The sequence below is a fragment of the Gymnoscopelus braueri genome (assembly GCF_963280865.1).
Source record: "Gymnoscopelus braueri genome assembly, chromosome: 14".
Lineage (NCBI taxonomy): Eukaryota > Metazoa > Chordata > Actinopteri > Myctophiformes > Myctophidae > Gymnoscopelus > Gymnoscopelus braueri.
The window spans coordinates 39,500,646-39,572,734 of record NC_137619.1 but is presented as its reverse complement, the minus strand read 5'-3'; the positions used below and the strand labels follow the sequence as shown (position 1 = coordinate 39,572,734).

Sequence of the window (72,089 nt, the reverse complement as noted above, 5' to 3'; positions counted from 1 at the left end):
ACCAGCTAAATTCTGTCTTACCTTAGATATTTTTTGTTGTTTTGGGTATTTTTCTATAGGGTACATAACACTTAAACTGCATGGGGAGGCAGAAAACACAGCTTGTCCCCTCACGGTGCTGGGTGTGGTGTGATGGCATACTGTACCTCTGCAGGTATTGCAGAGGCGGCATAAACGACTCTGTAAGACGGCGTCTCTCATGACTGAAGGTGAAAGTCTAAATCCTTCTACAGCCTAAATCAGTGGTGGGTCAGTGTGGGTCTACAAATCTTATATAGGCCTACATGGGCAGTTTAAAAAAGAATTGCAGCTCTACTTCTCACAAGACCTGCTATTTTCTGCTATATGTATTTAGATCTGCTAATCTTAACCCTTGACCCTTTTAACAACACAAATCTTGTAATTTGGGGGTCCTCAAAATGCATGAAAAAGTTTGAAAACCAGTGGCCTACAATAAATGAGCCCATGGTGAGATCGTAGCAAATATGCTTCAGTCAGGCCCTCATCCCCCGAGCAGGCATTATTATTATTATCATTTATTATTATAGTATATTCCAGCCCAACAGTTAAGTCTTTACACAGTTAACACAGTTTGGTGGAGTATGTCACACCATCATTTCACACACACACACACACACACACACACACACACACACACACACACACACACACACACACACACACACACACACACACACACACACACACACACGCGCACCCACACACACGCACACATACACACACACACACACACACACACACACGCGCACCCACACACACGCACACATACACACATGCACACACACACACACACACACACACACACACACACACACACACACACACACACACACACACACACACACACACACACAGGCGCACACATACACACATGCACACACACACAAACACACAGGCACACGACAGTATGAGCGTGACAAGCACACGACAGTATGAACGTGACAAACACATCTCTTGAATGGCTTCATTACAGATATCAGATATTTTTTCAACTGTCTGCATTATTACTTTCTGTCCATCTCATTTCTGGTCCTTTATGCAGATGGAGGTGGTTTGCAGAGTGTATATTCTGGGCTAGTTTTCTCCACGGCCCGTTCCATCTCTAAACACCCTCCACCTCTTTGTGAAAGATGATTCCCATGGCCAGGAAAATCTCAGTGGACCGTTTCCCCTCGTGGGTTAAGCCACCTATACAGCCGACAGAGGCTCACGCCTAATTTATAATCCGTGGTACTTACGTGCCGCGCGCCCGAAAATAGCCGATCTGCAAGCTTGCAACGTGTCGCGGATGCGACACGTTGCGAGCTTGCAGATCTGCTATTTTTCGGGCGCGTGCCACCGTACGTACGGCAAAGTATAAATTGGGGTTTCTGCTATCTCTCTCCCTCTTTTCAGTGAGGTCTCTGGAATGGGCTCTTATCGCCCCGGCGCGAGGTCCCTTGGGAGTAATAGGATTGTGGCTCTCCCACTGAAAGTGCCCATGCTAACCTAACCGGGCAGGGGGGAGAAAGGATGAGGCAGGGAATGTGATGGCCAGCATCATGAAAGCCCAATGCGGCGCTAGGCTAGTGCAGTGAGATGCATTCTCCTCACTCCAACAAATAACCCTGCTAAATTGAAGGCTTTGGAGGAGGTCAGCAGGAGCGGTAGTTTGCCAGTGAATATCTGAAGGGGCTGGGGATGGATATAACCTGTAATCCCACACATACACACACCAGAAAAAGTGTGCAGCACAGCGTTTAGAGGCGAAATGCCTTTCCCTGCTTGAATGGGTAGTCGAAAGCGGTTATGAGTTTTTCGGGAAAGTGACGGAGAAGACACAGCGGGGTGTGGCAGTTGGGCTTGTTTGTGTGATTTTGCACTTTGTAGTCAGTTGTCTGCAGAGTGGTATGCGCTCCTTTTCCCTTTTCCTGGCAGGTTTCCCAGCAGTAGCACACAGCTCTCACTTTGTACTCCGAAAGCCGCAGATGAAAGCTGCCCAGGGTCAAATAGGGATGGTATATAAAGACGGAGGGTAACAGGATGGAGAGGGGGGACTTCACTATGACAGACAGACAGTGCTGCATTACTTTTGCTTTTTTTGGGGGGGGGAACCGGAGGAGCTCTGGCTTAAGCAAGCATTTAGGGATTCTATATTGATCTTAAAAGATGAAGCGCTGATTTTCTGACGATTTGAAATCAGAGCCTTCGGGAGCGCTATTACAACATAATGTCTTTTTCTTTCCCCATCCCTGAAATCTTTTCTCTGCTACAGGGAGAGGCTGTTCGACCTGAGAGTAGCTGACAGTGCCGGGTGCACATTTTAGTTACATCAGCGCCTTGGTGTACATGTCAAGGGCACTAAAGGACGGTGTGCTTCAGGTGGAGAAGGAAAGCAGAGATGCCAGTGTTTTTGATAGAAAATGAGACGCTGCCTGAGGCAAGTGAGCTGGTTAAGGAGGGCCAGAGTAAAGATCTACAGCAGACGTATTATTTATAGAGGCATCGGTACAGAGCTCCATGACATAAACAAGGGCTGATATCAGATTGGGCAGATAACAGCCTTATCCCTCCAGGACCCATCATTTTATATGGATGGAGAGCTGTGAACTAAATAGCAGGTCAAGTCTGCATAGATTATGGATTACGTGCACGGCACGCACGCACACACACACACAAATAGACAAAATCTAGTTTTTACTGCTGACTAACCGCTACATTTTTAACGAAAACAACATTTCAAGAGTTACTGGCCCTATTTTGGGGCAGGCGGAGCAGAGAATGGGTGAAAATCACAATTCCTGCAGAGGCAAAGTGCCGTGTTCTTCCCCACCTGCATACGTTTGTTATTTTGGGGACACTGCCTATCATAACGTATTATCCCCCAATGTAATTTCTTCAAGTAATCCTGGTCGTCCAGATTATGGCCAGGATGGATGGACGGACGTGATATCAACTTGTTTTGTACAGTATGTCCACATGATGTCGCCTGCTCTCTGGGGCCACTCCACTGCAGGTACTCCATGCTTCACCAGTCCGGAAAATACAAAGATATTTTTTGTCCGAGGGCTAGGGGAAAGGCATGGTGTCACCAAAATCTGTAGGATTCATCCTGTAATCTGCCTCTTAGATTATAAAACATCTTCTTGTGTGCAAAAGATTTTTGCCTGAGTGTGGCACTAGAGGAAAGGTCAAGGGGTCACTAAAATATTTAGGGTTTAACCTCTAGGAAGCATGAATGAACTTATCAAGGTTCATGGCAATCTGCCCAGTAGACTTGTTGGGGCCGAACGGTGGTGCTAAAGGAAAGGACATGGGGGGTCACCAAAATCAATATGATTCATCCTCGCTGAGGAATAAATATATACGTTTCATGACCTTCTGCCAGTTAGATTTTGAGATGTTTTCTTTGGCACCAAAGTGTCAGACACATAGACAGACAGACGGACTGACAATACCATCCTCAGATCCCTGCTGCTAACTACAAATGAATCATGAGGTGAAAGTAATTAAAGTACCTCTTAGGGATGTTTGGATTGATTCCGTATGCACTCCATGTTCATGTAGGCTTGTGTTTCATATATTTCTTATTAACTAATAAGAAACTGGATGGTACATAAAAATGTTTTGCTTATACTGTAATTAGAGAATTATCAATCATTTAAATAAGATACAGAAAACGAAGTCAAGCTCTAGGCCCAGCTACAACTGTGTGATTTTTCTTTAGGGAAAAAAAAAAATCATTATCATGCAAATAAAATCCTCGAGATACAGTATATATTTGCTGTGCAATCAGAACATCCCCTGCTCTGTAAATTGAGAGCTCAGCCACAATTAACGCTCTCTAACGCTATGTATATTGATATAATTTTATCCCCATTTCTCATTATTTAAATGCTAACTCATTGTTATGCACAAGTAATCAATCTCAAAATGGACATGCATGAAATTACACAGGCATTCATGCCAAAACCAGGTTGTCACCCCGCATTATGTGTGTCGCGAAGGACGCGCAACTTCTGTTTTTTCCCCCCTGTGTGCCTGCTGTATTCTAATTTATTTTCTTGACAGGCTTGATGAGATAAGGGGAGAGGTGGGGGAGAGCGTAGGGGGGTGACAGAGAGAGAGAGAGACAGCGTCTTTCTTCTAGCTGTCTAGCTGGTGGCTATCAGGGCTTCTTATCCGTCGATCTTGGAGCTGTGAGCATCGCTGCCACACTGGAGGCTTCATTGAGAAAGGTCAATGGCATTGACACCGCAACACGGCACATCTTTGTGGCGCTGATTGGCACTGACGTACCGTGTAACAATTGTTGCTGCTATAAGCCTAAATATGTCTCGATGGGAGAACAAAAAACAAAACATTTACAGCAATGCACTGTAAGCAATTGAATTAATGAGCTTGATACAGTAGAGAATGAATTATGCATGAGATGCAGTGTAAGCATTCCCCCTTCAAATCAGTCTTCCAAACGTATTGGACAAAGATATGGATAAGAACAATGGATTCGAATAAATGAAATGAAACAAAATGAATTATAAACACAAGCAACCATAACCATAAACAATTATGAGCATTTCAGCCGTAAAAAAAAAAAGAAACACGTCTGGGGAAATTTCATGTAAAATATGTCTTTTACATTTAGAATGAAGCCTTCGTCCTGTATAGGTATTACTTCTGCATGCTGTCAGGAACACTCACGTCAAAGTAGATTGAACCATTTATTGCAACAAACGGAATACAGTTAATCTTGGCGTTAAAGGCTCCGCTCTTGGAGATATTCCCTGAATTCTGTCCAAGCAGCATGCTAAGCTAAATCAGGGAATGTTTAGCAAAACCCCCCCATCCCATAGGGATACAATATCAAACAATAAGCAATATTGTTGCGTGAATTAGCAGATATAATATCACACGTATTTGAGCCTATGACAGACTCGGATCAAAAGGTGGAGGCTGGGGTGGAGGAGGCAGCTCAGCAGCAGTGAAGCAGGCAGCAAGACAAGCAGTGAATGCAAAGCCGTATTTAAAGGGACCTCCTTGTTAAGGCGTGAGCTGTGATTGGAGTATATGAATGTGTGACGTAATGACCAGGTTGCCAGATCGGCTTATTATAATTTCCCCGCAAGATTTTATTTGAAAATAGCCGATCTACAAGCTCACAACGCGTCGCATCGCGACGCGTTGTGAGCTTGTAGATCTGCTATTTTCAAATAGCTGATGTATATGTTAAAGTGCTCATGTGGCCCATAGTCGCTTCTTTTGGGCTGGTTTTCCTAGACCTGGTTGCTTGTTTCTCTCACATAATCTGGCAACACTGTGTAGGAGGCTATAGGCTGATGTTCACATAATTCCTTTCCTTTTAACAGGTCGTTCATGAAAGTCCTTGCGGTCTTGTTTCCAATGAGAACCTGTGAGCAATTAGGGGTTAAGAGTCTTGCTCAGGGACAAATTTCATTTCATCGACACATATGCTGGCCTGGCCTGGAATCGAACCTGGGGCAACCAGGGCCTCTGGCTCCCTAGGCGGGTTAACTAACCACTCAGCTATGGCCGCCCCCACATCAGCTGACTGACTGCCGATTACAGCTGAGGCATGCAAGACTTTCCGTGTCCTGCATGAACTAACGCTATGATTCATTTTAGCTTTTGAATGCTTCAATTTCAGTCCTCAGCGTTCATTTATCCATTTGCTACTCAGACGAGTGTAGACATGTAACCACAGGTTATTTTATCTAGGGTCCGTATGGTAACATACACACTCTCTGAGTTAAATGAACAACACACATGATGAATCTTATTGTACACCTACAGTACAGTGGTGGGGGTAGCTATACCCTCACCGTACATCAGGTTTTATGTGTATGGAGTGGTAGTTGACACTGCAGTGAGTGGTCCACACCAATAAATCCTCCCCGATCATCAAGCATGTGCTCTTCAATAGTGCCCTGTGATAAGGCAATATCTGCTCCCTGTCTCCTCTCCTCTGTCCGTGAAAAATTGTCAGTGTATACTGTTATCAGCTCTCTCTCTCTCTCTCTCTCTCTCTCTCTCTCTCTCTCTCTCTCTCTCTCTCTCTCTCTCTCTCTCTCTCTCTCTCTCTCTCTCTGGACCTTACGTTGGAAGGTATCTTCTTGCCATCAGAGGATTAAACGGCACTATTCCACAAAGTGATTCATTTCTCCTCTCTCTCTCTGTCAACATGTAAACAGTACGGGTTCATTTCCTGTCCCATCAAAACTGTTTTCTCTCTCTGTCTCCTCTCTCAGTGATCCATTGGTCTTGCTCTGTACGATCATGATTTTGATATTGTTTGACCATCCTCTTTTACCCCCCCCCCCCCCCCTGTCTATATGTCTAATCCTGTATGGTGGATTATATTCATTCACTTCTCTCTCCATCTGTTTTTCTCTCCCTGTCTGTCTGTCTCTCTCTCTCGTTGTTTTATGACCAGAACGTAGACATACTTTGTCACTGGGAGAGCTTCTGCTTCAAGAGACACAATCCTGTTAGGAATTGGCAGAGATGCTGCCCCTGGATGCCAGTAAAAAAGAAACACACACAACAACACCACCTCCACCACCACCAAGCAGTCTGTTTACAGACATAATAAGCACTGGGCTATAATGAGATATGTTCCTACGCTGACTGCAGTACAACATGATGTGTGGCAATCTCTCCAACACGGTTCCAAATGTATTTACAATAACGTGTCCCATGTATGTGTGTACAGTATACGTGTGCATGTGACGTGTGGAGACAGATTGAACATGTTATGTTTCTGCCACACACAAGGCATTCTATTCACATATTACGCGAATCACAGAGGTGAATGCTTTCGGGCAACCTTAAGACGTCAAAGCAAAGGCGTGTATTGTTCCATTTTTTTGAGCCAGTAGTGTGTGGCTGGGCTGGGCTGATCAGCATTCAGCAGGTGCTGCGGCGGCGTGGTGGTGTGGAGGAGAGAGAGACTGATGCCTGCTCACGACCATCCATCAGAGCTTAAATGGCAGATGGCCTCTCTCCGTGGGCCAAGGCAGGAAGTGCACTAACACAATCGCTGCAGAAAGGCACGGGGCGCACTCTACCTGCTGCTAATCCACTTACCCCACAGACAAAGCTGCTTTAATCTGCCCGCTCCCTCGCTCCCTCCCTCCCTCCCCGGCCCGACCCCACCCCACCCTCAGACCGCACGGCCGGGCCAAAGAAGCCCCATGCTGAAGGAGAGGGACCACCTCGATCTGTTCCACTCAGTGATGGGAAAAAGTACTCACATTTGTTACTTACTGTAGGTAAAAGTATCAATACTCATAATAGCCACAATGTAGAAACACTCTGTTACTTACTAAGTAAAAGTCTTCAAAATGTACTTGCGTAAAAGTAGCATCAAAATAATATAAAAAATATATATTCAGTGCCAGACTTATTTCTGGCTGTGTTTGCCCAGTGCCAGAGATTTTTGTTTTTTTATACCTTTTCAACTGGTCACAGAAAATGGATATCCGTTATGATCGCTTGTCTGACCGTTTGTAAACGCACACGGTATCAGTGTACGTCGCCCAGAGGACAAACATTCCAACCGCGACGTCCCCTTCTCTTGCAGCAGCATGTGAATATATACCGTCTCTCTAGCCAAAAATGCACGCTTTTCTTACCTTTTCAACTGGCCACATAAAATGTATATCCATTATTATCGCTCATCATCCGGCTGTTTGTAAACACACCCGGTATAAGTGTGCGTTGCCCAGAGAAAAATTCAACCGCGACAGGCCCTTGCCTTGTAACAGCACGTTGAAAATAGCATGTCTCGCGAAATGCAGGGCAAAAAAAGTCAACTCAAGGTACAGCCGTTTTCATGAAAAAGCTAAACAGGAAGTGGATGGAGGCGGAAATTTCCGGATCCTTGTGAGTAGAAAGTGTAAGTGGTCACTCGGGTGATGGAGAACAGCGCAATCTTTTATAAAACCACTAAAAGTCGTCAAAGTCGCCCTTGGCAGTGAATGAGTACAGTATACAGTACTTGAGTACATGTACTTAGCTACTTTCCACCACTAAGAATGAACGATAGTGAATTATCTTGAAATTCCTAATCATCCAAGTGCTATGGTGCTATAAGTGCCTTTTCAGCACTCTCATTAAGTAAAGTTTGACTTTAATAAACTGCATCCTCTGCAAATGTTGCGCTCGCCCAAAATAAACATGGGATTTTAGTGGTCGTATTTTAGTAGTATCAGGTTAAATAAAGGTTAAAGTCACGCATACTGTAGCAATACAAATGCACATCTGAAACAGGGATGATTTAATCAGCTTGGACAATGTTTTGTTTTGTCCATGAGGACTATAATTTTCCTTGTAACAATAGAAATCAATACACAGGTCTCGGAGAAGTTGCCGTTTGCTCCACGTGATGATTTAAACATCACCCTGTGCTCATGTAATCCAAAATAGTTTTTTTGCTTGTTTTTCCTAATCTGTTTAGTAGCGGTATTTATATTGCTATTGATCCCACAGAGGGGGGATTTTTTTTATCTCTGAATGAAGCACTATAACTAATGTAGCAAAGTACAATCAAGAAACTGTTCACATAGACAGAAAAGAATACCCCCAGTGAGCATGGAGAAACATACCGTGAAGAATGATCTATCTCTATGGCCATGAAGCCACACAAACACAGAGCAAAATAATTCCAACAAGGGCAACGTCTCCACAGACAGCCAGTTACGCTTTATTTACAGATGCTGATGATTTCTAATTAAAATGTTGGACATGCAATCACCATGGTGTGACATATATAACATCCTTTATATTAACCCGTTAAGGCCGGGAACGCATCTGTGTGTCATTTTTAGATTTCTTTGGCTATTCCAAAAAATAGCAGATATACAAGCTCAATGAGCTTGTAGATCTGCTATTTTTCTGCAAATCTTTGAGCCAACATTTGTAACTCATATCTTTGCTTCTGGGGAGGTCCCTGGAACAAAAATATTTTACAAAAGTTCGCTTTAAAAAATACATAATATTCAAAGATTTGCCACACATTTTCAAGTTTTTAAAAAAATAACAGATCTACAAGCTTGTAGCACGGCACTCGGTGCCGTGCTATGAGCTTGCAGATCTGCTATTTTTGAATAGCCCAAAGAAATCTTAAAACAACACATAGATGCGTTCCCGGTCTTAATGGATTAAGCAAATTATTTGCTCGTTAATCTTGTTTGTTTTTTATATGGCGTGCCGTACAGTAACAAACAAGTACACATTCAGCCAATAATTCCCATATGGTTCCAGTATGTTAGTGAGCAAAAGCTGGACTTGGCAATGGTACCAAGGCTTGGACCAAGACAAGTCCCACAGGGAGTCATTAGACAGGAGGAGGAGGGTGGTGTTATAGTCTGATGGAGATCTATTGCCAGGTTGTTCCTGCTGATTGGGCTTCATTAGCGTCACAGACTTTATGAGGCAGAGCAGAGAGGATGTCACGTTCCGCTCGCCTGGCGTCAGAAAAGTAGCTCTAATGCCCAAATCTAGCGTGGGGTTTTTTAACGGTGGGATATCGGGGCCCGTTTCTGTATTCCCGGGGAAATTGGAGCTCAGCTCTGCTATGTTGAACTCATCTGTTTAACCCATTAAGACCGGGAACACATCTGTTGTGTCCTTTTTTGATTTCTTTGGCTATTCCAAAAAAATAGCAGATACAAGCTCATAGTGCGGCACCAAGCTTGCAGATGTGCAATTTTTGGGAAAATTTTGGAAAATTGGTGCAAATCTTTGAATATATATATATATAGCGAACATTTTTAACTTAAATCTTTGCTTCTGGGGGATTCTACAAATGTCTTCTAAATCCTAACAGTTTTTTGAAAGAACTTATGTTGCTATAATATCAGTGGTTCTCTTTTTTCATGTCAAGGACCCCCCAAAATTATATGTATTTGGCCACGGACCCCCATCCAAAAATATGCTGTTCCAGGGACCCCCCCAGAACCAAAGATTTGAGTACATTTTTTTATGAAATGCTTTAAAATATATATATATATTCAAAGATTTGCAACATTTTTCCCACAAATGTTTTTTTTTTGCAGATCTACAAGCTCATAGCGCGGCACTCGTTGCCAAAGAAATCTTAAAAATGACACAGATGCGTTCCCGGATTGAATGGTTTAATGTTTGAAATAACGAGTTGTCTTCTTCAAGGCAGAGAGGGGCAGCGGAGCGCCACAGGGAAGAGAGGTGTCAGAGCGGACTGGGGAGAGAGAGAAGGAATGGACAATTAGTGCCGTGGTGAGCAAAAAGAGGGTGGACGAGGGGGGGTGGGGGGTGTTGGATGATGCGGGGGCGGGGTGGGGGTTGCGGTCCAGGTGCAACATCACATCCTTCCTGTCAGCGTTGCTTTGAAAAGGAGAGCAAGAGAGGAAGAGCGTTTAGCTTCCATGGGACGCACGCGGAATGTTGACCACAGGTTGTAAGAATCGGCTATTCAGCGCGCGTCCCTTCCGTGTTGCCCTTTTAGGCCAGAGAGGAGCTGGGATCTGCCAAGTAAAAACTGCCTGCCAACATCGTCCTCCGAGGTGCCTGGAATACCGAACAGGGTTCTGGTAGGATGAGAGTCGACCTTGATCACAAGATAACAGTGATACTCCGCTGAGATTACACGCAAAAGAAAAGGATATCGGCTCCATCTGAGAAGTTGGGGAGTTTTTTTGCCCCGGCTTCTTAACAAAACCTGTGACTGAGAAGTTTGACACATCATTCGTTTAGCTCAAAAAACACAAAAAAAAGTTCCGGGACGAGTGACATTGATTTGTGTAATACATCATTTAATGACAAAGTCTTCTGGATCTTAACTCATTTTTATGCCACAGTCATTTCTGTCCAACCACTGTGCTTATTTTATATGTGACACATTTCATAAAATAATCTATACAATTCTCTGCTTTCCAGCAGTGGTGTAAAGTAGCTAAGTACATTTACTCAAGTACTGGAGTATTTCCAATTGTCTATACTTTTACTTCTACTCCACTACATCTAAGAGGCAAATATCGTACTTTTACTCCATTACAATTATTTTAAAAATGTAGTTACTAGTGCTAACCATTTTAGCCCTATTTTATACATAGGCTATTTGAAAATAGACGATCTACAAGCTCACAACGCGTCGCATCGCGACGCGTTGTAAGCTTGTAGATAGCTTGTAGCTTGTAGATAGGCTATTTTCAAACATTTTAGTACTTCTGGTACTTAAAGTACATTTTGATGCCAATACTTCTGTACTTTTACTCGAGTCAATTTTGAATTCCGGACTTTTACGTGTAACGGAGTACTTCTACATTGCAGTATCGATACTTTGACTTAAGTAAAACATTTGAGTACTTTTTCCACCACTGCTTTCCAGGCGTGCTGCAGAGATGCCATAGAGGTTTTATACATATCAAATAGGTACGATATCCTAAGTGTCATTATTTTGTATCGATGTCACTTGTCTCTTATACCACCTGCAGGACTTCAGACTGAGTTCAGTCCTTGAGGGATAATGATAGAGAGGCCTTTGATTGATATCGGCTCCAATCAGTCAGGCTGGAGGACTTTAATCATTTAGCCTGATTACTTAGCCAGATGAACCCTAGCATCCGTATGCTGGGGCTTGTCGTAATAGGCGAGAACAGTCACTGAAAAAATCAATGGTGTAAAGAAACTAAGTACATCTACTCAAGTACTGTACTTAAGTACAATTTTGAGGTACTTTTACTTTACTGGAGTATTTTCAGTTGTCTATACTTTTACTTCCACTCCACTACATCTCAGAGACAAATATTGTACTTTTACTCCACTGCAATTATTTGAAAACTTTAGTTACTATTTACTTTGCAGATATACATTATTACATTATAAAACATACATTAACCACTTTAGCCCTATGTTATACCTAGGCTATGATGCGATGCATTGTGAGCTTGTAGATCGGCTATTTAAAAACATTTTAGTACTTTTACTTTTGGTACTTTAAGTACATTTTGATAGCAAATACTTTTGTACTTTTACTCAAGTAAATATTGAATTCCGGACTTTTGTTTGTAACAAAGTACTTCTACATTGCAGTATTGATACTTTTACTAAAGTAAAACGTTTGAGTACTTTTTCCACCACTGCTGAATATATAGGTCCAAACCACTTTGGACTGTTTGGGTGTAAGGAGTAGCACAGCCTACTAGAGTCCGCTAGCAGGACTCTAGGTCCCTATTTTTGGGAAACAGGTGATATGGCATGAAGCCCACTCACATTGGCGTGGTAGTGGAGCAGGGGTGTCAATTGCTTGCTCAGGTTATTAAAGGGACTACACCATGAATTTTTACTTTTTCTTCTTTTTTGTGTGTTTTTTGGTCTCCCCTACCTCTCTTCTATCCCCAAAAATATCCCAGTTTGAACACTCAGGCTTTCACAGCAAATCTGGGGTTTTCTATAAATTGGTCTCAAAACAGGCCAAACTGATTTGCACTTCCGTTTTTCAGTTCCGAAAAAAAACATTAAAAAATTAAAACATATTTTTTTATTATCTTTTTATTTTATTTATTTTTTCTTATTTTATTTGTTTTACTTTTTCCACACAGAACCAGGAGATAACATGCATACAAACTGGCTCAATAGCGCCCTGTGCCAAACAGGACAATGTGGTATTGCAGGTGAAAGTGCTTTATAAGCCAGAGAGAAGTTAGTTGGAATGAGTATATCTGAGGCTTGATTTAGGCTCAAACCTTTTGAAAAACGTTTGAGGGACATAAACAATATGATATTATTATTATTATTATTATTATTTAATTCATGGTGTAGATCCTTTAAATTACTGTAAAATAACTACAAATGCAAATTAGAACAAAATGATCGCTTTCACAAGGTATTGTATTCTCCACAACACTTGTATTCCCCCCTATCTTGGCAATGGTATATTCCCGGTTCAGTAGGTCAGCACAGGTGCAATGCATTATTATTGTTAATTAGCAGCAGTAGTGCGTTTTTTTTTTCAAGTCAGTGGCAGACAGTTGTTTACTTTTGGTAAAATAGTACTATCTACTGTATCTATGGACTAATCATCATGCCTGTTTTCATTAAGTTCATCTTAAGGTAAGACAGCAATCCGTGTACCTTTCATCACTTGTCTTTCTTTTTTTTTTTGCTTCCTTGTGGTGTATGTCTGTGTGCCATCAAATATATGCTCACTTTTAAGGTATTAGTAGGATTAGGCTACTGCTGGCTTATTCTCTTAAATGTGTATTTGCTGCGTTTGGAGTGAAACTGCTCTGGTCTGTAACAGGTCTGTTCATGTGATACTGTTGTGGAGTGTGGTGACAGACGTTTGCTCTTCTACAGACTGGAAAAGGGCGGAGTATACCTGCGGCAAAGTGTCAAAGTGGGTTGGATTAGGTCCGATAGCATTATCGAGGGATGTGTTGCAGGTTGATTCAATCAGGACCAATCAAATGGTCACTTTTCATTACCTTTAAGACTTGAGCTATGTGCTCAGCCCAATGGCGTATACTGGTCAATTCCACAGTGCAACGAAAGCCCTGGAAATGTAATTTCTCCTAAAACACTGGTTTTCAACCTTTTTCATATCAAGGCCCATTATTTATTCGGCATTTGAGCCACGGACCACCATTTGATGAGATTTAGACTCAAGACATATATTGTTATCGTTATTGTTATTAGTCAAACAATGACTCAGATAGAGCACTGGAAAGAAATCACCCCTGTTGTTGAAACACTTGAATCTTCATAGTGAAGCAAAAAGAATATTACATCACACATTAAAGGAGTAGTTCACCCCAAAAAGATACTTATTTGCCATCAATTGCACACCCCATGAAGCCTTGAATTCATGATATATATATATTTTTTGTCGCATTCCTAAGATAATAATTTGATGACCGGGTGTACTTCCAGTAGGAGACATTACCCGGTAGGAGACGGGAATCAAATTATTGCCTCAGGAATGCGACAAATATAAAAAAGAATCCATGAGTTCAAGGCTTCATGGGGTGTGCAATTGATAGCAGATAAGTAATTTTTTTGTGTGGACTACTCCTTTTAACCTTTTCAGCCTACCCTACTACTCGTTTTTTTGCATAGTATTGTATATCTGTCTGTCATTAAATGTTTCGATGAATTGAGTATACAGGACCCCAATGGAAACAAGCCATGATAGCGCTTTATTGGGTTTTAAAACCCTCTTAGCAGACCTTGTATGGAACTGTACAAACTGCAAATAAAGTATTCAATCAATCAAAAAAACACATTAAACTAGCAACTAGTTTGACTAAAATTGTCAAGGCACTCGGGTGGCGCAGTGGTGAAGTCACTGCCCACCACCACGGAGGTTGTGGGTTCAAATCCACCGTGGTGCACGTGCAAGTGGCTTTGTCGAGCGTCTACACGAACACAATTGGCCCGTGTTCGGGGGAGGGAAGCCGGGGCGTGGAAGGTGATATTGGTCATTGCACGTACTCCTGTGGGCTGGGACGGCACCTGTCAGCGGGGAGTGTTGGGCGGGAGGAGTAGGACGAAGGCTCTACGTCCTCCTGGTGGGGGCTCCTCACTGGCAGGTGAGTCAATAGGATATGACAGCACAGTGACAACACATAAATGTTCGTGGGGAGGAATCATTTGGTATACCGACTACATTGGGGAGAATCAGGGGTAAACAATAATTGGCTACTCTAAATTGAGATGTAGAAACTTGTACTGCCAGTACTTAGTCCTTGGAATAAATAGAGTTACTTTGCACCACTGCCTGGAGTTAACTAAAATAGTCCACATGAAATGAGACATAAGGTACAGTAAATCAGACTCCTCATGACAGTATAAATGCCCCAGCACCGCCACAAACATTCCCCAAAGTGGAGAGTTTTTATTTGCACAAGCATGTCTGGAAAGCACACTGTAATTGTTTATATTTTGTTATTCAGCCTGCTGAACCTTGGAGCTTCATCAATCACCAGTGGTGTAAAGTAACTAAGTACATGTACTCAAGTACTGTACTTAAGTACAATTTTGAGTTACTTTTACTTTACTGCAGTATTTCCAATTGTCTATACTTTTACTTCTACTCCACTACATCTCAGAGGAAAATATTGTACTTTTACTCCACTACAATTATTTGAAAACTTTAGTTACTTTGTAGATATAAATTATTACATTATAAAACATACACTAACCACTTTAGCTCTATTTTATACCTAGGCTATTTGAAATTATATTTTCAAACATTTTAGTACATTACTTAGTACAATACTTTTGGTACATTTTGATACCAATACTTTTGTACCTTTACTCAAGTAAATTTTGATCACCAGACTTTTACTTGTAACCGAGTATTTTTACATTGCAGTATTGATACTTTTACTTAAGTAAAACATTTGAGTACTTTTCCCACCACTGATCACGCTGGTGTATTGTGTGAGTGTGTGTCCGCCCTGTGGTCTTCTTCTTCAGTCCGTCCCTTCAATCACAGGTTATTGTCTGTGCCACTTGTCATCCATCTGTACCGACCGTACAGTACCGTCAGCCCCTGTTATTGAGTGCTGGCCCTTGGGCAGCTCCTTTGTCTTTTAGTGGATTGATTAAATTAGAATGACACCTGGCATGGATCCTCAGCTGTAATGGCTTCTTCTTTTCTCGCTCCTTCCCATCTTTTTCTTATCAACATAGTAGGTCACTGATCAAAGATTACAAACACACACTCTTCCTCTATGCCTGGCTGTGAACTCTGAACTCTGTGTGTGCGCTTGCGTTGACACACACACACACACACACACACACACACACACACACACACACACACACACACACACACACACACACACAATTGAATGGGACATGCCGAGCCATGCGTGGCCCATAAGGCAGGAGCCTATATCCTGAGGCTACAGAGACAGGTACATCCCCCAGCCATGAAGAACAAGTAGGCTACACCCCCCTGGACAATACTGTATGTCGCAGTCCCCAATCCATGCCTTGATACAATAACGTCAGACTGAAGAGGTCCTTTGTCCATCAGACGACATTGAGGCTTAATCAGGAGTTAAGCCCAGGGGTAGGCTGAGCGGTGGACATGTTATAGGGAAATTCGAAAACCAGTGAAATTGAAAAAGGAGCGCTCGTTTTCACCCCCCCCCCCCCTCGCTTCCCCCTTTGTTATCGATTCACTTTGATTGCGACTGGTGACGTTAATCTGTCTATTTAATCAACACACTTGTTACTAGGCAATTCTATAGAACCAACACTAGAGGGCAATGCAAGCCACACTAGAGCCCCCCCCCCACACACACACACGCACGCATGCACACTAATTAGAGAGTGTTGTGGATAGTAACCTATGAAAAGATCTATTCTCCCCCTATCGGTTTACAACTCGGACGGCGCTGAGTCGACTAGCAGACCATCGGCCGGTCGGAGCAGGCACTCGCGCCTGGAGGTGCTCGGGCGCGCCTCCTCGGCCTCAAGATCTGCTGAGTTGGCGCGCCTCCGTCATGGACAATAACTATTAACACATTGGGTGCCAAAACCGTATATATACGGTTTTTCAAAAACTGACGTCGGGTGCCAAAACCGTATATATACGTTTTTTCAAAAAACTTGACAGCACCAGGAGATATCATTGTTCGAAGATTTAGACTCCAATCCACTTCCTGGTTAACTTATGACTTCAAAAACCTGTATCTCGGCTCCTGTGTACTTTTTTTTTTTACAATGTTAATTTAACTATTTTCAACTGGCTGCAACTATGGAACGGATTACCGAATGTTTTTAATTTTTTCCCCCCGATTGTACGAGACCTGTATGTGTGTAATGAGGGGATCACCGTGAGGACGGTGATCACTGAAAATATTTTGTGACTACTTGAAAAAGGTTCAAAAATGGTTAAAAATCCTGGCACTCAACATATAATATTTTAATAAACCTCTGGCACCCCAAGTGTTAACACCGTCTCGCGAGTTAAAAATACAGCGTTACTCTGCTCAGTTTGGCTAACCGCTTCATTATCCAACCTGTCATACAATATTTCTCTCATCCATTTTATTTTCAGCGCTCCTCCGCCTCGCATCAAAGCCCCGCCTCGCGCCGAAGCCCCGCGCCTAAAACGAGCATACCTTTCCAATTTCCCAACGAATGCCAATTTCCCTGTAACAGACATATCCCTTGTCTTTATGTTTATATATGTAATTTTGTTTATATTTTTGGGTCATGTCAAATGTGTTTACTGTATATGTGTTGCATACAGGGCTGCTGGGTCGCAAGACAAATTGCAGTGTGAGCTGACTATAAAGTATTATCGGATCGTATCGATCGTTAAAACAACGCCAATGCACTAACAAGACAGGGTCTAATAACAGCATTGCTACCCTGTGGATCTCTGATGCCATCAGTCTTGATGATGGATCTGAGATTACACACACATTCATTTTTGTTCTTATTTTTTTTTCTTATAATATATTAAAATATTTCCACAGACAGACCCTCTTCTAGATGGTTCGGCCCCTAGGAGCCAAGCTGTGTAAAAAGTGTGTTGTATAGTATGTGGAAGTGGTGGTCTTGCATTCTACGTCGCTAAGTCGCTATTAGGGAGATCAAGTTTGGAACAACATTCCAACACAATGTATTTAGTCCGGTGTCAGATGGCAAATCTTTGAATATATACTGTATATATTTTCAAGCAAACATTTTTAACTCAATTCTTTGCTTTTGGGGGTCCCTGGAACTAAATATTTTCAGATAGGGGTCCGCGGCCAAATAGATATTATTTTGGGGTCCTTGACATGAAAAAGTTTGAGAACCACTGGTATAGTATGTGGAAGTCGTGGTCTTGCACGGTGGCTATTAGGGAGATCAGGTTTGGAACAACATCACAATTAATTTAGTCTGGTGTCAGATACACTGATTAATAGTGCACACTTGTTATGACATGTTGGTGATGATGGGAGAGGAGAGGGGTGTCGTTATATTTGTATAAAGGTCACTGGTGGACACCAGGACACCGGTCGAGCGTTTTGTCACGTTGTTGAAAGCCTGGGAGTATGATTTCATTCCTGGGGAAAGGCTAGAGCGTCAAACAAGACAGCCTTCTTGTTGGCGGTGGTGTACAGTCACATTTTCCCCGTGTATAATTCATTACATGCCTCTTTGTTGTGCAAACGAGGCAAGATGAAAAGAATTCCATCACGGAGGGGAACAGAATTCCATCTGCCCCGCCTCCCTATCGTCACGACAACGAGCATCGCTGCGTGCTCACTGGAGGAAAGTCCCCTTTTCCATTTCAATCCTGGTGAGTTCTGACTCCTGGTGAGTTCTGACGTATACTATGGGCCTTTTAGGTATTCCATGTGGCTCTCTCTGCTACACTGCTGGGTGTGGGGAATGGGAGATGCTAAATGAGATGTTTGCTGATGTCTGAGCTGTATTTATAGCTCCCGTTCAAATGCTCATTCTAAGCAGTGGTGTAAAGTAACTAAGTAGATTTATTCAAGTACTGTACTTAAGTACAATTTTGAGGTTTTTTTTTTTACTTTACTGGAGTATTTCCAATATGCAGTACTTTTACTTCTACTACATCTACATCTCAGAGACAAATGTTGTACTTTTACTCCACTACAATTATTTGAAAAATGTTGTTACTTTGTAGATTGTTATTATTATTACAAAACATACATTACCCACTTCAGCCCTATATACATTTCGGCCATTTGAAAATAGCCGATCTACAAGCTGCAATGTGTCGCATGAGCTTGTAGATCTGCTATTTTCAAAAGATTACCTTTATACTTTTACTCAAGTACATTTCGAATTCCAGACTTTTACTTGTAATACAGTATTTCTACATTGCAGAATTGATACTTTTAGTACTTTTTCCACCACCGATTAAGTAACTTGGCTGAAGTTGAAAGTTGGAACTTTTAATTGGCTCTTTGCTACAAATCCAATCATAGTATCTGTTAATTGTGCATTTTTCCTCAAGTCTTGATACTGATTTTATTTTCCCCTGACAACACAAAGTTTGGTATAACAAATATACAGGTATGTATTCTTTTTCAGTTTATAATGGAAAAGAAAAGTGTGAAGTCAGCAACAATTACAGAACAAATAGTCATAGTCATAAATAGTCAACATTTAGTAACAGGGTGTGGTGAATATTCTGTTACTGGCATTTTACTGGAATTACCAACACTAGTCCATACACGGAGATGTGTGCATTCAAAGTAGTGACAGACTTTGGGTTATGTGCTGTGCTGTACAGCAATAGTCCCAAACCTTTTTCGCCCCAAGGAGGACCCCTTCCTCCCATAGCTTGGGGGGCTGTAAGCATGGCGACGATAGCTTGGAGGATGGTTTTGGTGTTTTTCTTGATCTTCCTTAGCATAAACCCAAGGTTCTGCTTCTATACCAGGCCATATTAGAGGAATGTTTTCTAAATTGTTCTAAATTCTTTCTATAGTTTTCTAAAACGTTTCCAAATTTAAAATATTGTATTAAAAAAAAAAAATAGCCGAGCTACAAGCTCACAACATTTCACATGTGACATGCACAAAATGGAAGCCAGGGTTAAAGTGGTTAAAAGCGATGGGGGACTTATTTAAATAGGTGTAGCTCCATCTTATTTCAATTTACAAAGGTACCTCAGTAGCTAAACCATTTACATTTTATTTTTATTTTTATTTTTTTAATACATATAATCATTATTATTATAATGGAGGGGCAGTGGCCGGTAGAGTGGCCCGATGGCAACTGCAAGGTTCCCAGTTCGATCCCGGGTTCCCCCAGAGTTAGTGTCGAAGTGTCCTTGAGCAAGACGCTGAACCCCTAATTGCTCCCGATGAGCAGGTTGGTGCCTTGCATGGTTTCTTCCGCCATTGGTGTGTGAATGTGTGTGTGTGTGAATGTAATGCACAATCTCTGTAAAGCACTTTGGATAAAAGCGCTATATAAATGCACCATTTACCATTTTATTCTATAGCTATAGAAACAGCTAACAGCTAGCCTAGTTGTAACTTTCAGTCCTTGCAGTGTGGGCATTATAGTAATATCGTGCACTTTACAATATACAACTTATTATGGTGGTACTTGTTTTACCATAATCTTTCCCTCTACCGCTGAAATTGATAGATGTAGTAACTAGGCTACATTAATGGTTTTGGTGGCCATCTCCTCCCACATACAGACCGTCATGTATGGTGTATTTACCCTCCCTCAAGCCCATGTCAACAGAGACATATTCTGTAAACATGGTGTAATCTCCCTCTCCCCTGAATGAAAACACACAGAGTGTTCATCCTACGCATTCAGCACACGCTTTGCATGCAGGCCAGCAGTATAAACACTCACTGCTCACATGTTGTGAGTCAGTCAGCTTTTCCTATGTGGGGTGAGTGGCTGCAGCTAGAGAGGTCTGGCTCTCTGATTATCCATCATTTGGCCACATAATTGTTACTATTGTTGCCGTCGTTTTGTATCTTGCAGTGGTGGAAAGTAACTGAGCACATTTACTCAAGTACTGTACTTAAGTACACTTTTGAGGATTTTTTTTCTTTTATTGGAGTATTTCCAAACTTCTGTACTTTTACTTCTACTCCACTACATCTCAGAGGCAAATATTGTACTTTTACTCCACTACAATTATTTGACAGCCTTAGTTACTAGTTACTTTGCAGATCACAAAACATACATAAACCACATCAGCCCTATATATATTTCATCCATTTGACTTGCGACGCATTGTGAGCTTGTAGATCTGCTATTTTCAAATGATTTTTTATACATTTTGAACTTGTGAAACTGGACATTCTGCACAATGAGTACTTTTACTTTTGGTAATTAAATGCATTTTGATATCCATTATTAAAGTAATTTTGTATTACCATACTTTTACTTGTACCAGAGTATTTCTACACTGCAGTATTGATACTTTTAGTTGTAAAACATGTGAGTACATGTGAGTACTTTATCCACCACTGGTATCTCGTTATGTCTCTCTCTGTCTTCTCTCTCTCTCTCTCTTTCCCTCGACATGTTCAAGGCAGTTGGCCACCCACCCTAAAGGCTGTTTCTGGCCAAGATGTCTTCCCATTGAAGGGGGATGGGGGTAAGGATTAACATTGGGTCTTTGCTCTATATGTAAAGTGTCTTGACAACATGTTGGGATTTATGTAATAAAATTGAAATTGAATTGAATAATTTAATCACTGCCACCAATGATCTATGGAGGTAGAGGTAGCTGTAACAAGACAATTTATGTGGTAAGTTACGCAAGGGATAATGTACGGGAGGTGGTCATAATTGAAAATTAAAGCCTGACAGGGTGATTATGCACCAATGCGGAGCAGAGGTGGATAATCACCCTGAAGGGCTTTAATTTTAAATAATGACCACCTCCCTGTACATTATCCCGCTTATTACACAGCTACTTAATAAATAAATAAATAAATTGACCCAAAAGTAACAACAAAACGAAGTATATCCTTGCTTACGGCAATGAAAGTATTCCATAAGCATTGACCTGGGCGGAGAAGTTCGCCTCAGAAATTAAATGACTATTCCATAAGGTAACCGGAAGACTCAAGACTGAATTCAGCGATTGACCAATCAGAATCAAGCATTAATAATAATAATAATAATAATACCTGGGATTTATATAGCGCTTTTCTGAATACTCAAAGACGCTTTACATGTTGAACTAAGTAGAGCAAAATAAAAACAAAACAAAAACAAAACAACTTTAATAAGAGAATCTAGAGAATAAAAAGTTAAAATTCAACTAAGCTGTGTAATAAACTTGACTAAGTATGTAAACTTGCCCCCGTAGGAACAGTAGTTGCATAACCTTTGAAACAAGTCACAACCGATTCATTCACAGGTGCACACACGGGGTATGTTGTCACATTTATAACTATGTCGGTGTTAATCAGACTGAACTGAACAACGGCTCTTTCCCTCTCTCTCTCTCTCTGATGAATTCTGAAACATACTTTATAGTGCTCTCTATTACTCTATTACAATTTAAAATGTTGGTATTTATAGCAGATGCTTTTTTCCAGAGCCACTTAAAAGTGTGGGATCGGAATAGCAGAGTAAGCATGAACTCTAGTCAGCAAACATCAAGGTAAATAGTCATGTAAGTAGAAAGGCAGAGAGAAAAATATAGTGCCTCCAAGAAACTAGGGTACCAGGTGTCACTCTCTCGCTCTCGCTCGCTCTCTCTTGCTCTGTATCTGTCTGTAATGTTCTCGAATAACAACAATATTCACCTCACAGCAATGTTGGTGTAAGAGATTTGCTGAAAGATTTTTTTTTTTACATTATATTTCATTACATGCATGGAGTATAAACTATAGGATGCTAGTTTGACGTGTTGGCATTGCAGTGTTCAGCCAGCTTTGTTGCAGAGTGATATAGTGTTGTTATTGGCTAGTAGTAGATCCCATATACTGAACAGACTTGAGTGCACTTTGAGCAAGACCTGGAAAAGACGCACTGTGATTGGCCAGTAGTCACTTTGAGTGGCAGTTTGGGTAAACACTCACCCCAAAACATGATTTACGATTCTGTCCCTATCGGAACATAACTTGGAACGGTGCTGAGTAGGCTCAAGCGAACTTGAGCTACGAGAGGCACCACCGAGCGAGCTACAGCGAGCGAGTTGCCGTGCCGAACGTTGCGAAGACTGCGTGCCTCCGTCGCAGTACAAAACTATACTTTATTGGCCGGTTAATTGGGGTCGGCAGTCCAATGCTTAGTGAGGCACGCCACCAGACCAGTTTAAGAACTTGGGTTTTGGGCTGTATTAGACTGTGACAACGCTCCCACCGTCCCCTCTGGGGGCGACGTTTTTGCATTCAGCCAGGGCGGGGCTTGGTACGAATTTCGCTGATAGAGAAATATCACGCTTGTGGTACATAGCCTCATGGGTGCATATCCCATAGCCTGGACGGACGGTGGGTCGCTGATTGGTTTAGTAGTTTTTCGAGATCCGCTGCGGACAATAAATTAGATCGATTTTAAGTCTGACCCCATAGCCACCTCACCTCATCTCATCTCATCATCTTTAGAGCACCACCGTTGGAGGTAGAGCAAAAAATCCTGCATAATACAGCACACTCAGAGTTAATGTTAGAAGGCATTAAGCTGCTCAACACAAACAGAAAACATTCAAAGCACAAAACTTTATTCACCTCGTGTCCTGTGATTATTTCCACCAGCTCAGAGTGTGAAAATAAGCTTACTATCTAAAAGGGAATTGAAAATAAGGGAGAGGTAGGGAAATGTGAAGTTTAAATCGAGGCCATCATTGAGGGCAGCATGGAAAATAGTTTAGAGACTGATAAAAAAAATAAACAGGCTCACAGAAATAGTTTTAACCCTTTAAGACCGGGAACGCATATGTTTCATTTTAATATTTCTTTGGCTATATTAAAAAATAGCAGATATACAAGCTCATAGAGCGGCACCGAGTGCCGCTCTATGAGCTTGTAGATCTGCTATTTTTGAAAAATCTTGAAACATTTTTAACTCAAATCTTTGCTTCTGGGGGGTCCCTGGAACAAAACATTTTTAGATGGGCGTCCGCGGCCAAATAAATATAATTTTGGGGGTCCTTGACATGAAAGAAGTTTGAGAACAACTGACTAGCCTATAGCAACATAAGTTATTTTCTAAAAACTGTTAGTATTTAGAAGACATTAGAATCCCCAAAGATTTGAGTTACAAATGTTCGCTTTAAAAGTATATATTCAAAGGTTTGCACAAATATTTCACTATTTAAAAAAAATAACAGATCTATATATATTTGTGCTATTTTTTAATAGAAATTTTAAAGAAATTAAAAAAATGACACACAGATGCATTCCCGGTCTTAATGGGTTAAGTTAGGCCAGAGGAATACCAATGGCAACTTACTGTACATAAATGTGTTGAACTGAGCTCCTTCTGGACAAGTAGACAAAAACAAATTGTATATTTGAATGCAGAATATTATATTTTACTGTATAACATGATTCAATTCTGTTCTTTTTATTATTAGTGAATATGTGCCACATCAGTTTTATCCATGTGAGCCTTACTTCACTATCAATTTGGATTTCATATCACAACGTGGCTCTGTTTTACTCTAGATCCGGGGTCTTCAATGTTTTCAGGCCAAGGACCCCTTAGCTGAGAGAGAGATGAAGCAGGGACCCCCCACTACATATTGTATAAAATTGTGTTGCAGACTTTTTCATAGATTTCTTAAACAGTTCCATTGACTTTGACAGCATTATCATCAGATATTGGATTACGTATTTTCAGACATTTAACAACTTGAACCGTCAATACTTAGTCAGCTCTTTTTTGTCCCCTCTACACCAAACCTCTTTGCCAAGAAATAGCCGATGTACAAGCTCACAACACCTCGCAGCGCGAGGCGTTGTGAGCAGAATAGGGATGCCAGGGTTCAAGTGGTAATGTAAAAAAACATGATCCTAACACACAAAGATTTGGCAGCCCCCTGCAGTAACTCTGAGAACCCCCTGTTGAAGACCCCTGCTCTAGATAGAATGACAAAAATGTGAACTCACAAGCACCCAGAATCACCTTGCATGCAAACCGAGAAGTTTCTCATTTGAATCAATAGTAAACGTGTCTAATTCCTGACAGTCGAGGCAGCTAGCCTAATTATCTGATTTAACGCTTGAGCAAGAAAAGATTCTTTGCATCATCATCACCAACATCCGATTTATCATCAACTTGACAATTAGACAGCTGTGGGGTTTTTCACTCTAACAAAATCTGGTTCTCCTCTTGTGAGCAGGAGAATTACTCTGAAATCCATTTAGCAATGGACCATAGAACTCGTAGGTCCTACTTCCAGTGGTGTAAAGTAACTAAGTACATGTACTCAAGTACTGTACTTAAGTACACTTTTGAGGATTTTTTTTACTTTACTGGAGTATTTCCCATTTTCAGTACTTTCACTTCTCTGAGGCAAATATTGTACTTTTACTCTACTACAATTATTTGAAAACTTTAGTTACTAGTTACTTTGTATATTTTGATTATTATTAAATTAACCACTTCAGCCCTAGCCTACATTTCGGCCATTTGATAGCCGATCTACAAGCTCACAAGGCGTTGTGAGCTCACATTGTGAGCTTGTAGATCTGCTATTTTCAAAAGATTTTAATACATTTTATACATGTGAAAACTTGTGAAATGGGACATTCTGTATAAAGAGTACTTTCTACTTTTGTTAGATTTTGATACCAATACCTTTGTACTTTTAATCAAGTACATTTTGAATACCGGACTTCTACTTGTAACAGAGTATATCTACATTGCAGTATTGATACTTTTATTTAAGTAAAACATTTGAGTACATTTTCCACCACTGGAACTCGTAGGCCTACTTCAAAGAAGTATGATTCCTTGTGACACATTTTAAGAACTCATAGTCTATGCATTGGCTTTTGCTTGATGCTAATTGCTATGGATTTAGTAACTGGTTCATCCTACAGTATGGTATGCAGTGACATATACTGCATAAATGGGCAGGGATACAGGATAAAGCGCTCCACTTCTTAAATTAGGCCACATGCAGAAGCAGGTTGGCTGAGCTCGGTTGCGTGTTAAGGAACTCTGGCATATAATATCATTCCACTATGGCTGTTATTGAGGCTCGCAGCAATAACTCGCATAGAAATTGACAAAGTGGGAGGAATGCCGGTCACTTTAAGGTTAAACAGGGAGAAAATGGGCATTCAGCAAATAATTCACTCTTCTGTGTGTGTGTGTGTGTGTGTGTGTGTGTGGGGGGGGGGGCAGGAAATGCATTCCGGCAGCATTGTAAAATTGTGCTGACTCCCTGTCTAGTTGATATGTCTGATTTGTCTCACAAAAGAAATATCTAGTATACTAGTGTAATGTTTCTATGGAATGCCAGCTTCCACATGGCCAAAAGATAAGATCTTTACACCGATAATGAGACGTCGCACAATTGACTTATTCTTGGCAATTGTTCTGGCAATTGTTATTTACCGCCATTCAAATCTCGAATAATCTAAACAATGGAGGTTTTTATCTTGCAATCTGTCGGTTGAGGATTTTTTTGTGCTTACAGGAAAATTTGAATTAAATAATATTCTTCTTATTAAAATGGGAAAAATGAATGGACACACACACACACACACACACACACACACACACACACACACACACACACACACACACACACACACACACACACACACACACACACACACACACACACACACACACACACACACACACACACACACACACACACAATCAGACTTACAAATGGCGTCTGTATACACAAACACCAAACCATAAACCCACATATATACAGAGAGTGGATAGGGATAGAGTGAGAGCACATGTACCAATGAATGAGTGCTTGTTTGCTGTTCAGGCTCCACAGCTCTCTCAAGCAGCTCATTTGAGAGCGATGCAGATCATGTTTAGTAAGCCCACTCTCATTATATCAGACCCTGGGGAGAGACGGTCCCTCTCGCTCTCTCTATACTATCGAAGCAACATTGGTGCTGTATCTTGGAGGGCATGCTTCAGTATGAATAGAGGCTTTAGCCCATTAAGACCGGGAACACATCATGTGTAACCACTTGAACCGTTATTTTATACTTTGGGCTGTTCAAAAATAGCAGATATACAAGCTCATAGAGCTTGTAGATCTGCTATTTTTTTTAAATGGTGAACATTTGTGCAAATCTTTGAATATATATATATTTTTAAGCGAACATTTGTAACTCAAATCTTTGCTTCTGGGGGTCCCTGGAACAAAATATTTTAAGACGGGGGGCCTGCGGCTAAATGCATATCATTTTGGGTGGTCCGTGAGTTTGAGCACCACTGATTATAGCAACATAAGTTTAAAAAAAACAACTGTTAAGGTCCTTACACACCGGCGAATGTGGCGAATATACGCAAAATTCGGACTCGTTCCGAATAATTAAAAGACGCTTTTTCGCTTCGCTTTTCCGCTTTTTCGCGCCATGTACGCTTGCATTGACTTTATAAGGTTTTTAAGAAAAGCGTATTATTCGCACGAAAAAATCGCCCCGGTGTGTAAGGACCTTTAGGATTTAGAAGACATTTGTAGAATCCCCCAGAAGCAAAGATTTGAGTTACAAATGTTCGCTTTGAAAAATATATCTTCAAAGATTTGCACACATATTCATGATTTTTCAAAAACAGCAGATCTACCATGATTTTTCAAAAACAGCAGATCTACAAGCTCATAGAGCGGCACTCGGTGCCGCGCTATGAGCTTGCATATCTGCTATTTTTGAATAGCCAAAGTATAAGATAATAGTTAAAGTGGTTCAAATCGAAAATGACACAGATGCTTTCGCGGTCTTAATGGGTTAGAGTGGACTACATACACAAAGTACTAGACTTCAGCCCCCCGACGCCTCTCGCTGTGAGGGTTGCCAACATTCAACGTTTTGATCAAGCGTTGCCCATTATGGCCGTGGGTGACAGGTATACTAGAGACCACAGTAGTGGGAATAAATAGCTTGATTAGCATAATGCGTCACAACAAATTCAGCCTTCCACGCAAGCACTGAATTTTTTTTTCTTCCCTGAGTGCAACAATCGCACACCTTCATAATTCATAGGACAAATGCACGATTTAGTTAGAAAGGTACTATTTATTTACCTCTTTCCATATCAGAGGAAAATGAGATCGTATTTGCTTTCCTTTTGTGACCGACATTGCTTTGCTGTTTGCTGTGTTTTTCTTATTTGAGTTGTTTTCTTTCTGAATATGATCTATACACTGCGAGTTATCCACCGAATGCTCATTTCTGACAGTTCAATCTCATCAGCGATCATAATTCAACCCGGTACTATATGGGGCGCTTACATCGAGAAATCTGTTGGCATATTGATCGATCAGGCAGCATGAGTGACATCGCAATAAACAGGCTAATCTTACATAAAAAGCTGCGCTCTCGATGCCCCGAGCCTGTTGAAACGATTTAGCGTAGCCGCCTCGTAGCAATGAATAAATAAATAGATAAATGAGACGCAATCATGAGCCTGATCTTATGTGTTGCATCCCAATAGCCTTCTGCTGTGGGGTTGACAGCTCTGAGATGGGAGATGATTTGAAATCACGGTGCTTACATTTTTTTGAAGATCTTAACCCTTTAATACCGGGAACGCATCTGTGTGACATTTTAAGATTTCTTTGGGCTATTCAAAAATAGCAGATATACAAGCTCATAGCGCGGCACCGAGTGCCGCGCTATGAGCTTGTAGATCTGCTATTTTTGGTAAAAAAAGTCGTGAAAATGTGTGCAAATCATTGACTATATATACGTTTTTAACTTAAATCTTTGCTTTTGGGGGTCCATGGAACAAAATATTTTCAGATCGGGGTCTGCGGCCAAATACATATAATTTTGGGGGTCCTTGACATGAAAAAGTTTGAGAACCACTGATATATATACAAAAATATGTTTTTTCCAAAAAAGGATTTAGAAGACATCTGTAGAATCCCCCAGAAGCAAAGGTTTCTTTTTTCGCTTTGCACAAATGTTCACAAGTTTTCAAAAATAGCAGATCTACAAGCTCATAGCGCGGCACTTGTATATCTGCTATTTTTGAATAGCCAAAGAAATCAGAAAATGACACGGATGCGTTCCCGATCTCGATGGATTAAGTGCCTTCGGGGTCGGGGACAAGGGGATGATGGAGAGGCGATGGAGGCCGTCATTGCTCGAGTCGATCCCTGCCCCCACCTTGCCCGTGACTCCCGAACTGTGACCTTTTGCCGTTCACGCGAGATTAATTGTTCTTTTAGAGGCCCCACTTAATAACCTGTGTGATAGTCATCAGGGGAATGGCCGCTTCACCTGAATGCTAGTCGTCGGGTCAGATTTGCTTGACTGGCTGTCATTGGACTGAGGATGGTGTAATAAGGGTGGTGGTGAATCGGGGGGGATGATATGCCCTGCTTACAGCTGTCAGGATTTGTGCAATTGGCAGTAACCTTCAGTAGCCCTTTGCCAGATGCTCTCACACAACACATACTGAGCAGTTTTGTTCAAAAAAACATGTTTTCTTTTTGCTATACTGAGCACACTGTGTTCATTGGTCCCAGGCAGGTGTATAAGAGAACTCCTGCTTTGAAACGCTGTTGTATACAGAGCTTCTGATTGAGACAGGCTTTTGGAGGAAACACACAGCTTTAACAGGGTGAACTGGGGGAAAAGGGATTTAAGTTCTTCCCTTTGAGATTTGTTAAAACATCATATCTTTGAAATATTTCCTGTGATGAATAGTGATTTTTCACTGTGGTGTTTCCCTCCTCTTTCTGGGTCATTATTATCAAGACTTTTGACATTTGGATAGCAAAAATGGAAAATCCAGCATGTGGAGCAATGGGGCGTCGATTACCTGCTGTGTGCTGACTGCTGTTTGAAAGGGCCAACATGCAGAATACAGCCTACTAAAGGGACAAACTGCAGAATACAGCCTACTAAAGGGCCAAAACCGCATAATACAGCCTACTAAAGGGACAAACTGCAGAATACAGCCTACTAAAGGGCCAAACTGCAGAATACAGCCTACTAAAGGGTCAAACTGCAGAATGCAGCCTACTAAAGGGTCAAACCGCAGAATACAGCTTACTAAAGGGCCAACATGCAGAATACAGCCTACTAAAGGGCCAACATGCAGAATACAGCCTACTAAAGGGTCAAAACCGCAGAATATAGCCTACTAAAGGGCCAAACTGCAGAATACAGCCTACTAAAGGGCCAAACTGCAGAATACAGCCTACTAAAGGGTCAAACTGCAGAATGCAGCCTACTAAAGGGTCAAACTGCAGAATACAGCCTGCTAAAGGGTCAAATTGCAGAATACAGCCTACTAAAGGAACAACATGCAGAATGCAGCCTACTAAAGGGCCAAACTGCAGAATACAGCCTACTAAAGGGCCAACATGCAGAATACAGCCTACTAAAGGGCCAACATGCAGAATACAGTCTACTAAAGGGCCAACATGCAGAATACAGCCTACAAAAGGGCCAACATGCAGAATACAGCCTACTAAAGGGCCAAAACCGCAGAATGCAGCTTAGTAAAAGGTCAAGCTGCAGAACACAGTCTTCTGGGAAAATAAATGTACCTACTGCTCCATTTAGTTCACCCTTTTAACCCACTTAGACTGGGAAATAATCTGTCATTTCAAATTTCTTTGGCTATATCAGCAGATATGCAAGCTCATGCGCGGCACCGAGTGCTTGTAGATCTGCTATATTTTTTTAAACATGAAAATGAGTGCTAATCTTTGAATATATGTTAAAAAAAATTAAGCGTACATTTGTAAAATATTATTTTTCCAGGGACCCCCAGAAGCAAAGATTTGAGTCTAAAAATGTTGTTTAAAAAAAATGTAGCCTATTCAAAGACTTGAACAACATGTCCAAGATTTTTCAAAAATAGCAGATCTTCAAGCTCATAGCGCGGCACTTGGTTCAGTGCTATGAGCTTGTATAATCTGCTATTTTTGAATTGCCAAAAGTATAAAATAATGGTTATAGCTAAAAATAAAAAATGACACAGGGATGCGTTCCCGGTCTTAATGGGTTAAAACCGGACCGCTGCATTGTTGATTTAAGGAGACGTTGCGATCCCTTTTAATCTCTTGCCACAGTGTTGAGTGCTTGGATTGGATTAATGGAGAAGAATAAACAAAATAAGGACGCAGCTTCATCTCTCTCTACCAGACTCTCTGGTTCTGTCTACAGACAAATTGGACAATTAATCTCAGATAGCATTACTGGGTCTGTCACATTATTATTATTACATAATCGCCTGATCGCAATTAGAGATAATCGTAATGATTTTTGCATGATTGTCAGATTCGTTTCCATTGATCTGTATGAATTCATCTGTTGAAAAGGTTTCTTACATTCAAAAACTAGACCAGGAGACCTGGATGTGCCAGACTCCTAGTGGTTAAATACTCGAGGTGACGTCGAGGTGACGTCGAGGTGACGAGATTTATGGCAGTGGGCAAACTCCTTGGTCTTTGGGTCAAATTTGAATACAAAAAAAAAAATTATTACGTCAGTGGCAGTGAAGGACTTTCTGCTACCTGTGTCAGTGAAGTCTGCTTTTGGGTCCTTCCACCTATCCCGGGGACAGCCACTGCTAGCGTGCACTCAATTATTTTACACTGCAAGAAAGACTTGACCAATCCAATTACATCCACGGTGGGGCTGGCGTGTAAGACATGTTGTGCTGGACTGTGCGTCTGAAAGGACCAACTCTGGTATCCGGTCATGCTGCTGTGACAGTGGGATGCAAGGTGTACAGCTTTGGAAATGACTACTCTCAGATCAAGGACAGTGAGATTGATGTCCATGTATTCAACACTGTGTCTTTACGCTGGAAGAAGTTACCCCCATGGGCAACTGGAAGAGAACGTCCCCTTGAGGTTCCCTCCAGGCGCATGTGCCACACAGCTGTGCTGATACAGGATATCATCTACATCTGGGGGGGGACTCCTTACGGCAACATACTTTATGCATTTGATGTCGACACCCACAGATGGTTCAAGCCTGTGGTTTCTGGCACTGTTCCAGAGGAGATGGAGGGCCACTCAGCCTGTGTATTGGGTATGGTCATGTATGTCTATGGAGGGCTTATCCGAGGGACTGGATTCACTAATGACATCTACAAGTTGGACACCATCACAATGATCTGGACTTTAATTAACACCAGGGGCACTACAGCCACTTCTTCACACTTTCACACTGCCACCATTATCGGGACAAAGATGTTTGTATTGGGAGGAAATATAATGGGATACAAAGAACACATCAGAGTGTTTGACACAGATACCAACTGCTGGCTGAGCACACCTTCTGCACAGCTTCTTACAGAAGCACGCAGAGACGATTCAGCCTTTACCTACAACGGAGAGCTGTACATAATTGGGGGCCTGACAATCAACTATTTCAACGATGACCTGTGGAAATTCAGTCCAGAGACCTTCTCCTGGAAGAATATTGAAACCTCCTGGAAGACGGTTGAGTCCAAGGGGAAAGGCATGTGTCTTATAGTTGACATGACCTGTTGCATGGTGGGAGATTGTGTCATCCTCTTTGGAGGAGGTAACACAGGTGATGACCTGTACATCCTAGACTTAAGTCCTAGTCTGAAGACGTTATGTAAGCTAGCAGTTATTCTGTACGGTCTGGACCAGTCTGAACTCCCACACGACATCAGATGGGAACTGGCAGCCATGACTACCAGCAGCGACAGATAAAGTTCCCCCTCCCCCCCAAAAAATAAAAAACACCTAGCCTCGCGTAGCCAGACTATATCACTGCGTGGATATGAGTCTGGTGCTTCCTTGATCCCAAGGGGCGGGATCAAAACAATGGACCTTGACTCAATTGGTTAGAAAAACAACCAACTACCAATTACAGTCTCCCATATTCGAATACTGGGCCCTGATTGGTCACCCACGTCTTCTGGAGCAGGAAATGGATTCTCTATGGAGCGGTGCCAGACCCAAATCGCAGAGTGCAAATTTTTTTTGCACTCGCAGATTCGTCTGGTCCTAGGCTACGCTATACCCACACGTTTAGCTGTGGTGCTCATTCCACGATTGCACGATCCTTATCAGGTTGTACCTCGTTGTAATTGTGGCTAATCAACGGTACAAAATACGATACCAACTGTTATTATTGAAGAGGTGAAATAATCAACCAAAGTTACGTTTCTAAACTTTCTTTTTAGGAGTTTTATATGCTCACATAGGCCTACGGTTTACTATCGTCTGATGATCAGGAGGCTAGAATTCTCTGATAAACGTGCAAAATAATCCAATTGTGGAAATTGCCTTTTTAAGAGCTGAAATCGTGTGCGCTTGCAAAAGTAGAGAGAGAGCAAGCAGGGAGGGAATTCCTCCTTTTATCTTGAGAGACTGTAGACTATATTTGGAGGAAATTGCTTACCACAGTTCCTCTCATCAATAATACATAGATTCTATTCGCGTTTGCTTTTACAGACATACACTGTCTTATTGGAGGCCTAACCATGCATTTTACTTCAAACCCCATCGGAATTGATGGCTTTTCATTCACAGGAATGAAGACGGATTTCAAAACAAATCGTCATGCTTGCATTTGGAGATGCTGGAGAAATGCAGTATACAGTCTAATCGCGTAATGAGCCCATGACCGATTTACGGCTGAGGTTTTTTTGTAGATAAATGGCTGCTTTTCAATTGCAATTTATTACAACTGCCCCCCCCCCATAGCTACTGATTGAAGTCTTGCTATTGATCCCACTGCAGTTTGTTAGGAATGTGGTCTCTTAAGAGCAGCTTCATTCCCGTCACAGCTATAAGGAGCGTTAGACAAGCGCTCTCTAATGCTTCTCCACCTCCTCAAAACTCACACAAACCCCCCTCTGATCTGATCTGAGCTGGACTAAAACACGCCAGAAAGTAAGTAAACTTTATTCTCAAAAACGAGAGTTACAAGGTGCTGTAGAATGAAAAACATGACAGAAATAAAACAATCAATAAAAAAAGTTTAAAACAGAAAAACATGGGGTAACGATATACTGTAAATACACAGAAGGCACAGATGTTTTTAAGAAATGCTTCTTGGAAAAACAACCCTGTATATACTTCATTGACCGGAGAGGTCAATGAAGGTCTATACTCAGAGGTCTATACTCAGCCCTCTCCTTTTTTCCCTATAGACCAAATATCTTAGCCGAAAATAGCAGATCTACCAAACTCACAACATTGTGACACATTGTGAACTTGTAGATCTGCTCTTTTCGCAGCATGTTCTCGCCAGAATAGGGGGCTCTAGGTTTCATGTTGTTAAAGCTATCTACTGACAGCGTTTTTTATAACGGTAACACTTGCTCATAAAGTACCCATAATTAATGCTTAATTTATTATTACTTAATACATTATTTAAGCGTTAATTAAGCATTAATTCATCATTAATTCCTTGTAAATCATGTATTAACACATCGGGTGCCAAACACGGTCTGAACCGTGTTTGCGCAGAGTAGCGGTCCGGTGCCGAACACGGTCCAGACCGTGAAATATGTCTTTTTGTTTTTTTCGTTTTTCTCCACACGGGCGGGGCTAGAGCAGCTCTGGGAGTACCCATTGTGATCTTGAGAAGGATAGGCCAGATAGATCACCGGAAACAAAAACATGGCTGCCATCCACTTCCTGTCTATTTCCTTCTTTAAAACACCTATATCTCCGAATCTGTTTCCGGTGGGGAAAACCGGTCATGCGCGATGCGCGATCCCCCCCCATTGTAACTCGCGAGTGAAATGTTATCGTTCCAGGCTGTAGCCAGGGTCATCGCGCAACATGAATGGATGTTTTTTTTTACATGGATTTGCTCCTCGTGGAGTCTAGAGCCTTAAACAGCAAAACGCAGTCAATGGGGAGAATGCTGGCACCCAACGTAAGTTGTTATGAAAAAATGCTGGCACCCAATGTGTTAAGTAACTTTGCGTTGGGTTAGTTCACCCCCAAAATGACTTTTTTTCCTATGGATTAGTCACCCCATGGAGACTTGAATTAATGGATATTTTTTTGTTTTTGTCCCATTCCTAAGCCAATAATAGGACCGGTTGGCAGTGGTTCCGATAAGAGACTCTTTGTGTCTCCTACCGGAACGGCTGCCGGTCATCAAATTATTAGCTTAGGAATGAGACAAAAACAAAAAAATAACCATGAATTAAAGTTTCCATGGGGTGACTAATCCATAGGAAAAAAAGTCATTTTGGGGGTGAACTAACCCTTTAACAAATGATTAACTAATGATTTTAATTAATGATGAATTACAAGGAATTCATGCTTAATTAATGCTTAACTAATGCTTAATTAACGCTTAATTAATGTATTAAGTAATCATAAATTAAGCGTTAATTACGGGTACCTTATGAGCAGGTGTTACCTTTATAACTAATGGAAGACGGTTCCAAAGAGTGGGAGCTGCAACTGCAATGGCTCGGTCACCCTTATAGTTTTTAGCCCAGATTTCAGGACAGCCAGAGGGCCTTGGCCAGAAGTCCTGAGAGATCTGAGTGTCCAGGCAGGGGACACAGTCATTCAGATTATGTAAAGTGGAGCCAGACCATGTAGTGCTTTATAGATGATTGAGACAGAATTTTTAAATAAATTATATAGTCAATGGGTAACCAATGTAGAGTGGACATTATTACACAATTGACAGTGTAATGTATGACTTAATGTACGTTTGTGTTGGTTAAAAGTGTAGCAGCCACATGTTGGACCAACTAGAGCCGAGATACAGAGGAACCCTAACCCTTTGAAAAGGAATATAGCCCGATCTGTGCTTCTGGGGGTCCCTGGAACAACATAATTTGAGATGGGGGTCCGTGGCCTAATACATATTATTTTGGCAGTCCTTGACCTGGAAAAGTTGTCGCACCACTGATATAGCAACATATACTGTTAGGATTTAGAAAATACTTTTAGATATGTATTTGGCTGCAGATCTAAAAGCTCACTCGGTGCCGTGCTATGAGCTTGTAGATCTGCTATTTTTGAATAGCCAAAGAGATCTTAAAATGACACAGATGAGTTCCCGGAATTGAATGGGTTAAGTACATTTTAATTGGCTGAACACTTTAATTGGCTGAACACTGGGCGCCACATCAATCACATTTTTGTGGCCTAAATCAACAGATCAGATAAGTAAGTAAGTAAGTTGGGCCACTGCAATCCTAAACATTTGAGAAACTCCACAGTGCTCCCATTGGAGCACCCTGACTTCCTCACTTTTTTCTCTGGTTTTATAGTTGTGTTTCATCTGCTGAAGAAATAAGACAGCAACGTCCCAGATGGGGAATAAGTATGCCTGTTCTCATCTATGTCAGAAAAGTCTTTAGAAACTCCTTCTGAGAGAAAGGACTTGTTACACGTGTTTGAAGAGAATGGAGGGATGGGGGGATTCTAACTGCCATTACGTGACCCTGATTAGCCACAACAAATGGTTAAGCTTAAGCTTAAGAGAGTCTGATCGCTACAGTGAGTTTTATGTTCTCAGAATGCTCTGGCATCCTTTTGAAAAAACTGGAAAAACAAGATGAGACACTCACACTGAATCTCAAGACGCATCAATTCTCTTAGTGAACCGAACACTCAAGAACATAATCACTCCTGAGGATATATGGCAGCGAGCTGATTACCGAGGCACTCAATAACACCGAGACCAAGTTTGACGTAACCACTGAGCATGAAGTCCTTGATGAATTGAACTCAATATGTTCTGGGACCGGGGCCTTTATGTGTGATTTTTCATGATTGTGGCGCTAATGTTGTAACCAGGATCATTAATTGAGCTGGAGGTGGCAGGGGACTGGTGTGTGCCAGGAGTCAGCTTGCAGCGAGGGCTGTTTTCCACACTGTATAATCATCATGGCAATGCCCCCCCATCCACCCACCCTGCAAACACAGGCTGATCTATGGCACCACGAATTACAGTTCACTCAGCTATATAGGTGAAGGATTAGAGGTATAACTTATACACAGAGAACAAAACAACCCCCCGGCAGCTTTTTTATCTCGAGTATAAGAACAATGGGGGACGTTATCGGTGAAAGCAGACGAAGAAGAAAAGAAAGAGGGCTTTACTAACTGTGGACGCTTTTAAAAACATTTCATATGTTTAATGTTGTGGACCCTGCAGGCAGAAGTGGAAAAAATACTTAAATGTTTTACTTAAGTAAAAGTATCAATAGTGCAATTTAGAAGTACTCTGTTACAAGTAAAAGTCCTGAATTAAAAATGTTACTTGAGTAAAAGTACAAAAGTATTGGTATCAAAATGTGCTTAAAGTACCAAAAGTAAAAGTACTAAAATGTTTGAAAATAGCACATCTACAAGCTCACAACGCGTCGCGATGCGACGCGTTGTGGCTTGTAGATCGGCTATTTTCAAATAGCCTAGGTATGAAATAGGGCTAAAGTGGTTAATGTATGTTTTATAATGTAATATTTTATATCTGCAATAATAAGTAACTAGTAACTAAAGTTTTCAAATAATTGTAGTGGGGTAAAAGTACAATATTTGCCTCTGAGATGTAGTGTAGTGGAGTAAGAGTAAAAGTATAGACAATTGGAAATGCTCCACTAAAGTAAAAGTACCTCAAAATTGTACTTAAGTACAGTACTTGAGTAAATGTACTTAGTTACTTTACACCACTGACCCCAGGAAGACTAGTGACCGCGGCAGCTGGAAGCTAATTGGGATCCGAATAAAGAATAAAGAACTAGAAAAAGTGCTCCTCGGAGCACAGGTCTCCGCCAGGTCAGGTTAGTTATTGTGGCCTCCTGGTGGCGCTATAATAGGCCAATGTGAAAAGGGTGGCATTTCTTCCTCGGCCTAGTGGGAATGTGCGTGCAAATTTTCACGGAAATCGCACGCCACGTTCATGATTTCAGACATTTTGTTCAAAACGGACCAATCCTGCAAACTTTGGAATTCAACCTTAGCCAATCAGGATGGAATATGAAATATCGGACAGATGCGTCTTGATCACATGACTATAGAGATACTGTGTACCGATTTGCGTGATGTTTGGATAAAATCTGAAGGATTAATATCCAAAAATGTATTTGACATAAGTCGGCCTCCTGGTGGCGCTGTAAAAAGCAGATGTGAAAAATGCAGTGCAGATGTTTTTCCTTGGCCTCTAGAGAGTAGGCGTGCAAAGTTTCACGCAGATCGGTGCAGTTATAGTTAAAAATGCAAATCGGCCTGTTATAGCGCCACCATGAGGCTGATGTGAAAAGTTTTAAGTGCCATTTCTTCCTCGGCCTAGTGGGAATGTGCGTGTGCAATTTTATGGAAATGGCAAGCTGCGTTCATGATTTGAGGCAGTTTGTTGAAAACGGACCAATCCTGCAAACTTTGGATGGTAACCTTAGCCAATGAGGATGGAATATGGGAAAGCGGACTGATCAGGGTTGATCACATGACTATAGAGATACTGTGTACCGATTTGCATGAGGTTTGGTTAAAAACTGTAGGAGTAATGGGAAAAAATGGGTTTTGCACAAATCGGCCTCCTGGTGGCGCTATAACAGGCCCATGTGAAAAATTTGAGGCAGAGGTTCTGAATTGGCATCCAGGGAGTGTGTGTGCACAGTTTCGCAACGACAGGGCCAACGGTGCCGGAGATTTGGTGGTAACACACAGACAGGACGGACGGACGGACACACGGACGGACGGACGGACAGGGGCGAAAACATACTCTCTCGCCATGCCTTTCGGCCTGGCGGAGACAATAAAGAGAGAATGTATTTGGCCCTGATAGAAGCGAGGCTGTTACTGGGTTCGATTCCCGCCGGGGACATTGTGGGCGCTGGGGGCGTGTCTTCTCCTCCGCGTCATCAGTGCCCATACCCTAGGTGGGGTTGGCGAAAGGACCCACTCTGTGTGGAGTTTGCATGTTCTTCCTGTGTCTCTCAGGGTAGTTAATACCCTCACAAAAACATGTAGTAATCCTGGTCACTATAACGCCTCCCCCATGACAGCCGGGGCGCCTGATGGAGGGGAAGGGAACTGGTTGGAATAACGTGTTCCTTCCACGCGTTACGTCCAACCAGGGAAACTCCCCCCTGTCAGGTGACAAGAAGGTCAGTTGGCTCTCATGCATTGAAGGAGGCATGAGCTCGGCCCTGGCCTCCCTAGGCTGGTGAGGGGAGTGTAGTGCCCAGGATCACTTAGAAAATTGGCAGCGGGTGAAAAATAAGGGTTACAAAAATCGTGGGATAAAAAAAATTATATTAAAAAAAAAAGAAGCGAGGCTGTAAGGATGGTGATGTCAGTGGATAGGTCGGTGCCTTTTGCATCACTTTGGAACCCATGCAAGATATCTCCTAAACCTAAACTACTGGCTGCATTGCCATGGAATTAGCTATGCACATTCATGAACCCAATGACCTGTTGAATTTTGGTGACCCTCAAAGCCTTTATTCTAGCTCCATCGGTAGGCAAAAATGTCCACTTGCACACAAGATATCTCAAAAATCTAATGTCCATGAAATGTTCTCAGTGCATTTCACGCTCCCAGGAGGGTGTAGGCTCCAACCTTTTAACCCATTAAGATCGGGAACGCATCTGTCATTTTACGATATTTTTGGGCTATTCAAATATAGCAGATATACAAGCTCATAGTGCGGCACCGAGTGCCGCGCTATGAGCTTGCAGATCTGCTAGTTTTGAAAAATCTTGAACATTTTTGCAAATCTTTGAATATTTATGTTTTTAAAGGGAACATTGTAACTCAAATCTGTGCTTCTGGGGGTCGCTGGAACAACATATTTTACAATTGTTCGCTTTAGATATATATATATATATATGTATATATATTCAAAGATTTGACCAAATTTTCCACGATTTTTCAAAAATTGCAGATATACAAGCTCATGAGTGCCGCGCTATGAGCCTGCATATCTGCTATTTTTTAATAGCCCAAAGAAATCTTAAAATGTCTCAGGTCTTAATGGGTTAAGTGACCCCATGACCTTTCCTCTAGCATAACCCTCAGTTTTTTCAGCACAAACGATATGCTAAATGGATACAATGTATTCAGAAACGCTTTGAAAATGTGTTACTTGTTTTTCCCAGCTTTCTGTTCAAATAATTAAAATAAGATAAAAGAAAAAGAGCTCTCACATCCACTATAAAAACCCAGGTGCAGGACAAAACGATCAAAGCATGTAAAAAGAAAAGAAAAAAAAGAAAAACCTGCCAAATAATTAAAATAACTTCATTATCATTATATGTGGATGAATCCGTCCTCTCCTCTGAAAAGCTTCTGTCACAGAAGTCTGCCTCCGTCTCTCATCCATCTGTCACTTTAACGTTAACTCATCACGCTCTTTTATGTAACAGATTTTCATGTTTTTCAGCAGGTTCTTTGGTATTGTCACAAACATCACACTGACTTTTGAAACACATAATTTCTGTTTAGTTGGAGTGAAATAACTCATAACCATATTTGTCTTTCTCTCTGTCGTGCCTGTTGTGTGACTGCCTGCATGTATTTATTGCAGTGGTGGAAAAAGCAAACAAATGTTTTTCTTAAGTAAAAGTATCAATACTGCAATGTAGAAATACTGTAGAAATTACTGTAGGTAAAAGTCCGGAATTCAAAATGAATAAAAGTACAAAAGTATTGGTATCAAAATGCACTTAAAGTACCAAAAGTAGAAAGTACTCATTACGCAGAATGTCCCATTTCACAAGTTTTCAAATATAAAAAATGCATACAAATCTTTTGAAAATACCAGATCTACAAGCTCACAGATGCGACGCATTGTGAGCTTGTAGATCGGCTATTTTCAAATGGCCGAAATGTATATAGGGCTGGGTAATGTATGTGTTGTAACAATAATCAAAATCTACAAAGTAACTAGTAACTAAAGCTGTCAAATAATTGTTGTGGAGTAAAAGTACAATATTTGCCTCTGAGATGTAGTGGAATAGAAGTAAAAGTATAGAAAAATGGGAATAAAAAAGTCCTCAAATTTGTACTTTACTCGAGTAAATGTACTTAGTTACTTTCCACCACTGATTGCTTGGTGTGCCTGTGTGTATGAGGAATGGAGGGAGAGGGCAAGAAGAAGAAACAGTTTGTGTTTAAGCATGTAAACTGTATGATACTTAATTGACCGGGGTCCCATCTATACACCAAATCTCTTTTTTTCGCAGAATGTTCAACAATTATGTCATGACCAGAGTAGGGAGGCTAGGATTCATGTGGTTAATTATGTGCTACTACATTTGATTCGTTGTTCACTTTTTCAGCATTCCATACACACAGAAAAAAATACAAAACAAGGAAACGTCAGGAAATCTTAAAATGACACAGATGCGTTCCCGGATTGAATGGGTTAAAGAAGTATACAATATACATAAGATAAGTAGAGAGTGCAGTTCAACGTATTGCAAAAGAAAGTCACTCATTCATTCATTCATACATGCAACGTATGCACAGAGGCGTCAATTGGGTATAGCGAGGTATTGCAGCTGCCATAGCTTGGCTCCGGGGGGGGGAAATTAAATGTACTAAATCAAAAAAAAAAAAATCCATGAATGTCTCTATCTATCTGCGTTGATTATTCTGTTATTACATTACAGTAAAATAACTACAAATGCAAATTTGATTGAACACAATGATTGCTTTCACAAGGTATTTCATTCTCCACAACGCTTGTATCTCCCCTATCTTGTCAAATGGTATATTCCCAGGCCCAGCCTGGGAATCCCAGGTTCAGTACAGGTGCAATGCATTATTGTTAATTAGCAAGCAGCAGTGGCATGTTTTTTCAAGTCTTAGAGTGGCAGACAGTCTGTTTTGTTTACTTGTGATTGTACAGTAAAAATGAAAAGGAACCTCTCTGCATGCATTTTTTGGTAAAAAAAAAGACTGACAGAGCAACCCCCGCAGCAGACAGACCAGGTGTTGAAGAAGGTGGCGACGTCTAATATGCAAGGCACCAACCTGCTCATCAAGAAGAGCAGTTAGGGTTCAGTGGCTTTGCTCGAAACTTCACTTCAACGCGAAACCAAGGAGGAACCAGGGACGCTCCATCGCTCTCTGGACGCTCCATCAGACGGCTGGCTGCTCATACCTACTGAGCCACGGTCCATCAAACAGGCTGAAAACAGTGTCCGTGAGTGAAATTAAAAGGCATGGGGGCATTAATCACTCTATTGCTGTCTTGAACGATTCAACGTTAAACTGTATGATCTGTTTTCAGTTTATTGTTCCCATTCAAACCCGGGCACGCATCTGTGTCATTTTAGATTTTAGCTATAACCATTATTTTATACTTTGGCTTTTCAAAAATAGCAGATAAACAAGCTCATAGCGCGGCGACGAGTGCCACGCTATGAGCTTGTAGATCTGCTATTTTCAAAAGATTTTTATACATTTGAAAATTTGAAATGGGACATTCTGCAGTACTTTTACTTTTGGTACTTTAAGTACATTTAGATGCCAATACTTTTGTACTTTCAAGTACATTTTGAATTCCAGACTTTTACTTGTAACAGAGTATTTCCATTTTACAGTATTGATACTTTTACTTAAAGACGGGGTGCCGTGATTTTCAGTGATTCCCCCCCCCCCCCCTAAAACATAATCATCAGGTATTATGGTTATACTAGGAGGAAGATTTTTTTCAAAAAAGTGTACAGAAATTGTTAAAATTATGTTTTTATGTGGACACGCCTCCAGTTCATTAAGTATACCTGGTTCTCACCTTAGCACCTCCTCCACCACCTTAGCACCACCCACCTGTCCTAGTCCCTCCTCCTCCTCATGCCCACACCTGTTGTGTTATGATAATGAGGGGGAGGGTATGTTTTTACTATGTCACTAAAGCACTGTTTTTCTATTGGCACGTTTGACCCTCAAGGTTTCAGCCTCCAGGTAGAAACTCAAAATAGTCAGAGAAGACATAAAACACCATTAAAACCCCACCAGGGGGCTTAATGAAGTTCTATCAACCTCATAGACACATGAAAAACAGAAAAAGTGCAAAACCATGGCACCACCTCTTTAAGTAAAACAAATGTAGTACTTTTCCCACCACTGTTTGTTTTAAAGACAGGATGCATCAGTGTATATATATATACCACGTCAGGTTTATTTGCATCATTAACAATCATACACATTCATAGGTCTCTCAGCACTGTATAGCACATGGACACAGGACATGTATTCTACAGTACATTAACCTGCCTCATCCACAGACCTCATCCTTTTCAAGGACTGGTGCGTACACAGTTCATCCTATACACCAGAACAATGGTTCAGTAGCAAGAGCAAATCAAAAAAAGCTGCCTAATCAAAAAACAAACAAAAACATGACAAAATCCATCACAGACTATAACATCAGTGCAATTCTTTAGCATATATTGTAAGTACTATATATGCTTTCTACGAGTACAGATTTGATCACATTGGCTGGGAAGTGCTCAGCAGGTCACCAGAGTGCACGAAACATCAACAAAGTAAAAAAAGTTTGTCAAATAATTGGATTCCAACATGGAATCAAGTTATTTATCGTTATGCTGTAAACAAAAACCAAGGCATTCAAACGATTAGTAGTACACGTTAGAATGGATATGGCACACGACTGTTGCCCATGCTAAAAGAAGCACTGCAATGCAAACGGAATTGGATATAAAAAAGGGAGAAAATGTGGTTGTTTTTTTTCTCTTGAGAGCGTAAAATGAAACCAAATGGACCCTTATAGATCTTTAACTCTTGAGAGCGTAAAATGAAACCAAATGGACCCTTACGGGTCCATTTGGTTTCATTTTATGCACTCAAGAGTTAAATTATTGTTACACATCTGCATTACTTAAAGGACAACTTCACCCATTTTCTTCATATAATTGGTCCTTAAAAAAAAGCTAATAGAAACTGCATGCATTCTATTCCTGGAAAGTTGCAATGCAATAACAGAAGCCATTGTTCTCGCGTTAATACAAATCTAAAAAAATAAAAATAAAAAATGTGAAATCTTATCCTGCCTACCAATGATGTCACTGGTAGACGGGTTTCTGTACTGTCCACAGCTCTCCTCTGAGACACAGACCGAGTAGGGAAAAAAATTGTACCATTTTATCATGAGCATTAGTGGACCAATTATATGAAGATGGGTTGAAAATGGGTGAAGTCGTCCTTTAATTAAAGAATTGTTATTTTGATCAACGTTTGCCAGTCATCTCTCCGGTACCAACATCAATAGGCCTACAGCATGGAATTGTGGACAAAATCTTATCCAACGACAACAAAATATTCTATAATATTCAATAATAAGTCCTGGGTCTGAGAGGCTAAATCTCATCAAATGGTGGTCCGTGGCTCAAATGCCAAATAAATAATGAATGGGCCTTGATATGAAAGGGGTTGAAAACCACTGCTGTATGGCACGGTGATCAGTGATCACTGATCAGTGTAAAAAAAATCCTAATTTTCACTGTAAACATAATGTAGTGAAGTCTAACCAAAATCTCACTGTAGTGGTTGAGATGAGCGTGTGTGTGGCATAAGAGAACATGCTAGAGAGATGGAGGTTGCACCCAGTGGTGTAAAGTAACTAAGTACATTTACACAAGTACTGTAATTAACTCTCTCAGTGCCACGCCCCGACATATCCCGAGTTTTTCCAGAGTACCCTCAGTGCCAGCACGAGAAATCCCGAGTTTTTACTTTTGACTGTGGTCGCGCTATTCTGATTATTTTTCATGATCACTTTCGCTTCCTGACTCCTTCAGACTCACCCGGAGCCGGATGTAAAAAAAAAATTCATTTCCGGGTCACGTTGTTTTTCTCCGGTGATTTTCGGCCAGAATAGGGAAAGTCACGGTTTTTCACACGGTATAAAAAACGAACGGAGAGGTCCACGTCTACTCTCTTTTGTCTGGGTGACGATCAGTCATCGTAGTCGTGTATCGCATCGTAATTTAGCCCGATCAACGAATGTCAAAAATGTCAACATCCGGTTAGGACCGGATATGACGTCAGCCTGTTTGGGAGGGGGCGAGTGAGCCAGCGAGATCATCAATGTGTCGATTTGTTGCTCTCTACTGGTAGAACTGTATTATGGGTTTAAAACCCCAATCAGATCATTTATTTGAATGAAAAATTTAAAAATTAAAAAATTAAAAAAAACGCACATTTCTGGCACTGGGGGAGTACTTTATGAAAATACTCTTGGCAGTGAAAGAGTTAAGTACAATTTTGAGGTGCTTTATTGGAGTATTTCCAATTTTCAGTACTTTTACTTCTACTCCACTTCGTTTCAGAGGCAAATATTGTACTTTTACCCCACTACAATTATTTGAAAACTTTAGTTACTAGTTACTTTGTAGATTTAGATTATTATTACGAAACATAAAGTAACCACTTCAGCCCTATACACATTTCGGCCATTTGAAAATAGCCGATCTACAAGCTGACAATGCGTCTTATTGTGAGCTTGTAGATCTGCTATTTTCAAAAGATTTTTTGACATTTTTATGCATTTGAAAATTTGTGAAATGGGACATTCTGCATAATGAGCACTTTCTACATTTGGTACTTTAAGTACATTTTGATACCAATACTTTTGTACTTTTCCTCAATTAGAATTCCGGACTTTTACTTTTAACAGAGTACTTCTACATTGCAGTATTGATACTTTTACTTAAGCAAAAAAAAATAGTACTTTTTCCACCACTGGTTGCACCCCAGTCGAAGCCCCCCCCTCATACCCGCTCATGTGCCCTTTCTGCCGCTGTATTCAGAGTATCACAAAGCTGGAGATTCAATTGCAAACACTCAAATACAAAATGCCTAATAATGGATATTACACATTACTATACTTTTTTTTCTTTTTTTCTTTTTTTACATTAATCGTGGTTTGGAATATTATGTTATTATTAAGTATCCCATAGCCTTGTGTTACAATTCTATAATAACACTGATCGCCATGGGGGTGATTTCATGAGGTGCTAATAGAATAGAATGTGAACTATTGCGGCTATATACTACAGTATATGTGCATCCTATGCAAGCATAGAAATAATAATAAACATAGCATATTCATCATATTAGATACCTTCTGCATTGCCACAAATCTGGCACTATGTACATTTCAGATTTTACATATATATACACATCCAGCACACAATCCCGGTGCTGTTTTTGGCTGCACATTTGATGCGCAGGACAAAAATCTTGAGCCGTTTAGCGTGGTCCTGGTCCAAAATGACCATCTGGCTTCAGTCAAAACATCTGAGACCCTGTTAACCCCATTCAGACCGGGAACGCATATGTGTAATTTTTAAGATTTCTTTGGGCTATTAAAAAAATTGGGCTATTAAAAAAATCATGAAAATGTGTGCAATCATCCGATTTTTTTAATTTATTTTTTAAGCTGACATTTGTAACTCAAATCTTTGCTTCTTGGGGTCCCTGGAACTAAATGTTTTACAAATGTTCGCTTAAAAAAATATATATTCCAAGATTTGCACGAATGTTCACGATAAAAAAAAAAATAGCAGATCTACAAAGCTCAGAGTGCGGCACTCAGTGCCGCACTATGAGCTTGTATATCTGCTATTTTTGAATAGCCAAATAAATCTTAAAAATGACACAAATTATGCTTTCCCGGTCTTAAAGGGTTAATACATTGAATACTGACCAGGTTTTTGCACAGCCGTCACAGAAATACATATTAACAGGAGATACATCCTTGTGCAAATGGGCGATAGTTTCATATCACAAAGACTTGATGCTATCTACAAAAGAAGTTCTGTGGCTTCATGTCAGTAGTAGTTGTACTGTGGAAACCAGTCAAATCTTACGCACACAGGATGCTGTCAAGCATAGAAGATGAGCTCTGGGATCTGTCCTCCCTGCACCCCCGTGCCGTTGGTACTGTCCGACGAGCACTGGAATTGGAATGTCACTTTCCCAAACTGCACCTCCGTCATGCCCTCCTGTCCAAAGTAGCTCAACTCGTTCCCGTCCAGAACCACGCTGGCCGTGTAGAAAGTGTCCGGCTCGATCTGGACCGGGTACTCGAACCAAACTGGGAAGGTGTTGCTGGAGCCGTCCGAGAAGTACTTGCCGTGGGTCTGGCCCAGCAACACGCCTTGGCGCTTGAGCTCGATCTTGGCGGTGTATTCCGCCGAGCCGCAGCTCGAGCCGTAGAGGCCGAACCCGGCGATGAACACCCTCTTGTCCGCCGCGAACTGTATGCTGTCGCAGCGACCCCGGTACCGCCACTGGTTGCTCCGGTACGCGCAGGACTGGAACCTGTGGCAGCGCTGGGGCAGCAGGCCCGTCCGGGGCTCGCTGGCGAACTGCAGGTCGGGCTTCTTGGCCGCGGTGTACCACAGGAAGATGTCGTTGGTCTCGTTGAGCGTCAGCACGCCCGACTGGGCCGCGCCGTTGGCGAAGTCGTCCAGGCCCATGGTCGGGATGCGTATCTGGTACACGGCCTTGCCCAGCACCTTGCGCTTGTTGTCGATGGACATGGCGAGCTCCTGCCGCTGGCACTCGGCTTCGGCCCAGCTCAGCGCCGCCTCGAACACCACGATCTCCTTGGTGTTGAGCGTCTCCCTCTGCAGGATGCTCTCCAGGGTCTGGGAGTCGATGTCGGTGAAGCCCTCGGAGCGTAGCGCCAACTCGGCCTGGACATATAGGGATGCAAATTATCGATTAATGCATGAATTGATAATTGATTATACCTTATCGATCGATTCATTGATAAGCGGCGTTTTTTTAGGACCAAAAGGTAAATTCTTGTCCGAAACCGAAAATGACTGCAGAAACATCATTGCCTTGATGTATATAAAAAGAGTCAACGAGCATCAGCTGGACACAGACACACACCTCCCCTCTGCAGTGCTCTATCTATAGAGTCTGTCTCATTTCTCTACAAAAACCCTTTAAAAATGATGGAATATGATTAAGGATTACTGTGATTATGGTAAACTCACATTTTATATCACACACACCATACCTGTAACTTTCACTAGCCCCCCCCCCCCCCCCAAAAAAAAAGTTAAATAATAATAATATATTTTTTCAAAAATATTTTTTTTATTAATTGAAAATCGATAATTTTAATCGAATACATTGTTAAAGGGTAATCGATTAATCGATTAGGGATTAGGGTTAATCGATTCTAGATGAATTGTTAACATCCCTACCTGGGCGTCGATCACCTCCCAGCAGCGCTGCGTCAGATCGGGCTCCTCGAACAGGCAGCTCTGGGAGAGCAGCACGCAGGCGTTCTTGGCGCTCAGGCTGGTCTCCAGGAAGGTGACGCAGGCGCGCGCCAGGTGGGGGACGATGTACTTCTTGGCGGCGTAGAGAGTGGCCAACACCGTGTCGGCGCTCAAGTCGATCTCGTCACAGTAAATGTACCTGTTGGAAATGAAAACGTACAGTAAGGAGGATGCCAGCTTGTTTTATGTGTCACAATTATAGTACGTTCTAAACAATTGATACGCTCCCACGATACTACAGTATGTGACTTGAAAGAAGACTGACTTAATTGGAATCTAGATTCTGACACGATTCCTATGGAATCACTTTGTGGATGTCAATGAATGAATCATTGCAAGACAACACTGAGATCATTGCACATGTTCTCACTGCTGCATGCATATCATAAACAAAATAAAAACATAAACCCAAAACAGTTGGATATTAATGAAAATGGCTGAACAGTTTCTAAATGCAGTGAAATTAAAATATGGGCATGAGGAATGGGCTCGATCAGAGCCCACAGTGATATTGTATTCCTCCTACACGCTTTGCATAGTTTGCACACATTATTTGGGCTATTCAAAAATAGCAGAACTTCAAGCTCATGCCGCGCTACAAGCTTGTAGATCTGCTTTTTTTTATTTATCGTGATTTATTTTTAAGCGATATTTTTTTACTCAAATCTTTGCTCCTGAGGGGTCCCTGGAACATCATATTTTGAGATGGGGGGTCCACGGCCAAATACATATCATTTTGGGGGTCCTTGACATGAAAAAAGTTTGAGATCCACTGATATTATGATTTAGGATTTAGAAGACATTTGTAGAATCACCCAGAAGCAAAGATTTTAGTTACAAATGTTCGCTTTAAAAAATATATACATTAAAAGATTTGCACACATTTTCAAGTGTTTTTCAAAAATAGCAGATCTACAAGCTTGTAGATCTGCTATTTTTGAATAGCCAAAGAAAACTTAAAATGACACAGATGCGTTCCCGGTCTTAAAGGGTTAAAGGGGAAAAGTACTGCAGTTTTGCAACACATCGTTGATAACTAGATCCTGCATCTCAAAAGAGGACGCTTGAATTATCTTTTATCTTCCATTTCAAAACCTTAGAGGTGTAATTAATCCTATTAACATTTTCACTGTTTTAAAGACTGTGCGCAGGCGAAGTATTTAGTCAAGTAAGAAAGTTTAATGCGATTTTAACCAGCTTAAACACTGGCTGTAAAAGATTTTGGGCTCCAAAGTTAATTATTTCCTACAATAAAAGAAAGAGGTTAGACTTATACGTGTGCTTTCTGATCAATAAGTCATAACCCCAAAAATACCAAGACACACTGTTTTAAATGATTTCCTCCCCGTGAGACTGTGTAATAGTCGGTGTGCTTGAATAAACAAATGAATAATTACAGCCTGGAAGCACCAATGAACCCGAAGCTGCATTAAGATTAAATCAGGGGTCGTCAACGTTTTCAGGCCAAGGACCCCCTAGCTGAGAGAGAGAGACGAAGCAGGGACCCCCACTAAATATTGTATAAAATGATATTGCAGATTAAACTTAAACAAAGATAGTTGGATTCATTCTAATGTGTATTTTCAGATAGTTAACCTTTTAACCCTTCATTGTGTTAGGGTCTTTTTTGACCCGTTTTCAAGTTTGAATAAGTAAAAAGTACCCTTTACATTTCTTTATTGGAACGAGGCTTCATGATATCCTCAGAAATAACCATTTTAACGCAACAAAATTATTTATCATCATTTTAATTAATTCTGATGGTCTCAAAAACACCACTAGTGTCACTATTTTTAATAATTTTAACATTTTTTAAAGTTAAAAAAAGAAAACAAGTATTTTTTTAATGTATTTTTTTTGGAAGTGTGTTCTAATTATTATTCTTAATTATTATATTATAGCTAGATAACATCATTATCCATTGCCTTCATTATAGGAAATTTAATGAGTGAATTTTAACATTTTTATAATAGAAAACGAGATATATTGAAAGATGAAACCCTAGCCCTAACCCAACATAATATTTTAAAAAGTGTTTACATGGATATGAATGCATTACAAGTCAGCTATGAGGTGGGAGGAAAAAAAATGAAAATACTTATTTTTTGAGTATTTTGGGCTGATTTAAATCACGGGTCAAAAATGACCCGCTAACACCACAAGTGGATGCAGTTTTCTAACACAATGCAAGGGTTAAACACCTCAATATTTAGTCAACTTGACCGTTGGCTCTGTACTTGGTCTGCTCTTTTTCCCCCTCTACACAGACTCTCCGAAAATAGCCGATCTACAAGCTCACAACGCCTCGCAGCGCGAGGCGTTGTGAGCTTGTAGATCTGCTATTTTCAGCTAATGGTCTCCCACCACACAAAGATTTTGGTGGACCCCCTGTAGTAACTCTGAGTACCCCCTGTTGAAGACCCCTGGGTTAAGGGATAAAAGGCACCGTAGGACACAGCAGGGAGCGAGAATGACTGAAGGAATGGGATGTACAGTAAAAATGTATAATGATGGCAAAGATGTGGATGCTTACTTCAGCATGGCCAAGAACGCCGCTGGTTCCACATCTGGGATGCGGATTTCATCATTATTTTCTGCCAGTTCGCCGTAAAACATGGCATGGAACACCGAGCTGCCTACAGCCAGAACATACTGTGGATAAAACAAGAGGAGAGAGACATAAATAAATACCTACGGTACAAACTACATGCATGATGTATAATCAGTGGTGGAAAGTAACTAACTGCTGTACTTAAGGGTTATATATAGATATTTGTACTTTACTTGAGTATTTCCAATTTCCAATACGTTTACTTCTACTCCACTACATCTCGGTTCCAAATATTGTACTTTTTACTCCACTACATTTATTAGAAAACTTCAGTTACTAGTTACTTTGTAGATTTTGATTATTATTGTTATTACAAAACATTAACCACTTCAGCCCTATACACATTTCAGCCATTTGAAAATATCCGATCTACAAGCTCACAATGCATCGCGAAGCGACGCATTGTGGGCTTGTAGATCTGCTATTTTCAAATGATTTTTATACATTTGAAAACTGGCAATGGGACATTCTGCATAATGAGTACTTTTACTTTTGGTACTTTATAAGTACATTTTGATGCTAATACTTTTCTACTTTTACTCGAGTACATTTTGAATTCCGGACGTTTACTTGTACCAGATCGTATTTCTACATTGCAGTATTGAAACTTTTACTTAAGTAAAGCAATTGAGTACTTTTTCCACCACTGTGTATAATAAATACAATGAATTCATGACTGTATATGGTCTGTGATTCTTCTTGTAAACGTGGGGCATGTTATGTGGCAGAAAGGGTAACGTGTAATTGTGTAAAACTTGTACATTTGTGATGTATTTCAGTTATGATTACATTTTCTTTGAATCACTGTCCTTGCAGATATTGAACAGCATTTCACTCCACCATCTATGCAGTGAAGTGATTGAACCCATAGGAAAAAAAACCAGTTTCTATTTCCCCTGAGGACGAGGGGGGAAAGAAATAGCGATTGCATCTCGTGACAAAACAGGAAATCCTTATAACACAAGTGAATAGGGTGCAGCAGCAGTTCAATTTAGCTGATGTTAATGAACTTTCTCGGCTAATGATGAAATTGGACGCAAGACAGTGTTCCCAGATAATTTCAGGAAGTGTGGTATATGAGGTTCCATAAATTATACTCAAGTGCTGCTGTCGTCTGTGTGTGTGTGTGTGTGTGTGTGTGTGTGTGTGTGTGTGTGTGTGTGTGTGTGTGTGTGTGTGTGTGTGTGTGTGTGTGTGTGTGTGTGTGTGTGTGTGTCTCGCACACACAAACTCATATGTTTTACTTAAGTAAAAGTATCAATACTGCAATGTAGAAGTACTCTGTTAGAGACGCGTTGTGAGCTTGTAGATCGGCTATTTTCAAATAGCCTAGGTATAAAATAGGGCTGAAGTGGTTAATGTATGTTTTATAATGTAATAACTTATATCTGCAAAGTAACTAGTAACTAAAGTTTTCAAATAATTGTAGTGGAGTAAAAGTACAATATTTTGCCTCAGAGATGTAGTGGAGTAGAAGTAAAAGTATAGACAATAGGAAATACTCCAGTAAAGTAAAAGTACCTCAAAATTGTTCTTAAGTACAGTACTTGAGTAAATGTACTTAGCTACTTTACACCACTGGCTGGGGGTCCGTAATACAAGTTCTAAAAAAAATGTTTTGCTCAAAATGTTTTGCTCTAAATTGATTAGATTTGAATATAGACTAGAAGGACCAACATGTAATACGAACAAAGTAGTTATTTTTATGACACAGACACAACTGTTGGAAATGGCTCGGCTCATTTTACAATGACTAGAGGCGTCTATTTAGAGCAAGGATGTCCTGTTCTTTCTCTTGTTTCTTTGAAACTCTGTTGCTGTTTAGAGTCAGCCGTTACAACATAGAAACAAAAACAAAAGTGTGTGTGCATACTTAGCATAGCTGTGTCATCCGCTGGGAGAGATATTATAACTTTTTATGAATTACATCGTAATGCCAATCTGAATTCCTGCCAAATGGAAGCCATAAAGATAGTTGGACAGAACGTCATCATCCCCGTTGGCACACGGCCCTCAGCAGAGAGCAGTCAAATCATCCACAATGTCCTTGGTTAACTGCCATCCATAAATGTGCAGAGTACATTGCAGCAACTCATCACAGACTAATATATTGGACTCTGTTATAATTTGTAAAAAGGATGACTCACTCATACATGGACCATCTGACAGTGTGGTTTTAGAATGGGCTGCTGTCTCAAAATGGTAAAAATCATTGTTTCGAAGTCCCTTGCCAAATTTTTAACGGGTCTGTTCTAGTCATATTCAAATAGAGCGATAAGGATAATGTGCTATTTGCCGGTGGTGCGTGATCTATGAAAATGTTATGAACGGCGAGCAATAATTGATGTGAACATCTGGTAAATACAATGGGGTCAGAGAGGAACTCATACAAAGTCAGTTCAGCTGTAAATGAACGCCTCGACCAGTTTAAAACAGTGGAAGAATATGATATGTTTGTAGTCGCACCGATAACACATTTTATGGAAATGAGTACAATTCTCTTAAGTCCTTCATGTCATTATCATGAGGACAAAAGGTGTTAATGGGAGAGGCGAGATACCTTGCTTATTATTATTCCACCTGTGTGTGTCATGGGATCCATGCTCCACTAAAAAGTTGATTAGTTGTAAAACGAGCTTACGGAGAGAAACCGAGAAGAACGTGTGAGATGACTGCTGAAGAGGAAGAGGAACAGGAACAGCCCCTTCCTCCTTCATCCACTCCATCTCTCTCTCTCTCTCTCTCTCGCTCTCTCTCTCCCCCTCTCTCTCTCTCTCTCTCTCTCTCTCTCTCCCTTTCTCCCCCCCCCCCTCTCTCTCTCTTTCTCCCCCCCCCCTCTCTCTCTCTCTCTCTCTCTCTCTCCATCTCTCTTTCTCTCTCTCCCCCTCTCTCTCTCCATCTCTCAGACTCATTTGCATAAATAATTGAAGAGCGTCTGAGAGAGAGACACACGGTGCGGAACTGAGAGCCGCACACAAAGGATTTTGGATTCCGTCTCCGCCGGCGATGAGGCAAGATTACTTTTTATGCTGATAGTGTGATGATACCCAACGACACTGAGTGAGCTGACAGACTGTTTGTTAATTCACCCCCCTCTCCCCTCCTCCCCCCGACCGCCCACCCACACACACTCAGTGGCCCAGTAAAAACCTCAGTGTTCATATGTATCCATTTATAACTCTTGAGCGTGGCTACAAATGTAGCCACCTGGACCCTTTACAGGCAGTAAGAATGAACAGTGTGCGCTATCATTATTGGCAGTGGTGTAAAGTAACTAAGTATACATTTACTCAAGTACTGTACTTATAAGTACAATTTTGAGGTACTTTTACTCTACTGGAGTATTTCAAATTGTCTATACTTTTACTTCTACTCCACTACATCTCAGAGGCAAATATTGTACTTTTACTCCACTACAATTATTTGAAAACTTTCGTTACTAGTTACTTTGCAGATATACATTCTTACGTTACAAGTAAGATGCGCGAACGCGGAAAGCAAACGCAGCTCGAAAATAACAATAAGAAGAATAGAAAGGAATGAGCTATTGTAGAGAAGTGGGTGGTACAGTTAAATTAGTGAGAACAGGAAATGTAAAACTGTCCTCAAACTAAGACGTTTTCAACTTGCCATCCGGCCTGAAATATGCAAAAATGACATGGAATTCTTAGATATCCCAATAGATGAACTCGTGTAGATGCTTTTAGATGTGTTTTTTGGGCGGTGAAACCGCCCCTATATGTGAGGTTTGGATATTTGCACACCAAATCCTGCGCTGTGATTGGCCACAAATGTACCCCCCTAACCCTGCACCGTGATTGGCCAATCACAGTCTATTCAGGACTGTGATTGGCTAGGGAAACATGACACATGTGCATAGCCCTATAAGAAACCATAACTTTAAAAAAAACATAAATTTATTTTTTTTAAGTTATGGTTTCTTCCATCACTTCTTCCATCACTTCTTCCATCACTGTGATGACCACTGTGACCACACCGCCCACTTCACACTGGGTGTGATTTTCTTTACTGTAGCTGCTATATTTCTCTCAGAGGAGTGTAATTAGTCACCCAGGGGCAGGTGGATTTCAGCCACACTGTAGTGCACTCTGAGATCTGTCAGCAGCCAATGAGAGCGTGAGTCACATGGGGGCGCGGCTGCACACAGGTAGTGCACACAATACTGCACACAGACACACAACCCGAGCACGGTTTCATAGTAAGCCTCCTTCCGCTGCGTTCGCAATGAAACACACATTAACCACTTTAGCCCTATTTTATACCTAGGCTATTTGAAAATAGCTGATCTACAAGCTCACAACACGTCGCGACGCGTTGTAAGCTTGTAGATCGGCTATTTTCAAACGTTTTTGTACTTTTACTTTTGGTACTTTAAGTACGTTTTGACACCAATACTTTTGTACTTTTACTCAAGTATATTTTGAATTCCGGACTTTCACTTGTAACGGAGTATTTCTACATTGCAGTATTGATACTTCTACTTAAGTAAAACATGTGAGTACTTTTTCCACCACTGCTTACGGCAGTGAAAATGAACATAGTGTGCTACAGTATGGTGATTGTTGGACCGGTTGATGCAAACTCTTACTCTGTGTCCAGGCAGTCTCTGGGTCGCTCCGGTCTGGCCCACCACAAAGTGCACGTCCGCCATCAGCTCATTGTTGAACATGACAGAGTTTCTTGGGGAGAAAAAGAAAAATAAGAAAAGAAAAACACAGGAGAGAGACATGGCATTAATTTTGTTTCACTCTGCAAATTAGTTTTTCTATGTGACTGAGAAGAGAGAGCAGAGAAAATCGAAAAGTGCCATAGACACTAAATTCATTATGCATACGCCCTCGTGGTAAAACTTGAAATAAACCAAGTGGTGGCCATAGGCAATATAAAGCAGTATAATCTCTTTAATTTTTCAATAAAAACATTAAAGTGAATGCATTGATCTTGTTATGGCAGTCCAAAAAAAAAAGAAGAGGAAAAATAAACTACAAAGGCTGATTATTAAGAGGTTCACCAGTAGTAGCTCAAGGCAACTCTTTCAGAGCTGGTTGATTTACAAATCGTCAGCTTGTTGCGGCACTATTATTACCCGACAAACAGAGCGATGTCACAGCCTAAATATTCACATGAAATAATGCTAGTTTCAAAGCATTTTAACATAATACATAAGTACTTCCTAAAGGGTAAAAAACACGATGATCAAACTGTCTGTCTAGGGTGCTCAATGGAAACCCCCCACTTCCCATAGAATGGGACAAACAATAAAGCATTATTTATCTTCATATATTATTGACATGGTTGAACATGCAGGGCTGGGTAAACGGCTCCATAGTGTTTCTGGAGAGACAACAAAGAGCTGGTTCTGAATGTGAACACTTTGCTCTGTGGGCCAGCTGGGGTCTTTTCTACTGATAGGGCCAAGGTAAATATTTAGCTTTTAAGCACAGAGTAAACCCCCTGTACTGCCTGTTGATGTGCGTATCAAACGCACCCACCTAGTGTACCCACCCACCCACCCTGTGTGCACGTCCGCCCTGTTTCTGTCAGAGCAACAATGTCTGCAAAGACCTGCTAGAAGGACGTAAACAGAGATGCACCCCGGCAGATGTAGGGCAGGGCAGGGGGAACACCCACCCACACCCACCCACACGCACCCACCCATCAACCCACACACACACACGCACGCGCACACACATGCACACAGACACACATGCACACACACACACAAACACTCTGTTCTTGTGCATCTTGTCCTTTTTCCCCCCTTGTTCTTGTTTACCGCCGCTCTCCGCTCTTTAGTAGGCAGGCTATCTTGACCCATTTTGTATCTTCTCTTAGTCCCTTCCATCTGTCTGTCTGTCTGTCTGTCTGTCTGTCTGTCTGTCTGTCTGTCTGTCTCACACACATGTCATAGACACACACACACTCACAGACATACAGACAGACACACACACACACAAACAGACACAAACACACACACACTCACACAGACACACACGCACACACTCACACACCCACGTCTGTCGGTCTGTCTATCTGTCTGTCTGTCTGTTTGGTCTGTCTCTCTCTCACACATGTCACACACACACACACATACACACACACACACACACACACACACACACACACACACACACACACACACACACACACACACACACACACACACACACACACACACACACACACACGCACACACACGCACACACCCCATTACAGTAATTTCATTGTAGAAGCTTGAGTTGAAAGGCACAATAGTAGGTGACTGTGCATATTATGAATAAGTGTAGGTGTAGGCGCATTCTAAAACCATCTACGTTCTTTTGTAAACATCCGCGGTGTGACTTGATTAAAAATGGGAATCGTTACTTTTTCTCAGTGCTCAAGAGTTTCTTTTGACAACTGTTGAGAACTATTGAGATAAAAGTCCCGCCCAGAACCGACCCGCTTGGTGTTGGAGGACCTACCTCTCCCGTATGGTGGAGTAGAGCCCCTGCCAGTTACAGTTCTGGATGGTGTTGTTGTTGTTGAGGTTCTGCTGCTGGTACTGCTGGACCGTGGAGGAGGAGGAGGAGGAGGAGGAGGAAGAGGAGGCGGCCGAAGCCGGCTTCTTGCTGGAGGAGGAGGAGGAGGAGGAGGAGGAGGAGAAGATATCTGCAGCCATCTTCTTCTTCTTCTTGCTCTTCAGCGTGATGATCTCGTAGCAGACAGGGGGCAGCTTGTTGGCGCTGCTGCCGCTGCAGGCGCTGCCGCCCTTCTTGGAGCTCTTAGCGCTGGAGGAGGACTTGCCCTTCACCGACTCTGGAAGCATCAAGAAGAACGTCAGACATTTCATGTTCCTTCCCTTGGCATCGACCATGAGTGTGGTTCAACTGCCGAGCAGTGGGAGCGCAGGAGGAGAAGTCATCCAGCCATCAGCGGCAGGAGGTGTGTGTGTGGGGGAGTGATGGAGTGATGGAGACTTGTGGACCAGGACAGCAGAGAGTTTGTGGGGCACACACACACACAGAGGGGAAAAGAAGCGCAACGTCAAGATAGATCCACTCGTTGAGTTGGCGTTTCACCTTTTAGTTTTGTTTGTTATCCGATTCTATTCTTCTTTTGCGGTCCTTCACCTCCTACTCCTCCTTCTGTCTTGCTCCTCTCGGTCACTCTCCTCCTCCTCCTCCTTCTGTCTTGCTCCTCTCGGTCACTCTCCTCCTCCAGGAGAGAGAGAGAGAGATCAACTCTCAGTCAGACACCCCTCCTCCTCCACAGACACTTCTTTCCCTCTGCTTGAAGTTTGATCCTCTGAAGGAAACGGCTCCGGCGCCGGTTCCCATCCCTGCTGGTTCCACAGCCTCGTAGAGTATAGACCCTCCTCTTTAAATAATAACAGTAAATAAATAGAAAAGCACTCCTTTTTCTCCCTCTCCTCTGGCTCTCTCCTCCTCCTCTTCCTCTGTGTTGCTCACCGCTCTGCTGAAGGCTGGCGTGACAGCCCCAGATTTAGTACAGCTGCAGTGGTTCCCTTCTTCATCCTCTCCTTCTCTGTCTGTCTGACTGCTCTCAGTGACTCTCTCTCTTGCTGTGTCTCGGTGTCTCTCTCCCTCTCTCTCTCTGTGCGTGTCTGTCTCTCTGTCTCTCTGTCTCTCTGTCTCTCTGTCTCTATTCTATCACACTTTTCCACTTCCTTTCTTGCGCTATATTCCTGAATGCTGAGAGCTGTGCTTACAGCCACCTCATTCTGCTGACTACAGAGGTTGAATGGAAGAGCGCAAAAGGCAGATACCCCCCTCCTCCCCGTACACACACACACACACACACACACACACACACACACCCCCACACACATACACACACACCCCCACACACATACACACACACACACACACACACACACACACACACACACGCAGGCAGAGCCCTCCCCTCACAGTGCAATGCGCTCAGCGAATAGGAGAGCACGGGACTCCCGATTGGTCGAAGCAGCCCTGATGCATCAGCACCATATACTTGAATATGCAATGTTCTGCCTCTCAATTAAAGTGACAGCCATGGATGCCCACCCTCACAGATATTGATATATTCATCTATAATTTTGGATCGCAGATGAATTTCGGGCTGTGAACCGCTTTAACCCATTAAGACCTGGAACGCATCTGTATATATTTTTTTTACATTTCTTTGATTATTAAAAAATAGCAGATCTGCAAGCTCGTGAGGGCTATGAGCTTGTAGATCTGCAATTCTTTTTTTTTTATTGTGAAAATGTATGCAAATCTTTAGTTTGAATATATATATTTGAGTTACAAATGTTTACAAAAAAAAAAAGATTTGCACAAATATTCACGATTTTTCAAAAATAGCAGATCTACAAGCTTGTATAGCGTGGCACTCGGTGCCGCACTACGAGCTTGTAGATCTGCTATTTTTGAATAGCCCAAAGAAATCTAAAAATGACACAGATGTGTTCCCGGATTGAATGGGTTAAATATAAAGATTATGTAATGTATCAAAGGGCAATGCATAATTTTTAGGGGTTGCCCTTTTAAGGGCAGAATTTGCTTAATTCATGCACTTCCCCGGCTGTTGTATTTCTTTTTAATGAGCTTTTCGTAATTTTATACAAATTCAATATTTGCAATTCATTTTTCCTCTCTCCGTTACTTTGCTTGGGAACTTATGACCTGTCTGCAATACTGTATATTCTCACAGCAAAGTTGTAACTGATATAGTGTACAAATGGACCCTTACGAGTGCATTTAAATTAATACTGCAGAGTTTTACTGTGTAATACAAATCCTCCTGTGTTCAGGTCTATAGGTTTTGGAGAGACAAGAATCCTTTGAGTGTTTCACAATAATGTACAAGCAATTGGTTACTTTTATCATCTCACACCAGTGGTGTAAAGTAACGAAGTACATTTACTCAAGTACTGTACTTAAGTACAATTCTGAGGTGCTTTTACTTTACCGGAGTATTTCCAAATGTCTATACTTTTACTTCTACTCCACTACATCTCAGAGGCAAATATTGTACTTTTACTTTTACATTATAAAACATACATTAACCACTTTAGCCCTATTTTATACATAGGCTATTTGAAAATAGTCGATCTACAAGCTCACCATGCGCTGTGATGCGCTGCGTTGTGAGCTTGTAGATCTGTTATTTTCAAACATTTTAGTGCTTTTACATTTGGTAATATCATTTTGATGCCGATACTGTTGTACTTTTACTCAAGTACATTTTGAATTCCGGACTTTTACTTGCAACAGAGTATTTCTATATTGCAGTATTGATACTTGTACTTAAATAAAACATTTGAGTGCTTTTTCCACCACTGGTTGAAACGTATTAAACATAAACGTTGCCATGTGATGTACTGTACCAGAGTTATAGCTTGTAGCTCATTTTCATTTGAAGTCCCTTTGGCAGATCACAAACATAACAGCACAACAAACAGAGAAGCAAACCAAACCACACAGGAGACATAATGCAGTGTTATTCATAATAGCACATCACACACACCCACAAAAAATGACTCAAAGCATTGTTTGGTTTGAAAAAGCATTGTTGAGTCGAGTGCCTTTTAACAGACTTATCTGGGATTTAAAAGTACAGAACAACAGCTCTTCATGTCATCAGGTATAGGCCGACTGCTCTGCCCTTCACAGCCAAAGTGCAGTAACTACGTCTTTGGACACACCAACTTATTTGTGTCAAATTAGCTTTTGTGGTTTTGGGGGATAAACAATTACCTCAAGAACAGATGTACAATATATCACTTATATGCCTATATCTCATTTGGCTGACCAGTTGTTTTAAACCCATTTTTCAGTGATTAATTTTTTTCGTAGTTACTGCACTTTGGCTTATGAGTGAGATAAAATGGTATAACGGTACAATGTCTTATATCCTTGAGGATTTTATAGAGTTCACTGAACGAGAAAACACATAATGGAGGAGGGGCCAAAATGTTAATTTGAAAACGTCTAAAATTATCTATGCAGTGATGATAATGCGTCAGGTTTATTTCAGTGGTGGACAGTATAATGCACATTTACTTGAGTACTGTACTCACCATAAGTTAAAACAAACTGTATCTGTACTTTACTTAAGCGTTTGTACTATTTTTGGATACTTTTGACATTCACTACATGTCAAAGACAACATTGTACTTTGGACTGCACTGCATTACTAAGAAGGGAAAAGGTAGGCTACATTATTTAACCGATTTCACCTATTTCAAATATATTGAAAATAGCTGATCCTTACAATGCATCTCGATGTGAGCTTGTAGATCTGCTAGTTTCACTATTGATATTTTAGAAAAAATCTGGAAGATAACATTTTGGGGGAAAATATATGTAAATATATACCCTATATACCCTGACTTAAGTAATGGGGTTGAGTACTTTGTCCACGGCTGGTTTATTTATATGCTGTATGTGTGGTAGGCCTATAGGTTTGAATCATTCCCTCTTTAAATACACTGCCATGTGGATATACTGCCATGTAAAAACCATGGCTGTTCTGCCTCTGTCAGCTCTTGTCTTCTGTCTCGTTCGGTACTTCTTGTCCCGACCGAGGATGTGTGCTGTGCTTGTGCTCAACCCACTTGTTAAGTCATCCCTACAGCAGAACAACACGGGGGCTCTAAATGTAACCCACTCTGCACTATGTATAATGCATATGGCCACCATTGCTGTTCCTGTAGCTGGACCTTTGCACAATGGTTGTAATGTTCAAAGTCCATGAGTGATTTTTACTTAGCCATATTGGTTTGAACTGTAAGCAGTTGCTAAATGACTTCAGCGCTCGTATGAGTACATGAAAGCCCGGCAAGAAGACCTTTTTAGTTGGAAGATGAAAACTGAATGTGAAATCATGGGAGAAGTACTAGGTGGACAACTTTAATGATACAAATCGCCCTTCAACTTCACTCAGAGTATTGATTTTTCCTTAATGCCTCACAAACAGTTATCTCTGTTGAGTGGCATTAATAGGCTTCATAGTTCGCTCATATCGTTGCTGTCAGTTGGAAACCTCACTGTTGTCCAAAACTGCTACTTTTCAGAATTCAAATTAGAAAATGGCAAAAAATAGCAGCAATATTTGCTAGGTTTGTTTGACACTGTAGCAGCGGTGTAAAGTAACCAAGTATATTTACTCAAGTAGCCTACTGTACTTACTCTAAGTACAATTGTTAGAGCCATATATACGATTTCTGTTGTTTCTCATTTTTGATGACGTCACTGCGTCTGTGGGGCGCAGTCGAGGCCAAGTACTGCCTCAAGGCCAAGGGTTGCCAAGGTACTTAAAGGAGAATACCACTATTTTTCAACATTGAACTATGTCTTTAACATACCTTAGAGCTGTTGTGTGAAAATAAGAAAAAAGTCCCCCCCCCCCTACTATGTTGCCTAGAACTGGATAATTGATTGAGGTCATGTGATCAGTGACATACGCAGGGTGTACTTTTGGCTGAGGGGGCGGAGCCAAAAGTACACCCGCGTATGTCACTGATCACATGACCTCGACAATTATGCAGTTCTAGGCAACATAGAAGGGGCGGGGGGACTTTTTTTTAATTTCCACACAACAGCTTTAAGGTGTATTAAAGACATAGTTCAATGTTGAAAATGAGTGGTATTCCCCTTTAACAGGTTCAGTAATCAAGCGCAGGTGTTGCTTGAGGCAGAGGCACACAGTTTTTGACTGTGCTCGAGCGGACTGTGTATTGGTCTATTCCCGTGCATTTAAGTGTTAAGTTTAATTGTATTTATTTATGTTGTATGCCTAAGTGACGATCAAGTTGGCAGAGAATAAATGCTTTTCATTTATGAACTTCACTACGGTTTGGACTTCAGTTTATAAAGCGCACGTCTCAACTTCCCTCAGATCCCTGGCCATAGGCAACCATGTAGTGCCTAAAAGTATAGGACTTTCTGACAGTACAACAATTTTGATGTATTTTTGACTTTACTGGAGTATTTCCAATTTCCAATACTTACTTTCCACTACATCTCAGAGGCAAATATTGTACTTTTACTCCACTACAATTATTTGAAAACTTTAGTCACTAGTTACTTTGCAGTTATAAATTATTACATTATAAAACATACATTAACCACTTCAGCCCTATTTTATACATAGACTATTTGAAATTAGCCGATCTACAAGCTCACAACGCGTCGCATCGCGACGCGTTGTGAGCTTGTAGATCTGCTATTTTCAAACATTCTAGTACTTTTACTTTTGGTATTTGAAGTATATTTTGATGTCAATACTTTTGTACTTTTACTCAAGTAACATTTTGAACACAGGACTTTTACTTGTAACAGAGTATTTCTACATTGTCGTATTGCTACTTTTACTTTAAGTAAAATATCTGAGTACTTCTTCCATCACTGTAAGTAGTATGACGGAAGTAAGACATTAATTTACAAAAAAAACATATCATCATCTTATAATTCTACAAAGCTCTGTGCGTCTGTCTGTGCTCAAAATCTCTTCTGCCCGGTTCTCCGCAGTGGCTGGAGCAATTGATCTGCATTTGCACACAACCATTGACCATTAACATGTGCACGGAACACCGAAGCCGTTTTTTTGCTTTCCCCAAATGTCAGCTGTTTATTAGCGTTTTTGTGTTCGCTGGCTCCCAGGGTTGCCAAATCATGTGCGTGAAACAAGCGCCGGTGTTGCCACATCCTGTGAAACAAGCAGACCATGCTCATATCTTCGGACGGGTATATGGTCTAGTAAAGTACACATTTTGGAGATACGTAAGAGGTTTCTATCCCGACAGCAACGATATGAGCTTCCCTATCCTTCTTGCAGTGACAGGCTCTCTAGTAACATGGAACCAACATTTAGACGGCGCTGTGCTCTCTGAAATAGGAGGCCACTAGAGACGTAACCGTGGTAACCACATCCACAGGCACCAGCAGCAGGACAGATGGAGGTATAGTGGACATAAAGAAGACAGAGGGACAATGACACTCTGATTCAATAACAGTTATTTATCAGAACATCTTCAGGGCACAGCCTCTGCTGTATCGATTTATCTGTCACTTCTTTACATCAGAACAAAAGCATGTAACATTTGCATCAATGTGGTGTGGTTATCAATGTATGGTTATAATCTATGGCATTTTAACCTCTTAAAACCGGGAACACATCTGTGTAACCACTTAAACCATTATTTTATACTTTTTATACTAAAAATAGCAAATGTACAAGTTCGCATATGAGCTTGTAGATCTGCTATTTTTGAAAAATCGTGAAAATGGGAGCAAATCTTTGAATATACATATTTTTAAAGCAAACATTTTGTACTCAAATCTTTGCTTCTGGGGGGGGGGGTCCCTGGAACAACATATTTTGAGATGGGGGTCCAAATACATATCATTTTGGGGGTCCTTCACATGAAAAAGCACCACTGATATAGCAACTTACGTAAAGAAAAACAAAAAAAAACTGTTAGGATTTAGAAGACATTTGTAGAATCCCCAGAAGCAAAGATTTCAGTTACAAATGTTCGGTTAAAAAAATATGTATTCAAATATTTGCTCAAATGTTCACGTTTTTTTCCCAAAAATAGCAGATCTACAAGCTCATAACGCGGCACTATGAGCTTGTTTATCTGCTATTCTTTATTGCCAAAGAAATCTAAAATGACACAGATGCGTTCCCTCTTAAATCCTAGTTGACTGGGGTCCCCCAATGTTCAGGTCCTCTAGTATGTCCCTCTTCCTCTACAGCAAATCTCTTCCGTCGGAAATACCCGATCTACACGCCCACAAGATTGGCTATTTTCGTTCAACGTTCGCCCTCAGACTTTACTTACTTTACTTTATTTGTTTATTTAGACAGGACAGAGCATATTAATGAACGTCACATGAACGTAAATACACCGGATTTAGCAAAGATGCAAATTTTCATCCGCAGTCCTCACACAAAACATAAAATCAGAAAAACATAACATCAGAAAACAGACAAACGGTGAAATACATTTACATAACATTACATAGCCTTAAAAAAAAAAGACAGAGACACTATAGGTTTCAAGTGGCTAAGGAATGACCTTGACATTTCAAGGTCATCGTCAGAACAGAGAGCAGAAGTCCGCTTCAAGGTTAAAACGAGTGCAAGTTGAATTTAACAGATGAATCGTACTCTGAGTTTGATTTGTCTGGCACCGCGGTCTAGCAGCAGCGCGTGTGTTAAAGTGTCACTATATATCACCTTGAATTGCTTTCTGCTTCCTCTAATTGTGTTTCCTCTGCGTTTATCTCCTGATGACACAGTCTTGTTATTCACACATGGAGAGGTGGGAGGGAGAAAGAGAAAGTAATGACTGTGTTGTCATAGCATCAGCATCACCTCCGTCTCGCACTTTGTCACAACATAATCACACATTTTCATTGACGGGGAGCCACATTAGCATAACTGTAGTAACACAGCAATTAGCATTGTAAAGGTGTTAAGCTTTGCTGCCTGCTAACAACAGTGGAGGAGGAATTATGCACGTCCAAGCAAATCAAAAAGGAAATTATTCTTATTAACACCACTTTCAACCTGTGGTGTCCCTACACAGTATTTTGGGCATCGCGAAAATAGAAGATCTACAAGCGAACAATGCATCGCAATGTTGTGAGCTTGCAGATCTGCTATTTTTGTTGTTGAAAATTATAAAATATGGCTAATAAGTCTAGTAAGTAAGTAAGTAAGTAAATTTTATTTATATAGCACTTATCACAGAGATGGCTCACAAAGTGCTTCACATACATAGAGATTAAAAACAAAACAGGGTATTAAAATAAGTAGAGCAGTAAAAGGCCTGTACAATAAACTCAAGTATACAGCAAATAATGATACAACATATACAATCAAGTAACATTTGTAAAAGCTTGTTCAAATAATAGCGTTTTAAGATTGTGTTTAAAAATATCAACAGAAAGTGCAGTTCTCAAGGCAAATGGAAGAGCATTCCACAGCTTGGCAGCTACAGCCCGAAAGGCTCTGTCACCTTTTGTAACTAGATTAGTGTTGGGCACTATTAAAAGACCCTCTTCAGCAGACCTAAGGGCCCTCCCTGGCACATAACGTGGGACCAGGTCGGTTATGTATTTCGGGGCCTGATCATGCAAAGCTCTGTAGGTGAGCACCAGGACCTTGAAATGGACCCTAAAGTGTACAGGAAGCCAGTGTAATGAGGCCAGGACTGGGGTGATGTGGCACCTTCTGCTGGACCTGGTTAGCAGTCTGGCAGCAGCATTCTGAATTTGCTGGAGGCGGTTCATGTTTGATTTATTTAGGCAGGTGAATAGTGAGTTGCAGTAATCCAATCGTGAGGAGACAAATGCGTGTGTAATCATTTCAAGTTCTGGGAGGGAGACAATTGACCTAAGTTTTGCTATGTTCCTAAGGTGGAAGAAACATGTCCGGGTGACTGATTTGACGTGAGTGTCTAGATGCATCGATTGATCGAAAATAACCTACAATTTCAAACAAAAAGAAGAGCATAGAAAAGTTAAGTATTTTCAAAATTCTAACTGTTAACTGGCAGGTGTGAAATAAACATATTTGGACTATACTTTCAGTGTTAGTAGCCAAGCTCTTTAGGATGCCGATGCTGGTCGGTCGGTCTTTCTATGCCATTGGTTCTTTAAGTGGGGTCCGGGGACCCCCAGGGGTCCTTGCGGGGGTACCGGGGGTCCCCAGCAAAAATGTGTTAAAGCGTCACAATCATTTTAACCCCTTATCCATATTTTATACTTTGGCTATTCAAAAATAGCAGATATACAAGATGTAGATCTGTTATTTTTTTTAAATAGTGAAAATGTGTGCAAATCTTTGAATATATATATATTTTAAAGCAAATATTTGTAACTCAAATCTTTGCTTCTTGGGGGTCCCTGGAACAAAATATTTTGAGATGGGGGTCTGTGGCCAAATACATATCATTTTGGGGGTCCTTGACATGAAAAGGTTTGAGAACCACGGGTCTATGCTGTAGAGACAGACCGACCGACCAGGATCGCCATCCTCAGAGCTCTATTTACGGTCTAACAATTTGGTACCAAACAACAGCCTTCATGTACTGAGTGAACTACTGAGAATGTGGGATTTGCAGCCATTTAGCGGTGACTACCTCTCTGGTTTATTTATGAGCTAAAAGTAACTTGGGTGCAAAGTGCTTTAGCGGGCTAGGCCACAAGTTTTAAAAGTCTGAGGCGCGTGCACACACACACACACACACACACACACACACACACACACACACACACACACACACACACACACACACACACACACACACACACACACACACACACACACACACACACACACACACACACACACACACACTTTTTATATTTAAGTATTTAAACAGGCAACATGCCAAAGAAGCGCTACACATTTTCTATTGTATTATCTAGATACATAAGTATCTTCTTCTATGTCTGAAAGGCCTACTGTATGTACAATTTCACATTAGATATCTTCATGCTCCCCAGAGGATGACCCCTACATGGTGACTCCATGGCCTTTTATCCAGCGCCACCTGTAGGCCAACATTACCACGTGTCAAAATCAGTGGTGTAAAGTAACTAAGTACATTTACTCAAGTACTGTACTTAAGTAAAATTGAGGTATTTTTTACTTTACTGGAGTATTTCCAATATTCAGTACTTTTACTTCTACTCCACTACATCTCAGAGGCAAATATTGTACTTTTACTACACTTACACTATAATTATTTGACAACTTTAGTTACTAGTTACTTTGTAGATTATTATTACAAAATTAACCATTCAGCCCTACAGTATATACATTTCGGCCATTTGAAAATAGACGATCTACAAGCTCACAATGCGTAGATCGGCTATTTTCAAAAGATTTTTATACATTTTATAGTGAAAACTTGTGAAATGGGACATTCTACGTAATTAGTACTTTCTAATTTTGGTACTTTAAGTACATTTTGATACCAATACTTTTGCACCTTTACTCAAGTAAATTTTGAATTCTGGAATTTTACTGTACTTCTACATTGCATCACCACTGGTCAAGATCGAGTGGGTGGATCGCTCACACTTGCTTGAGTGCATTCATGCTCCCCAGAACCATGAGCATTTGAGTGACCCCTTGATCTTTCCTCTCGTGACACCAGGCTAAAGGTCTCTACTTTAGCTGCTACTTTTTAATGATACCTCACTAATGATGGCAGTGTTGGGTTGGTTCAAGCCACTGTGGGCTGGTTGGGTTTAAAAGGCTGCAGCACAGCCTCAAGGGGTGACTTTTACACTCTTCTCTCTCTCATCTCTAGAACTGTTCCAACAGTTCAAACAAAAGAGCCATAGTTATTATGCCACACATAGTTGGAAAAACTTCCAAAGTAGGCGTATATGCCAGCTACGATTTGGGCAGTTTCTGCACTTTGATATGGAAAGCTCTCTCGTGGCGTGGGGCACACCAGGTTTGTTTTTCTTTTGCAGTGACTAAAATTGTATTTTCACAATAAATATGAATGATTCTTCTCCACAACCTCTACAAGTTAACTCATTCAATCCGGGAACGCATCTGTGTCATTTTGGATTTCTTTTGGCTATTCAAAAATAGCAGATCTACAAGTTCATAGCGCGGCACCGAGTGCCGCACTATGAGCTTGTAGATCTGCTATTTTAGAAAAATCTTGAACATTATTGTGCAAATCTTTGAATATATATAGATTTTTTAAAGAAAACATTTATAACTCAAATATTTGCTTCTGGAGGGTCCCTGGACATCTTATATAACTTATTTTACACATGTTCGCTATTCAAAAATAGCTGATCTACAAGCTCATAGCGTGGCACTCGGTGCCGCGCTATGAGCTTGTAGATCTGCTATTTTTGAATAGCCAAAGAAATCTTAAAATGACAGAGTTAAGTTCCCAGTCTTAATGGATTAAAGGATGGAAAGAATTTTGATCTGACCCACAGTGTGCAGCCTGCTTTGAACCTCCATTACACAATACCTGTTAAAAACTCTTTGACTGCCAGAGTATTTTCATAAAGTACTCCCCCATTGCCAGCAATTTTCGTATTTTTTTATTTTTATATTTTGAAAAATTTCATGAAAATAATTGATCAGACTGTTTTTTAAAGACGCCGCACAAATCCACCACCAGAGAGCAGCACATGATAGCTTGATCAGCTCCTGGTGTCACTGTTTACCTTCTTGAGCGATTAGACAGGGAAAACCATGAAAACGGATGTGACGTCCTCCCAGATTGTTTTGATCGTCGAAATTACGTTGTGATACACGACGGCGATGACTGATCGTCACCCAGACCATAGATTATAGAAGAGAAGCTGTCCGTTTGTCCGTCATACCGTGTGAAAAACCGTTTGTTTACCTATTTTGGACGAAATGACCGGGGGAAAATAATCAAAAACCGGAAACGGAACCCAGGACATGAAACCGGATGCAGATATGGGTGAAGTAAGTGGAACTCGAGAATAACATTGAATTTTAAGCAGCATAGCGCGATCAGAGATTAAACAATGAACGCAAATCCAACGCGTCAAACGCGTCAATGGCGTGGGTGGATTAAGTAGTTATTGACGCGTTTTCGAGTCAATGGCGTTTATAGAGTTAATCGAGGCACAAAAAGAGAGTGAAAGCAAAAGAGAGGATTGTTGAAAAGAGAAAGAAATGTGTTCGAGCGATGCTGTTGCCCTTGTTCATGGGCATCAACAAAGAACACGGGTGTGTTTTGTTACTCTTCACAGCTATATACTGTAGCTTGTAACATTACGGAATGCCTATGCTCTAGTAGTACATCGTGCATCTGAAAATGCACGCTGCCCACCCATACAAACACTTGACACATTGATTAGTGGTCAGATGGGCGGTTTGAGAATGCTTTCAAGATTTTCAAGTGGGCCCTGATCCAGAAAAGGTTGAGAACCACTGAAGTGATTTATTTGACTATTTCTCAAAAATAATGAAAAAGCTGATCTACAAGCTCACAACACATTGCGATGAAAACGTGAGCTTGTAGATTGGCTATTTTCACTATTTGTCGTAGTGTTACTATCTAATCCTTTCCTGTGTATTAACTTGCTGGAACTCTTTACATTGTCGTGTCAGGAATGCCAATAGAAGAGTATGGCTACTGTATTAAAACAACTATTAATGGAAGGAAAATAAACAGTTTAAAGAAGAATTCATCTACAGTATGACATAAAAATGTCATCCAACCATCATCCACGGTATGACATCTTTGCTCTTTAGATATAATAAGCATTCACAATCCTTCCCCCTGGCACGTCAAATATGAGCTGCCAGGCATTCACACCACCACCCACATGGGCTGTGCTGGTGTCAGAAATAATATGAATTTACACAGCAGCACCGTGGCAGCGGTGTCATTCTAATTTGTAAGTGTTGGATCCTGCGTCTCCCCCCCGAAAAAAAATAAGATGAAGTGAAAGGTTTGATTTGTATGTGTGGTCAGCAGGGGGCACAGTGGCGTAGATTTAATTGACATAAGGCTAAATCAGTGGTTTTCAACCCTTTTCGTATCAAGGTCCATTATCTATTCGGCATTTGAGCCACAGACCACCGTTTGATGAGATTTAGACCCAAGACTGTAGAATATTTGTTATAGTTGGATACGATTTTGTCCACAATTCCATCCATGCTGTATTGATGTGGTAGGCCTACCATAGAGGAGAGATAACAGGCAAACGTTGATCAAACAATTTGGTCAAACAATTCCTTAATTAAGTAGCCTAATGCAGATGTTTAACAATAATTTAACTCTTGAGAGCACAAAATGAAACCAAATGGACCCGTAAGGGTCCATTTGGTTTCATTTTGTGCTCTCAAGAGTTAAAAATCTATAGGTCAATTTGGTTACCAACTCTCCATCAGTTACCTGGGGACCACCTGGAACCCCCTCAAGGACCACTGGTTGAGAACCACTGCTGTAAATGACAAATAAGGGGGGGGAGAGGGGTGTTAAGACAATATAAACTTCTTTTTTTTTAGAACAGCAGGAATTAATTCACACTGCGCTGGTGCCAGTTGCCAACATGAATCTCACCTCACTGATTTAAATCAAATGTATGTTACTTAGCTGCATTACTGAAGATGTAGCTAATCACTGTAGTATAGCTAAATTCACAATGAGTGGATGCACGAATGAGCTAGTCAACAATTCCAAATTATTTACCATTTCCTGGGAGCTAAGAGATCTGAACACATGCCGCCCCATTATAATGACACACTATAGTGTCTCTATTCCAATCTGGCCATATAATAATGTTTCAGTTAATCACTGAAGCCTTGTTATACTGTACTTTGACGAAGTGTGAGCTTGTAGATCAGCTATTTTAGCTATTTTTGGACATTTTTTTAATGTTTTACATTCTTGTTAAATTTGTGAAAATGTTATGACATGCTTCAAAATAAACAAGTCATAATCCATCACTCACTGCTGACCTTTTAACAACGTCTTGTGGATGTAACTGTGTTGAGATATTACAAGATGCTTTGGGGCTCAACGCACTTGACAAAGGATCCTCTGGTAAAGAAACGACAAACTTTCAAATGGCAAACTACGGTAATTGGAAGTGTGGATGTGTTTGAGTCGCAGGCGAGTAAAGGTTACACTGGGATTCACTGTGCAGTTTTAGCACATTTGAAATGCTACCTGTGGATCATGCAGTGGTGTAAAGTAACTAAGTACATTTACTCAAGTATTGTACTTAAGTACAATTTTGAGGTACTTTTACTTTACTGGAGTATTTCCAATTGTCTATACTTTTACTTCTACTCCGCTACATCTCAGAGGCAAATATTGTACACTTACTCCACTACAATTATTTGAAAACTTTAGTTACTAGTTACTTTGCAGATATAAATTATTACATTATAAAACATACGTTAACCACTTTAGCCCTATTTTATACATAGGCTATTTGAAAATAGCCGATCTACAAGCTCACAACGCGTGAAACAAATTCAGTGTCTTATTCCAAACAAGGTAAGCATCATGCTGGAGCATTGGAGCAGCCTTTTGATTGTTTGGTGGTTTGAAAAGTCACAGACGGATAATAAAAAGGTCCCCTGGCATCATGCGAGTACAGTGAGCACAAAACGGGATGAATGCTTGGACAATCAGTGCAAGAGGTTCAAATACACTTAAGCCACTGGCCCAACTTTCAGGAACGCCGTTTGTCTGAAATTGCTAACTCAAGGTTTCACAGAAACCCCAAGAGGCATTGTGTTTACAGGAAGAAAGAAATCAAATGAAATCTAGATAAAGATAAATCAATGAGCTGTGTGGTGTATTTTCTCAGGTCACTGCCAAAGAGGAGCCCGGAAGAATATTTCATGATTTGGATATAAAATAAACCGTCCACTCTTATCTATTGCATCTCAATCGAGATGCAAATGAGCTAATAAAACCTAGAAAAAAATACTATTTTCATTTGTGGCATTTTTGCTCCACATCCTCACAGTGGGGCAAAAATAAATGTGGCAGCTCATTACACTGATTACCGTCATTTATGTTTGTGTTGCTGATAATAA

At 41.0% G+C, this 72,089-nt stretch overlaps 1 protein-coding gene across 1 annotated transcript; it reads right to left on the bottom strand.

The window, feature by feature from the left end:
* Positions 1–46,468: 46,468 nt before the first annotated feature.
* On the bottom strand, positions 46,469–57,372 carry btbd3b (BTB (POZ) domain containing 3b; the record flags this gene model as incomplete). The annotated part of the gene is made up of 5 exons (XM_080448726.1): positions 46,469–47,284; positions 47,807–48,023; positions 50,418–50,536; positions 55,105–55,195; positions 56,981–57,372. 5 exons carry the CDS (start codon positions 57,370–57,372, stop codon positions 46,469–46,471), a joined length of 1,635 nt encoding a protein of 544 aa, XP_080304852.1.
* Positions 57,373–72,089: the final 14,717 nt, after the last annotated feature.